This window comes from Quercus lobata, chromosome 5, assembly GCF_001633185.2.
Source record: "Quercus lobata isolate SW786 chromosome 5, ValleyOak3.0 Primary Assembly, whole genome shotgun sequence".
NCBI classification, from domain to species: domain Eukaryota; kingdom Viridiplantae; phylum Streptophyta; class Magnoliopsida; order Fagales; family Fagaceae; genus Quercus; species Quercus lobata.
This window is the reverse complement of record NC_044908.1, coordinates 33,876,175-33,948,263: the sequence shown is the minus strand read 5'-3', so window position 1 is coordinate 33,948,263 and position 72,089 is coordinate 33,876,175. Positions and strand designations below refer to the sequence as shown.

Genomic DNA, 72,089 nt, shown 5'->3' with positions numbered 1-72,089 from the left:
ACCTAATAGTAAGTTTTTTAAATGTTTTTATTTTGATTTTTGGTTTAGGGTTTCGATTTTGGGTATTTGTAAAGCTAAGGTTTAATTGGATTTTTTTTTTAGGGATTTGATACATGGGGTTTTATATTTTATTGTTTTCTTTCAAGAACAAAACAACCTCTCTCTCAATCTCACTCGGACCTCTCTCAATCCCCCCAACGGTAAGTTTAAAAAAAAAATTATGTTTTGATTTTTGGTTTAGCATTTCGATTTTGGGTATTAGTTAACAAAACTACCTCTCTCCCCAACTTGTTTTTTATTTTTAATGCTATTTTGGTTGTTGGGTCATATTTGTTTTCTTTTTACTGACATGGTTATTTTAAGTATCAAATGGTGCTCCTTTTATGCTCTGTTCATTTCATTTGGTCCATGAAAATGGTTCTTAAGATGGATTTGTTAAAGTTAAGTAATATGGTTCTGTTTTATTTCTATATTTGTTATTTTTTTTTTCGATAATGTAATCGCGAACATTAGGTGACAAAAACAAGGAAAGTCGTGGTAAACAAAAGGAGATAGCAAGGTTTGGGCCCAAAAGTTTTGCACAAATTTCTGATGTAATGGTAAGAAATGCATTACAAGTGCTACTTTCTTCGTGTATCACATAAGCTGATTTTATGCTTTTGATTCACATTGAATGTTGAAAATAATTTTTAACTTTCTTGGTGGTAGTAGTTATAAACTTAGAATTCATGAACGCCTTAGTCAATGCAAATGATAAATAACATGACAATTATGAGAGCAGTTGTGTTTATTGTATGAATTATGTTCATGATGTAGGCGAAATCTAAAGGGGTAGTAGTTGAGTGTGTAGATGTGTATGAAAAAGTATACTTTACCAAAGATGGGGCTGCTGTAACTCCCCAAGTGGAAGAGAACATTGTAAGCACTAGTTGAATCGAATTTTTAGTGTATTTTGTGTTTGTATTGTTTATGGTGTGTAATATGTTATTTGGTTCTTGTGGGAAAATAGGCTAGGATGAGAGAACTTTTGAATGAAGACAGTGTGCGACTACAAGGAGAGCTTGGTGGAATCCTATAATCCAAAGACGATGTGTATGCTCGAGTGATGGGTCTAGAGCACTCTAGACATGTATGCGGGGTGGGTTTTGGACGAACCCCATCAAGAAGAAGTGCCATAAACCTTTCACGGTTTATATTGACTCTACCGTTGTCAAGCGGAATGACCCAAAGGATTAGAGAGTTGAAGACTTCCCTTGTAAAGCAACTAGCTCAATCTAAGGTGAGGCATGAAGAGCAATTCACACAATCACTAGCCCAATTAGAAGCAAGGTATTAAGAACAACTCTCCCAATCATAAGCAAGGCACCGACAGTAAATGGCCGAAGTGTTGGCGCACATAAGAGATATGTTGGCCCAACTTAGCCCACAGATGCGTGATTCAAATCCTTCTCAGGTAGCAAAAAAATGTTATTTAGCGAAACAAAACTTTTTGCAATGCATTGTTATGTGATATTAATACGATGCCTTTAATATATTTAGGGTGGCAATCGGGGACTCTCCGTGGTACAGAAGAGATCTTGGGAAGGTCAAAGAATCTGCACAACAATCATATAGCTCTAAAAATATACATTGTTATGTTTTTCCAAACCTTACAAGTAGTGAGAGTGCTCATTATTTTTAAATTTCTATTTAGTGCTTGGTGCCACTTGCTGTGTCACATGAATCTCAATGAATTTATGATATAAGCTTAATGGTAAAAGGGTCTACCATTAGTTTTAGGTTTCACTGTTCTAGTTGGTGGGTATGAGTATAGTGAGTTTATTGGAGATTTGATTGAACTTCATGCATCACATATCATCTTGTTTATTCATTCTATGGTCTATTATTAAGATATACTCATTTTCAGGTACAAATTTGATGATGAAAGGGTACGAAAGAAGATGTGAAGAGAGCATTGGAGCATTTGATTTTGGAGCATTTATTGGGGACTTGTCTGTGGAGCATCTTTTAGTTATAGGATCTTTTTGTGATGTATAGGATCATTATAGGATCTTTTTTGTCAGTGGAACTTACAAGTTGAACTTCAGCTTGTAAACTTGCAAAATTGTTGGGAACTTGCAAAATTTTGGCAATGAACTTCAAAAATAGCTGTTTTGTATATAGCTGTTTTGTGATGTATATAGCTATTTTGGGAACTTGCAAAATTTTGTGATGTATATAGCTGTTTTGTATTATCTATTTTGGCAATGAACTTTATAATTTTAAGTATATAGCAATGAACTTGAATTTGGGCAGGAATTTGTGATTATTTGTTTTGTATTTGGTTATGTAAATTTGGGTAGGAATTTGTGACTTAGCAAGGGGAAAAAAAAAAAAAAAACCTATAGTCTCATTTCATAAACGCGGCTATAGACAAAAACCCTACAGAAGGCTTTAGCTGTGTTTTTAAAAAGTAGTTGTAGGAGGCTTTAGCCACGTTTCTAAAGTGCAATCAAAACTGTACCTACAGCCGTGTGTTTTAAACGCAGCCCAAACAGGGTCTATAGCTGTGTTTTTACAAATGCAGCTATAAGTATCTCAGCTTATAGCCATGTTTTTTTTAAATTTGGCTATAGACCTGTTGGACCTATAGTTGTAGTGAAGCTATAGAAAATGCAACTATAGACCAAATGTGGCTATAGCTACGTTTTAAGGGTCTATAGCTGCAATTTATAAACGCGGCTATAACCCTCGTTTTTTGTATTGTGACTGCAATTATGCCTTCAATTTCTTTTTTTATTTATTACGTGTGTGTATGGTTGTATGTGTAATTAATACTACCAATCAGAAAATTAGTGCTAAACAACTTTGCGCACACAATATAACACAACATGATGGCTTTGTTGACGGTAAATGTGAAATAAGGAAAATGGATTGAATGAGACACAAAAAAATATGAGTCGTTTTCTCTCTAGAGAGGAAGAGGCGGAGTTAGCTTGAAGCAACAAAAAAGTTAAGGATTATCATCATGCGGGCTTCAATGATGAGTCTAGTGAAGGCTCCCCTCATCGGTTTAGTCAGGATACTTGGGCTCACTCTAAAGTTTCTTTCAAGGATAAACTTGTTGGGCAAATTCCAGGAGCTTTTGTTCAAGCTTTTGATCTTTCCGACCAGATGGATGCAGAGGTGGATTCGGATGATGAGGACCCTACAGAAAGACTTAGGGAAGGGCTGGTTGCAGTCAAGCTTACACGGGAGACCAAAATGCGCATCTGGGACTCATGGTCGAAAGCCATTATTGTGAAACTGGTTGGCAAATCTATGGGCCTCAACTACCTTTATTCCAAGCCGAGTCAGCTGTGGAAACCATCAGGAAGGCTGGACTGTGTGGACCTTGGTAACGATTTCTTCCTAACTCGTTTTTATGTCAAGGAAGATTTGGACAATGTGCTAAGGAATGGACCATGGTTTATAGGAGACCACTTCCTTTCCCTCAGGCCATGGGAGCCATTTTTTAAGCCTTCCTCAGCAAACGTTTCACTCATTGCTGTTTGGATAAGACTTTACGAGCTTCCTATTGAGTTATATGAAGCGGATATTCTTAGGCCAATTGGCGAAGCTATTGGCAAGGTGCTTAGAATTGATAGTCACACGGCCATGGAGGCTCGAGGTAAGTACGCCAAGTTGTGCGTTCAAATTGATGTCAATAAGCCGTTGGTTGATACTATATTAATCGGTAAGTTTGAACAAGCCGTCTCCTACGAAGGTATCCACAAACTTTGCTTCGCCTGTGGTAGGGTGGGTCATCGTAAGGAGGCTTGCCCTTATGTGATTCACAGCGGTACACCGCTAGTAGCAGCGGAGGAGGTGAACAAGGACGAACCGGTAGTTTGCCCACACAATTTGCATGAAACCTGCTTCTCTGGCGAGTCCCATGCAATGCCAAAGGTGAGTGGAGCAAAGGACACTGACGGGCAGTATGGCCCTTGGATGGTTGTGACTAGGAAAAAACAAATTCAGAAGGGGACAAAGAAAGGACCCGCGCCTGAGGGGACCACCAGATCAGCATGGAATTCTACGCATGCCCAGACAGTTGGGGGCGTTGGCAATGCAACCATTTTAAAGTCCCAGGCCTCTGCTAGACCAGTTGATAGGCCTAATGGGATCGGGCTGAAGGCCCATTCTGGCATGGGCAACAGCCATGTTTTACCTCCACAGGCCCAAAGAGGTTTGGATAAGCCCACACATCCCCTGCCAACCCAGAAGACTACGCCTAGACTATCTGTCAAGGGCATGAAAGGAATTGCCTGAAACAGAGGTGCAAATAAGCTTAGTAGTGGTGCTGGTACCTCTCTTTCCCAACCTTTCATACCTTCCGCCAGTTCTAGCTTTCTTCCCAACCATGATCCCGGCTCATCGTCTAGCTCTCCCTTCAAGTTCGTGGCTTCTACCAATCCCGAAGCTCCTGCTCACAAACCCGATCTGGAGATCAGCTCCAATGCTCTATATGCTCAAGAGTCAGTCCGTCTTCATCTTGGTCTGGGGAATTCGATGCATTTGCAAGCTCCTACAGGTCTTCCAACAAGCCCTGAAACTCAATCCCTCCCCTGTAGCTCGAGAAAGGAAGATGGGAGTGTTAGAGAAGAAGCTGACGCTGTGCCTAAGATGGATACAGATGCCAGAGATAATGGTGACGATCGGATGGAATCGGAGGAGGGTGGTGGTGCTGAGGCCGCCTGTTAATGAGTGTTTTTGTCCCAACCTTGTATTTTACCATGAATATAATAATCTGGAACAGCAAGGGCGCTCTGAAGCCCAATTTTCAGAGTCACATTCAGGACCTTACCCGGATTCATGATCCGGCCATTTTTGTAGTAATGGAGACCAAGCTTGGAGGTAGAAGAGCTAAGGAGGTTTCAGATTTACTCCCTTTTGATGGTGCTATCCACACCGACACAATTGGGTACGCCGGTGGGCTTTGGCTTCTTTGGAACTCAGATAAAGTTGAGATTGAGGCACTAGCAAAAACTGAGCAGGAGATCCATGTGGAGGTTAAGGTACGTTCCTCTGACCTTGCTTGGATATTTTCTGCCATTTATGCTAGTCCTAGAAGTGAAGAACGTTGTGTGTTGTGGGAAAACCTTTCTAAAGCGGTTGAGCTGCATAATAAACCATGGATAATGGCTGGGGACTTCAATGAACCATTAGTTGGTGAAGATAAGTTTGGTGGTAGGGGTGTCAGTATTGGCCGGTCCCTTTTGTTCAAAGATTGTCTAGACAAGTGTAGTATGGTAGACATGGGTTTCTCTGGGCCAAGGTATACATGGTCTAATAAAAGAGACTTGAATAATCTCATTCTTGAAAGAATCGATAGATTCTTTGGGAATCCGAATTGGTGCTTGCTCTACCCAAATGCTAAGGTCACCCATCTCACTCGGTGTCACTCGGATCATTGCCCGGTCCTTTTAGAGTCCAATCCCAACAGATCGTTATACCTTAATAGACCATTTCGGTTCCAAAGTTTTTGACTTACTGACTTATCTTTCCCCGCTGTGGTTAATCATTCCTGGAATGGTTCTGGGAAGCTGGCTGACTCGATAGACAGATTTACAAAGGAAGCCACTGTTTGGAATAAAATTCATTTCGGTAATATTCATGCAAAAAAGAGGAGATGCATAGCCAGGCTCTATGGCATCCAGCGTGCCTTGGCTAATCAGCCTAGTGATAATCTCATTTACCTAGAAAACCAAATTCATAGCGAACTCGAAATGGTCCTGGATCAAGAAAGAGATTTGTGGGCTTTAAAGTCGAGGATAAACTGGATGATCCAAGGAGATAGAAATACCTCCTTCTTCCACGTCTTGGCCCTAGCTAGAAGGCGGAGGAACCATATTGCTTCAGTTAAGGATGAGAGGGGAGACTGGATTACTGGAGAAAGGGAGGTTATGGACTACTTCAGGAAGGGGTTTATTTCCCTTTACACCACTTCGCACACAGAGGCTGGCCAGTTGGGTTTGCAACACCACCAGTGGCAGAACCAGCTATCTGAGGAAGATAAATGTAGTCTAGACTCTGTGGTCACAAGGGAAGAAATCAAGGATGTTCTCTGGTCTATGAAGGCGTACAAGGCCCCCGGGCCGGACGGGTTGCATGTTGGGTTCTTCCAGAGATTCTGGTTGGTTGTTGGAGATTCAGTGTTTGAGGAAGTCTTGGATGTTTTTACCAAGCGAAGGGTTCCTGAGTTTATGAATAAAACCCACATTGTGCTGATTCCTAAAATTCAAGGCCCTGAGGTTATTGGTAACTACAGACCAATCAGCATGTGCAATACAACTTACAAGATCATTACCAAGGTGATTGTGGCGAGGGTAAGACCGCTTCTGGACAAGCTTATTTCCCCTTGCCAAGCTGCCTTCATACCTAGTAGACGTGGAGTGGATAACACCATTATTGCACAGGAGCTAATTCACACCATAGGCAGAACAAAGGGTAAAAGAGGTTATATGGCCATTAAGATCGACCTTGAAAAAGCTTATGATAAAATTGAGTGGGGTTTTATCCAGGAGATGTTGATAAATTTCAATTTTCCAAATAGACTTTCGGACCTCATCTTAAGTTGTGTAACTTCAGTTTCAACTTCTCTCCTTTTTAATGGAGGCAATCTTGAACCCTTCAAGCCTTCTAGAGGAATCCGGCAAGGAGACCCCATCTCACTGTATCTTTTTACCCTTTGTATGGAGTATCTAGGCCGCCTGATTAAGGAAAAATGCCAGAGTAAGCTTTGGTATCCAGTCAAAGCTTCAAGAAGTGGGCCTTCTTTTTCCCATCTATTCTTCGCGGATGACCTCATCTTATTTGCCAGAGCAGATTCTGTTAGTTGTGCAGCGGTAAAAGACGCCCTTACAAATTTCTGTACTAAATCAGGGCAAACTATTAGTGAAGAGAAGTCCTGAGTTTTCTTCTCTCCCAACATTGATGCTGACCAAAGAGATATGCTATCGGGTTTATTGGGCTTCCAGCAGACTTCTAACTTGGGAAAAATACTTAGGTTTCCCACTCAAACATCCAGGGACCAACAACCAAGAGTTTGGATTTGTCCTTGATAGGGTGAAGAAAAAACTTGCGGGGTGGAAAGCAAATCTCTTGTCTATGGCAGGCAGAACAGTGTTGATCCAAGCCTCTTCCTCCACCATCCCAGCTCATGTAATGTAGAATGTTTATCTGCCCAACAAGATCTTGGAAGGTGTGGATAGAGTGAATAGAAATTTCCTTTGGGGGTCGACGGATAATTCGAAGAAGATGCACTGGGTGAACTGGAGGAAAGTCACTAGACCTAAGGATGTAGGTGGGTTGGGGTTACAAACAGTGAAGGGCAGAAATACAGCCCTTCTAGCAAAGCTTAACTGGAGGCTTCACACGGAGGGCGATGCGCTTTGGGCAAGGGTTCTTAAGGCTAAGTATGGTACAAGACAAAGATCTGAGGAGCGAATTAAGTCAAGATCGCCATGCTCCCCCACTCGGAGAGGGATTTTAAAAGGTGAAGAAGTTTTCAGGAAGGGTGTGAAGTGGATTTCAGGCTTTGATAGTAATTTAAGTTTCTGGTTCGACTGTTGGACAAACCTTGGTCCTCTTCGACAAGTTATCCAAGGTCCACTTACCCGAGAAACCTCCAATCTCAGGATCAGAGATGTTGCTGCCCCTTATGGTTGGGATTGGTCAGTCATTCCTTTTGTTTTTCCCCCGGAACTGAAAGCTGAAATTCAAGCTACTCCCACTCCCATTGTTTCGAGAGGTGGGGACAAGCTTGCTTGGAGTCACTCTCCTAAAGGTTCATTCAATTTGGGGAGTGCTTATTGCCTTGCCAATGAGGTCCCACATGAAGAAACCTTTGCTGGTAGGTGGATATGGAAGCTTCATGCCCTCCCTACAATTCAAAATTTTGTGTGGAAATGTATGCACAACAGTGTTGGGGTTAAAGAGTGCCTTATGAGAAGAGGGGTCACTCAGGATCCAATTTGTCCCCTCTGTCATACTGAAAGTGAATCAATTATGCATGCTCTTCGTGATTGTGAGCTAATCAAGCCAATTTGGGGTCAGCTAGAGTTCCAAACTATTAATCAAGTTTTTTTCACTCAAAACACAAGGGAATGGCTTGTTACAAACTGCCAATAGGGGAAGCCCCACCCAAACAGACTATCCACTTCACAAACAATCTTCCTTTATGCCATCTGGAAGATATGGAAACAAAGAAATATGTTGGTGTTCAACAACAAAAGGCCTAATCCTAATCTTGTGTAGGATATCATTATGCAGGCAGAGGAGTTTGCTCTTTGTGCGTCTCGTCCTAAGGGGTTGAATTGCAGGATCCCTCAAAGAATCCGTTCGAAAAAGCCCCAAGCTGGCTGCCTAAAGCTCAATACTGATGGAGCTTCAAATGATTTGTTGGGTAGTGCAGGGGGCGGTGGATTGATAAGAGATGACAAAGGAAGCTGGGTTGTGGGTTTCTCTAGAAGATTAGGGAAAGCAAATAGTCTGGCAGCTGAGTTATGGGCCCTTAGAGATGGATTACTCTTATGTCTTCAATTAAACACTCCTGAAATAGTTATAGAATTGGATGCTAAAGTCATTGTGGAGGCTCTTAACAACCCCTCATTCACAAACACTGTGATTTCCCCTCTTATTGATGACTGTAAGCTGATGGTTTCCCAAATGCCTCATGCACGTATCAAACATGTCTTTCGGGAAGCAAATCTGTGTGCGGATCGCTTAGCTAGACTAGGTTGTTCTCAAAGTTTAGATTTTACTTTGTATTCAAGTTCGCCTGTGGACCTTATTTCCTTTGTTGAGGCTGATTGCCTTGGTGTATTTTCGGACAGGCTTTGTCCTGTTTCCTCTTCTGCTCTTTAGTTTATAAAATCCATTGTTTACCAAAAAAAAAAAAAAAAAAGGAAAATGGATTAGACACCTAAAATGGATTTCATGCTTCTCGACCGTTTCGGTGTTTGTCATAATCACCGAACTAAAACATCAGGTAAAACAACAGCATTAGAAAAATGTTACTAAACAACCTTAGTTCACATAGGACTTAAAAAGTATTTAATTGATGAAAGAGCCTCAACATACATGGTTAAGTGAGAAAATATTGATGGGGTTATAATGTAAAGGAAAATGTTCGAGTTACAATTTTTTTTATAAATTATTAATATGGTGAGTGGTTATTGTTAAGTAAAAAAATGATGTCAGTCATTTGCCCAAATAAGAATCTATAAAAGCAATCCTTAAGCCAACCAATATAAGCTAACATTTGAATTTTTAAAATTGCAATTTTACAATGAATTCAACAAACCACTTTTATTTTTTCTTTCTAAATGTTACTTAGGGTTAGCCAAACCCTTTCTTGGCCTCCAACTTACTCGCCAGTTGTTCAAAAAAATATTGCAAAGCTACAATAACTCAACAAAAATCGTTCTTTTGTATTTCCATTCAAGAGATCTCTCTCTATTATTATTATTTTTTCTTCTTTTTTCCATTCTTACTTTTTATTTTCTTTCTTTTCCTCCTCACCGATTCTCTCTCCACTTTTCCCCTCACCTTCTTCTACTCATTATGGCCGAACCTATTCCTCTAATAGATTTCCATTTCCATTTTTCATTTTTTGGCTATTGGTTTTAGAATTATGTAGATAAATAATTAAATTTACCATTTTTTTTTATCACCTTAAGTTTTTTGAAGAAGAATAAATTTAACATAAAATCAGAGTAGGAGATCATAAATTTGATCATTGCCTCTTCGACTTTACATCTCATTTAAAATTTCACATATTAAGCATTACCTATTAAAATAGAGTTTGAGCCCAGATTTGAGGGGAGAATGTTAGAGTTATATGGTTAAATAATTAAATTTATCATTTTCTATCAATTTAAACTTTTGGGAGAATTGGTAATTTAACGATTGGTCTTCACTCATCCCAACAATGGCAGCTAAAGGGTTATGGTGACAGCCTTGAGTTAGAAGTGGTTGAGTGGGGTTAAAGCTTGTCTGATGGGTGTATTTTAATGGACTTGGATCTAGCCGTGCTTGGTCAAGGGTTTTGTTGGTGGGTATTCTGTATTGGCAAATTGAAGGTGGTGGAGTTGTTGGGATTGTTATTTGAACTTGTAGGAAATGTTGGAGTGATGGAGGGAAAATAGTACCCTTGGGTAATAATAATAAAAAAAAGTATTTAAATGAAATAGATTAGATGTTATCACCAAACAAAAAAAAAAAAAAATAGAGAGCTTGTTTGGAAGTGTACCAAAAATTTAGTTAGAATTTTTCGTTAAATGGAATAGAAAATGACTTTCTTGTAAAAATTTAGTTAGAATTTTTTGTTAAGTTTATTGGGAATGCTCTAAAGCATGATGGCAGACAAGTCGTCTCATGGGTTTAAGACTCACTTGGTGAGTATCTAATTTATTAATTTAAAAAATAAATAGATCATACAAGAAAATTGTTTCTTTCTTAATCACTAGTTATCAATGTCCAAAAATAGTCTTAAGGGTCTGTTTGGTTGGAGAGATGGAAAAGTGGGAGGATAGAAAAGATTTTAATTTCCTTCATTTTTGTTTGGTTGGGAGTGGAAAAGTGAAGGGATGGAAAAAGTAAGTTTGTGTAAATTTACTCATATATCCTTATTAAAAAATGATACCCAATTAAAAAAAAATGACAAAAAAATGAAATCACCTAAATTTATTAAAAAAAATTAAAATCACGTCTAAAAAAAAAATCAATCTAAACAAAAAAACAAAAACAAAAACAAAAAAAATACAAAAGAAAGCAAAAGAAAAGAAAAGGAAAAAAAAGGAGAAGAAGGGCAACGTTGGACAAAGCTTGACCCCAGGAAAACAAACAGGCAATGCCCAAGAAAAAAGAAAATAAAAAGAAAAGAAGGAAGAATCCAACGTCTAAACCCAAAAAAAGAAAAGAAAAAAGGAAGCAATGTATTGGACTAAGTTCATGTGCAAAATGTAAATGGGCATTTTTGTCATATATTTATTAAACTTCTCCCACTCAGTTTTCTCCTCATTTTGGAGAGAACTTTTTGGTGGGCTTGGAGAGAAAACACATGGACTCCACCATCATTTTCCTCTCTCCCTCTCCCAACCAAATACTCTCCAAAAAAGTTTTCTCTCTTCATTTTCTCTCCTTTTTTTTTTTCCATCCTCCCTAAAATCCACTCCACCAAACACACCCTAAAAGTTACATTGTGTACATAGCAAAGTCCGTAATTACATGCCCTATTTTCTCAATTTGGTACTTGTGATTCTTGTGTCAGAGGAATTAGAAGACTCACTCAAATGCAAATACAGAGTCTAGTCTTCGAAATCACACGGTCCATTTTCACATAGAAGCATTTGTAATGATAATGTCATGAGCTACAACACGTTGGATCTGTAAACAAGAAATGAGGTAGTTATTATCAATCCATGATATTTTTCCTATAAAAGACTAATCTCCCATCTCTCCATGTATGTACTTATGAACTCATTAGGAATGATGAGGTGGTTCATATGGCTCTCCCAACTCTTTTACCTCTTGTTGCTCTTGCATTTTCAACTTACATCATCATCATCATCATCTTTCTCCTCTTCTTTAGCACTACTGTGCTCCCAAGTCCAGAGCTCTGCGTTGCTCCAATTTAAGCATTTGTTTCTTTTTCAAAGTTTGCTTCATTCTTGTGTGATAATTCTTATCCAAAGATGGAGTCTTGGAAGGTGGGCACTGATTGTTGCTCATAGGATGGGGTTATGTGTGATAAGGCGAGGGGGGACGTGATTGGCCTTGACCTTAGTTGTAGCTGGCTTTATGGCACCATCCCTTCCAACGTTAGCCTCTTTCTTCTCCCTCGCCTGCAACATCTCAACCTTGCTTTCAAATGCTTCTCTTTTTTGCCAATTTCATTTGGATTTGGTCAATTTGCTAGGTTGAGATATCTTAACCTTTCAGGCTCATGGTTTTCTAGCCAAGTCCCTCTTAAATTATCCCACCTCTCCCAATTGACCTCACTAGATCTCTCTCACAATGGATTTGTTTACCTTGAAGCATCTGTTATGAAGAGGCTTGACAAAATTTTGACCAAGTTAAGAGAACTTCAACCTGATGAAGTTGACATGTCCCGTGTTTCCGTTAGTTCTTTCATGAATTTGTCTTCTTCTTTGACATCCCTTACTCTTGAAGCTTGTCAATTGAGTGGGAGGATGTCAAATAACATTTTCCACCTTCCAAACTTACGCGAGCTCAATCTAAAGGAAAATAGAGAACTCATGGGGGTTTTCTCAATGGCAAATTGGACCAATCCCCTAAGATTCTTGGATGTCTCTTCAACGACTTTTTCAGGAGAATTGCCTAAATCAATTGGCAATCTAAAATTCTTAAGGAATTTGGGATTGAATGAATGCAGTTTTATCGGGTCAGTTCCTACATTACTGGTGTAGACACTCAATTTTGCACCCATGATTTAATCAAGGAGAATGACTTGAATGATCAATCCATGTACCCCAAAAAATCATAATTGCATTACATGCTTCAATTTATTCTTGCATTACATGCATCATTTTGCCTTTGCATTTGTAAAATGTGCTCCCCCCTAGATCGAGGGTTTTACATGGAGTCGCCACTTATTTAATTTAAAAAAGGAAAAACAAGAAAACCTTTAATGAAAAATACTTCTGTTATATTAATGTATATGACAATTTACATTGAATTTTGTAACAAAATTTTACAATGCTTTTTGTCCTAGGTACAATATAAGAAAAGTAAATTACATTGCTTTATTTCCTAGTTACATTCTAAAAAAGGTAAAATTGTATATACAAAAAAACATTGTCTAGAACCCTTGATTTTGGTTCGGAGGCTAATTTACGAGATGGGAAGGGATTAAGCACCCATCTCGCCCGGTAAAACCGGTCTCCTAGGTTAAGGTGGCCAATGTCATGTCATGTCAAACAAATACAAAGAATATGTCATATAAACATGTGATTTGCAAGAAGTGTAAATAAATATATGTTAGAGGAATTTGACATGAAGAGAAAAAAAAAAAAAAAAAAATAAAACTTGTTAGATAACAAAAAAATGAAGGTAATGGCATGTTCATCCAAGAGATCAATATAAATAAAGAATTCCTAGCCTAGACATATTCATCTAAGCATGTGAGGGAAAACAAAATTGTCATATGATTTGACATCAACATAATTGCAAAGAGAAGCAAATAAAAATAAAACCTTTAAGCATATTTGATCATCCAAGCAATTATGAAGAGAAGTAAAAGAAAAACCCTAGACATGTTTATCTAGGCAAAATCAAAATACTTTGACATGTTTGTTCAAGCATTTAAAAATGTAAAACAACTACCTAGACATGTTCATCTAAGTATTAAAGAGAAAATTGTGTTTTAGCCTAGAAGTGCTCATCCAAGCATTCAAAAGAAAATTGTGTATTGGCCTAGAAATGTTCATCTAAGCATGTAAGAGAAAACCAATAAAACATAGGCATGTTCATCCAAGCATAGCATAAAAGAAGTGAATAATGATTTGTAAGCATTTATTCTAGCATGTATAAAGAATTAAAAAAAAAGTTAACCACTTACCAGCATAAATTAAAAGGGGAAATGATCACCTAAAGGGCTAGGGAGAAAGCAAGGAAGTACTCAACTACAACCAAAGTAAGAATAATGGTTGCTCAATAGCTTTTTTTTCTGCTTTCTCACTAGATCTCTAGAGGGAATTCGGGTCCAGAGAATGGAAGAGGTCTTCTCTATTTATAGGGGAAGGGATGGCTTAGCTTTAAAGCTAAGTTATTAGCTTTCTTCTGAAGCTAAGGGAGGAGATAACCTGTTTAAATGAGCTGGGGACGGATTTGGTGCTGATCCCCATTCAAATTTTGAAATGATGCTGCACCTGCTTCGTATTTTGGCTCCAATTTTCCGCTCAAAATTCCAATTGATTCAAGATGGGTGTTTTTTGAAAGGAAATTCAATTATCTACAACTTTTTAAGAAATATAGAAAGCCAAATTTCAACGTTATCCATGCCAAAAATGTGTTTCAAATTGTTGCTAAAAATAGTAACGTCTTTTGAGCATTTTTGAATTTTTTCATAGGCTGTATCTGTTTCTTTACCCAATTTATTTTTCAAAAATATTTCTTCTGAGGCAAAGGGAAAGGATAAGTCTATTAGATAGGCTTGAACAGATTTGACGTTGAACTCATTTGAAATTTTGAGAGAAAATTGAAGATAATGCTGAATTTGTGTTGTCTTCTGCACCTGTTTCGTATTTTGGCCATAACTTGCTGCTCAAAATTCCAATTGATTCGAGATTGATTTTTTTTGAAAGAAAATTTAATTCTCTACAACTTTTATGGAAATAGAGAAATCCAAATTTCAACGTTTTTCTGACCAAAAATGCGATTCAAGTTACTGCTGAAGATAATGACGTTTTTTGAGCATTTCTTTTTCTTTTTCTTTTTTTTTTTTGAATTTTTCATGGATCATATCTCTGGAATTTTTTTCAAAAGAGTAGATAAGATGCCATAAAGAAAAACATTTTTTATTATTTTCTTTAAAAAATGAAATAAAATGAAATTCAATAAAAAATCACACTTGATTAATTTTAAATTAATTCTTGTGAGAACCAATCAAAATTAAGTGTTTAGAATAGGACGCGATTAGGCCCATCGTGTAGGCAAGCCATGATCATTGAAAATTGTTTGTATGATTACTTTTGATCAGGTGGTCCGATCAAAACCCATGACGTACCATTTTGATTGTTAGAACATCAAGATTTGTTTTGTATCACAAATCTAAAGATCTACCGGTTGGTTAAATGCAAGTTATAAAATTGGGTGTCTATAGCATTACATGCATTAATTCATTCATTGCATATCAAGGAAATGATCTTGAGATTCTAACGGTCGCAATGGTATCGAATTGAAAGATATCGCATGATCAAGTTTGCATGGTCCATATGCATTGAGTCTAGGTAAGGTCGACTGCACATGTTAATTTAAATTAATTTTGATTGGTTAAGCAATTAAAATTAATTAGATAATTTTGTGATTGGTTGATAATTAGTGTTTAAAATAGGGATGCATGCATAAAAATAAAAGGGATGATTGGATAACAACAAAATTGGGGATAATCTGAACATTATCAAGATTTATTTTAAGGGATTTATCCACAAGATAATTGTTCTTAAAAAAGTTTGAATTATCCAGAAAAGAGATAAAAAATTATAAATGGAGGTTGAAAACAAGTCTAGGTACAAGAACCGGCCCAAAAACCCTAGAAGGAGAGATCAAATGGCACCCGAACATGAAAATGCATTCGGCCTCCAAGAGATAATTCGGCACTTTTGGAGTGCCGAACAGCACATTTGGAGTGCCAAACGGCACTCTAAAAGTGCCGAATTGCCATCATGTGGGCTTTGGCCCAACGACCTTCGGGTGATGATAAGGCACACCCTTTTCGACCTTTTCGCAAAAGGATGCGTTTAGATTCAAACCCTAATCGTCTGTACCTATTTTTTAGGATCCTCAGGCCTTCATAAATAGAGATTGCACCTCATAATTTAGCACAATACAAGGATCTCTAGTTTCTCCTTGCTTTGTCATAACAGTTTTGGGATACCACATGCACATTTCATTTCCCAGGCATTGGTGAAGTAATGTTGACACCTTACGACTTCTCTATCATCACTAGCTTAAGATTGGGTGGTGAAAGAATCAAGGTCAATGATTTCCTTACTCCAAAAGAGATTAAGAGACTTTTAGGTGTAGTGCCTTCAAAGTTGAAGAGTAAAAATGTCTCTCTAATGTGGCTATATGAGAATATTGAGAGCTGTGAAACTGTGGCAACAGGTACACGCATGTTCATGCTTCTCTTCATTGGGACTTTCTTGTGTCTAGACTTGGGCAATACTGTGAGTTTACGCTATCTATGGAGTTTGAGAGATATTGACCAAATCAAGAATTATGATTGGGGTGGCATGGCCTACGTGACCCTCTTGCATTTTATGACTCAACTTTCCAGGTGTAGTCTCTCAAGCTTAGGAGGTGCACCGTTTGTTTGGCAGGTAAGGTTTGGAATTTCTTTTTGGGCTGTGTGTGGGTTTTGAAAAGTTATTTTGGCTAGGTTGTAATGGTGTGTGAATTTTTTCAGGTTTGGATGTATGAATATTTTGGGGTCGGTCCTCAAGTTTGGGAAGATGTTGATCGCATATATCCTAGATTCCTCCATTGGTTGCCCAAATACCGTTTGTCGACGCCTTCCAAGCATTCTTTGGAAGTTTGGCGTATGGTGATTGATAATTTAACTGCTGCTGATGTGAGTTTTTTTTTTTTTTGGTAGAATTTTGTGTTTAAGGGTCTCTGTGTTTGATTGTGGTTTGGTCTTCTTTTCATTCTGGGATCTTTGTGATTTTTAGATGTCTTTGAATCCTTGGGTTGGATGTGAGGAGTATGCTGAGTGTGAATGGGCTTTGGAGCTGAATAGTCACTAGGTGTTGTTTAAGTGTGGCCACGGGAGGTACAGGTATCTTAGCGATTGGGTGTTGGCCCAAGTTCAACACCTATACCCTCCTATGACAATTCTAGTTCCTTCTTATCCCTCCATTCGGTTGGCCGATCTGCTAACTGATGAAGAGATTGCTCGTGCTCGGATTGGCCATGTTGTTTTAGGGATATTAGGAAATTATTTGGATTTCATTCAAACTCAATTGCAAGGCTGTCTGGTTGGCATCCCTGTTGCCTCGGTATCTCTCTTTCCTTTTGACGTCGAGTTGCATTTCATCTTGTATGCTCCTTTCCTTTATTTATGCTTTGTAACAATGTCTGCATATTGCACTTTCAGGCTTCATCTTCTAAAGAAGAGGAGGAAGAAGAAAATCCCCCTTCTAGTCATGCTAGTGGCTCTTCTAGTTCTTTCACGGAGACCTATCCTCACTTTCCTACACGGCAATATGAAGTGATGAATCTTGATAGATCGTATAGCTCCATGACTTTAGACAGGCCAGAGTACACCCCGAACGTCCCTTGGCCTGATCCGGTGTGTTCTTGAATTTTTAGTTCTTTGTCCTCATTTCTTCTTGGCATCATTGAATTGCTCATGGTTTGGTAAATCTATGTTTCAGGTCGATATTGATCTTGTGGAAGAAACCATGTAGATGATTGGAGGCTTGCAACTAGTAGCACGCATTCAATCTTCTCGATATATGATCAATGAAGCGAGCTGGGTATAAGATGATGCTTTTTGAATGTCTTTGCTCGGACTTCCTCAATAATCGATCTAACACTTGACTTTGTTGATTTTTCCAGGTAAGTCAAATGGCAAATGCTGATACCAACAGACGATCTTTGGAGCAAAGGATCAGAAATCTTAAGCTTGAGAATCGGCAACAAGAATCTCGATTCTATGCAAGTCAAGAAGGAAACATTGAAGGCGGCTCCTCTAGAGGTGGGTCGAGGAGATCCTCATGTAGGTAGACCCAAAGTCCCAATGATGTTTGATTGGTGTTTTTAACTTTTCCTGCAAAAAAAGAAAAGAAAAGAAATGTTTCTTAGACAAATTTGTATTAATCTTAGCTTTTAGCTCTTTGTCCTTTGAACTGCTTTTGATCATGTTGGAACTTTAAATGAGATAAGCTTAGAATTCACCTGATGAGGTCTTGTAGTACCAATTTAAACTTATCTTGAATAATTCTGATGGCATTTGCACTTATTTGAATGAGGCACTGCCGAATGCCCTTAGTTTGAAAATTTATGCATGATGACTCTTCATTTTTTACAAGAATTGTTTTTTGAAAAGAATGAATGGTTTTTACTTGTTCCAAAAAGAGGGGGTAAGGCATGGCCGAATGCGCTTAGTTTAAGAGATGAATACATGACTTTGAAAAATCTCAGTTTATTCAAAAAAAAAAAAGTTAGAAAGTAGTGATGCAAGTAAAATTTTTGAAACAAATGTACAAAGTATGTTTGAATGCCCCAGTTTAACAAGAAAAAATCTTTTTGAGTGTCAAATAAGGTAAAAAAAAAAAAGATCCGAAAAGTGCATGAAAATGCAAGACAAGGTAAATGAGCTTGGGTGGAGTTAAGTGTCGTTCGGCACTTAATGCACTAACTGGCTTATGTTGTGGTGGGCCAACTTCTCACACCTTTTTGAAACATGTTTTGTGTTTTCAAGTTTTTTGAGAAATATTTTCTTTATTAATGACCGTGAAGCACTTTCCTCGTTTGCTAGAAACTCTTGAAACTTATTTAAACCTGAATAAGAACTGATGTAGCTTACTTTAGCAATCTTTCTTGTAACAACTCTCTGCAAAAAGGTTAACAAGACACAATAATCACAAGCAAAAATCATCCATGGTTAACAAACAAAATTTTTCTCATTCAACAATTCATGATATCAATAGATGGGTCCATAGCTTTGATTTTAGCACCAAGACCAATTTTACAGCCTATAAAGTAGAGGGAATCAAGGCCTTGAGGAACGTCAAAATCAAGTGGGACTTCCTCCGTGCTACTGTGAAGTTCTAGGATCTTGAAGATCATGTGTTTTGGTTTAAAACTGCTGAACTTTCTCCCACAATTGAAGAATTTTCCGCTATTTTGGGTTATGATCCGAGCAAGAAATCCGTGGCAATTTCTTGTGATCCCAAACATAGGGAATCTTTGTCGGATGCTCTAGGTCTTCCTACTTCAATTACCAATAGTATGATTGAAGGACATACGGTGAATCTTCGTGCAATTCTTTCAATACTGATTGACAAACGCACTTATAGAGTGACTGACAACATGCAGGAAAGTTTTTGCTTGGCTTTTTGCTTCGTGGGAAAATTTTTGCTTTGCTCTAGAAGACACAATTTTGCGGAAGCTCGAGCCATAAGTGTTGTGAGTCAAATTAAGGATGGTGATAATCCTGTTTCTCTGATCTTGGTAGAAACTCTTCTAGGACTGGAATCTATACTTCATGGTGGAGAGTCTCAAAACTTTCTCGGGAGTCCCTTGACTTTGCAGATATGGTTGATGGAAAGACTGGATATGATTTCCAGGTCTATAGCTGGTAATTATGGTCCTAACAATTTTTTTAGTAGGACTGTCATCAAAACCTAGTGTTAAACTGAAAGCAACTGGGTGAGATTCTGAACAAGAAATCCAATGCCTTTATTCAATGGAATTGTTATTGGTGGAAGTGTCCACCCCCTTTACTGCGGTCTCCAAGATCAGATCATATCTTCATAGTTGGATTAAGAAGGGCAACTTTCTATAAGGCAAACAAACTCTTGAGGCAGTTCCAATATGAGCAAGGAATGCTTGTCGGAAAAAGAAGAAAACCTTTCACTCTTGTGGGCACAAATCTTACTTCTATAAGGAATATGTTGTTGGGTTTGGAGATGGCTGACTGAGTGGATCAATCTTTTGTCAAGGTTCACTTTCAAGATAACTACAGAATACTCTAACTGGTTGGTGGACAAGATTGCTAACAAGGAGGCTGACATGGTTGCTATGAGAAAACAATTTCTTAGAGACAATCGGGAAAGACATGATGTTGACAACTATGAATTTAAAAGGAGGGACAAAGAGGGCAAGGCAAGGACGGACCCAAGAAGGGGCCTAAGGGGGCCCGGGACCCCCCCTACCCTTAGGCCCAAAAAAAAAAAAAATTTAGTAGGTAAAGTTTTTCAAAAAACAAAAAAAAAAAAAAAAAGGGACTTGGTCCCCTTATCAAAATGACTTGGCTCCCCTATCCCACCGGTTGGCCCAGTCAAGAGCCCATCAGCCTATGTAAGTCTAAAAAAAAAAATGTAAAAAAGAAAAATTGAAAACCTAGCAAAAGGAAAAACGGAACAAGTGAAAAAAAAAAAAAAAAAAAAAAGAGGCGAGACTGAGAAGCGAAACAGACACAGCGAAAAAAAAAAAACTCATGCCGCCATTCACCGGTTCACACCGCTGCTCACGCCTCACGCTGCCACCGGTTCCCATTGCATACCCAAACGGGAAATGGCCACACCAATGCCGCCACTGTCACCATGCCCACGCGAGACCCATCTTGATTCTTGCTGCCGTTTGCTCAATCTACCCAGCCGAATCTCAGAATCTAACAATCTGTGCTTATGGACTTGTGGTGTTTATTGATGAGTGATGAACTGAGTTGTTGATTATGAATTGAATCTGTGCTTTTTTTTCTTCTTTTTTTGGCTTTTTGGCTTTGTGACTCTCTGTCTTTGTCTCTGTGACTCTGTGTTTAGGACTCTCTTATATTATATTGATAAGAGAAAGAGAGAGTAGAGTTTGTAGAGATTAGAGAATATATTAGTGTAGTGTTTGACTGTTTGTGGACCGGTTGTTAGGCAATTGGGCAATAATAGGGACAACTTAAAAAAAAAAAAAAAAAAAGATTCTACTAATGTGTGGGGTACACAATAGTAAAACCAATTTTGGAAAAAGTTTATTGAAAATTGACCCAATAAAACTTTTTCAAAAATAGATTTGTCAAGGGCACACATTAACCGGACAAAAAAAAAAAGAAAATGGTAAAATTAGGAAAAGTTTACATAGTGTCAGTAGTGGGATTGGGTAGGGAAAAGTTTTTGTTGCTACCGTAGAATAAAATCGTAGTGCTAGTAGGGGGATTGGTTAAGTCCGTGAGTGTTAGAAATATGGAGACAAGACAAAGCCAAAGAGATAAATAGAGGCAAAGACCAAAGACAAAAGAAAAAGACAAAAACAAATCATAGAATATAGAAAATTGTCATACAAATTTAAGAAAATGATAGTGATTCACTTGCACCTATTGTTAACTAATAATGCTAAATTAGATAAATTTATAAATTGAAAAGAAGTGAGAAATACTAAATTTATAATTAAATGCATCATGCATATTACCGTTTGTGAGATAATATATATGATTCTTATTTTATTTGTAGATCATGAAAAAACCAACTACAATGTTTGATTTTGTCAAAAGAAAAGATTCAAATTCTTTAGAAGTCAACGTAGGATTGCCAATAACTAATCTTGCTATTCCAATTCCAGAAAATGTGGATGTTCCAATTTTAGAAAATATTCATTCCCCAATTCCGGAAAATGTCGATGTTCCAATCCCAAAAAATATTCATTCCCCAATTCCAGATGATTGTATCTTAATAGTGTTTCGTGTGTTTTTGTTGGTAGATGATTGTATCTTAATATTTGTCTTGGTTGATAGTTTATTAATACTATATGGATACGTATTTGAAATTTTTTTTTTTGCTTATCTCCAGCCCCCCCTAGCTTGAAATCCTGGGTTCGTCCCTGGGGCAAGGTACCTAGCATAGAAGAAATCAATGATCAACCAAAAGAGAAAAGACTAAAGACAAAATGATCTTATTTTTTTGGCTTTGAACATGTTTATTTTAAAAGTTGATGCAAAGCTCTTATGTTTAGGAATTATTTAGGGCTTGCAAGTTCTATCTAAGGTTCAGGTTTTTAGGGTTTTTATTTTTATTTTTTTTATGGTTTGGTTTTTTTTATGACATTTTTTTTGGGGGGTAATGGCATGATTCAATGGAATGGTTGAGTTTTGTGAAAAGAAATTTCTTCTTAATGGGTAAATGGTGGGTTTGGGGATATTGTGACCGAACCAATGCATGGTTGCTTACGTACCCCCTTTGCAGAAGGATCAGGTCATCACGTAGTTCATTGTTTATTTGCCTTAATTTTTGCCTAGGTCACCCTTTCGGGTTTTCAACCTAGCAGGTTCCTCACTCTCTCTCTCTCTCTCTCTGTTTTTTTTTTTTATCAAGCCTAGGATGGGAAATAATCATAATTTTCAACCACTTCAAACATGGTGTTTTGAAACTACTACCTCAAATGTGGTATTTCTTCAATTGATCCATGTTGGTTGGTTTGGCGAAAGGATTTGCATCTAAGTCCATCAACCTCATTGCTCCCCCAGAGTATATCTGCTTGATAATGTATGGACTTGCCTAATTTTGCTTAGATTTCTCAGTTGGTCATATCTACTTTGCAACCAATCAACTTCAGGAATTTCACTTTCTAGTATTGTCCTTAATGAATGGACACCCATGTCGATGGGGAGGACTGCTTCCATCCCATACACCAAGGAATAAGGAGTGGCTCTTGTGGAAGATTGAATCGATGTCCTATACCCCTAGAGTGCATAAGGTAATTGTAGATGCCAGTCCTTGTACTTCTTCGTGCTCTTCTTCAAGATCCACCCTATATTCTTGTTTGCAGCCTCAATTGCTCCATTAGTTTGAGGACGAAATGGTGAGGATTTGTGGTACTGAATGTTGAACTATTGTAATAGCTTCTCTGCTTCTCCCTTGAAATGTAGCCCATTGTCAAAGATAATTTCATGTGTACCCCATATCTGCAAATGATATTGGTCTGAATGAACTGAGCAACTTTCTTTGAATTCAAAACCTTGTATAAGGCAACTTCCACCCACTTAGTGAAATAGTCTATAGCAACAAGTATGAATTCAAGGCCATTGGATGCAGTTGGGTGGATCTTCCCAATGATATCTATTCCCCATGTAGAAAATGGCCAAGGTGAAGCCATGGTATGTAATGGCATGGGTAGCATGTGCTTCAGATCTCCATGGAGTTGGCCTTGATGGCACTTTCGAACATGAGCTGCGCAATCGGCTTCCATAGTAGTCTAGTAATACCCTTGCCTCATTATCTTTTGTGTCAACATGTGTGCATTCATATGTGGCTTATAGCTTGACTCATGAACTTCTACAATTATTTGTTGTGCTTCCTTAGTGGTCACACAAAGGAGATGAATTCCATCGTATGATCTTCTGTAAAGCCTCTCCCACCAAATAATATAATTAGTGGATAGCCTTCTGATGGTCAATTGGTCATTTTTATCTTCAGACGGTGGGTATGTCCCATCCTTGAGGTACTGTAGGATGTCAGAATACCATTCACCTTTCCCATTCTTTTCCTCATCCTCCTCTATTGTCATGTAATAAGTTGGTTCCTCTTTTTGTTCCACCACTATTGGTCTTGTTTCATCTTCCTTGGGTCCATCCATCATGGATGCCATTGTTGCTAAAGCATTTGCAATCTGATTCTGCATCCTTGGCACATATTGGTACTGGATCTTGCTAAACTTCAAGGCCCACTTCTGAAGACATTCATGATAAGGCATTAACCTTTCTTCCTTGATCTTCCATCTATTTTGAATCTGAGAAATTATCAAAGCTAAATCACCATATACTTCCAACTCTTTTACTCCAAGACCCAGGGCTACTCGTAACCCTATAATACAAGCTTTATATTCATTGGCATTATTAGTGGCAGGGAAGTTGAGCCTACCAAAGAGTGGGATTTGTGTCCCTTTTGGAGAAATTAGGAGAACTCCAATGCCACTTCCATTTTGATTAGTTCCGTCAAAATACATCTTCCATGATTCTGCCTCAATCTCCATAATATCCTTATCTAGAAAGTCTCCTTGGATTTCTTCAGCTTCTTTAGGTGAATAGTGGGCTAAGTGATTAGCAATCGCTGTCCCCTTCATTGATTTTTAAGTAACATATTTAATATCAAATTTTGACAGAAGCAAAACCCATTTAGCTGTCTTCCCATCCTACATAGGCTTTTCCATCAAATACTTCAAAGGAACCATTATTACAATCAACAAGACATTGAAAGCAAGCATATAATGCCTGAGTTTGCGGGTTGCCCATACAAGTGCTACACATGTCTTCTTACGTGGTGAATACTTTTCTTCATAAGACAACATCTTCTTGCTGATGTAGTAAATCGCATTCTCCTTCCTAGACTCTTCTAGGTATTGAGCAAGCAAAGCCCCCATTGTTGTATACGTAGTTGTGAGATACAACAATAATGGCTTTTTAGGTACCGGTGGAACCAGTATTGGTGGCTTCATTAGATAATTCTTAATCTTCTCAAAAGCTTCTTGGCATTGTTCTTTCCATACCGTGGGAACTTCATTCTTGAGCAGTCGGAAAATTGGTTCACATGTCATGGTGAGCTGGGCTATGAACTTGCTGATGTACTGTATCCTCCCTAGAAACCCTCAGACCTCCTTTTCATTCCTTGGAGGCTTCATCTCTACAATGGCCTTGATTTTGTCTGGATCTACTTCAATTCCCCTCTGACTTATCATGAACCCTAACAGCTTTCCGAATGTGACTCCAAAAGTGCACTTCTTGGGATTCAACCGCAACTTGTAGAATTGGATTCTTTCGAAGAATTTTTGTAAGGCTGGTATGTGCCCCTCACGATCTTTGGACTTCACTATCATGTAATCCACATAAACTTCTACCTCTTTATGGATCAAATCATGCAACAAAGTGGTGGCTGCACGTTGGTAAGTAGCACCAGCATTTTTAAGGCCAAACGGCATAACCTTGTAGCAATATGCCCCCCATGGAGTAATAAAGGAGGTTTTTTCCATATCTTTTGGAGCCATTTTAATCTAATTGTACCATGAAAATCCATCCATAAATGATAGCAAGGCATATCTTGCTGTATTATCAACCAAGATATCAATGTGAGGCAAAGGAAAATCATCTTTTGGGCTAGCCTTATTCAAATCTCGAAAGTCTACACACATTTTGACTTTCCCATCCTTCTTCGGTACTAGAACCACATTAGCTAACCACTCTGGATAGTTGACCAGCCTCAGGAATCTTGCATTATACTACTTCTTGACTTCTTCTTTGATCTTGAGAGTCCATTCTGGCTTCATTCTTCTCAATTTCTGCTTGACCGGCTTCATGGTTGGATCTGTTGGAATGCAATGTTGTACTATATTTGTATCAATCCTAGGCGTGTCTTCATAGGACCATGCAAATATTTCCTTGAATTCTGTTAGTAGGGTAACTAATGCATCTTTCTCAAAGGTGGTTAGAGTATTGCCTACTTGTACCATTTTAGGTTAATCATCAGTTCCCAGGTTAATAGGTTGGGTTTCTTCTTTTATGGGTTCTACATGCCCTTGTTTTAATTCCTTATTATTAAGAGTTTTTTTTTACCAATTTTAGAAATAAAAACATTCAAAACCAACAAATAAGCAGAATCATAAATCATATTATATGAAAAAGAGTTCTTAACAGACTCAACAGAAACCGACTCTATAGGAATACTATCACAAACAGACTCAACAAGAATAGTAATACTAGCAGAAACAGACTCAATAGGAATAGAAACTATGTTTTTGGTAGGAGTGACTGGCTCGATGGTCTTGATCTTCTTTTCAAGAGTGATTGGCTCAATGGTCTTTATCTTCCTCGCAGAGTCATCCACGAGGTGGGCAACTCCCTCCTATGCCCAATTATTCAACTCAGTTATGGCTTCAAAGACTGCGGGCGTCTCCCAGCGAGTTCCTTCTTCCCTTAGCATCAGTACCGGGGGGTCTTCATCCATATAATCCATGCCTTCATTATCAATTTCCATATCTATGGGCTTGTCAATCACATAAGCATCCAAACGCTTTATGCTATCCATCCACTCACCAAACAGATCTTGTTTTCCTTTGTTGCTTGGGCGGGTGTATTGAGGGAGGTATTTTGACTCATTCCCTTCCATCTTCTCATCATCACCTCCAGGATTCTCAAGTGTTAGGGTTCTGAGATTGTGGACCATTGGTTTTTGGTCTAGAACGGCCAATCTAGCATTTATGTCATCTTCTTCCTCAGTGTATAGGGTCAGTGAGCCAAGCTCTGAGTTGTGGAAGGATCCTAGCTCAAGAATTTCTCTACCATGCTTGTCATATTGAGGACCGAACCTTGAACTAACATCAGTAACACAACTCCAATTTGAGAGGCACTTATAGGGGTGATCATCATAGTCCATATTGTTGGTCTCTTCAACCTCTTCTCCTGCAGCCTCCAGCACATTTATTAGCCTATATTGATCACTTCCAGTGTCACTTCCCATATCTATAGGTTCAGCTTCAGCATAATCCTCTATATCTCCATCATAGTAGTCTACGTCGTTATCATAGTCTTCATAGTAAAGCCCCTCGTCTTCATCTTCTCTATCACTAGGGGGTTCACCCCAATCATTGCCACTATATTGGCTATCATAGTTTTCACTGTTGTTGCTTTCACTGTCACTGTTGCTATCATCTGCACCATCTCCACTATCACTATTGCTGTTGCCACTCTTGCTATTGCTACTTTCATCATCATTACTAGGGGCTTCTCCCCCTTCTTCATCTTTATCACTTGTTCTTATTTCATATGGGCTCTTCAATGCATGTTGACACGCCTTCTAGTATTCTTCTACCCTTATATTGCAAATGGCATCCCCTAGAAGCATAGTCATTGCATCAGGGTCCACGTAATCAGCCCAATCAATAGGGACCCTAGTTGTATCTTCCTTCTTCAGTTTTGGAAGCTTGTTGTTGCAATCAAGTAGTAACTCAAACTCAGGCATCATAGTTTTGGTCTCGGGATCAAATCTAGGTTCGGGGAATCCCCAATAGCGTTAACTATCTCCAGCTTTGACAAACTTTCTGTTCAATGTTGGAGAATAGGGCTTTAGGGGTTCCGGAGGGCAAGGAAGTCCTTTTGCTTTGGCATTGGTTCGGGCCATCTTTCTTACCTCCATCTTTAACAAGTCATCATCAGTGGACTTATAGCCTAGCCCAAAAGGTGGTGTGGTAGTAGGGATTATTGGGTCTTGAACAATTGGCTTCTTCACAGTCTTCCCAAAGTTCATTCTTCGAAGATAATTCATTCTCTTCATCATTGCTACCACATTGTTGTTACTGTAAGGAGAAAAGTCCATGGGGATCTTCTCCTCTTCTTTCAAAACCAAGCCTCTTAATCTCAAAGCCATCCAAGGTCAATGGCTCTTTCTCAGAATCAATACCAAAATAGGCTTTGGCACAGTCAAAGTATCACCATATATAGTAACTATGGCTCTTTCATGTGGAAATTGAACCTTTTGGTATAGGGATGAAAGTATGGCCTCTGTGTCATAGATCCATGGTTTCCCAAGGAGAATATTGAAGCATGAGGATATGTTAAGGACTTGACACTCCACCTTCTTGATCATTGGCCCTATAGTGAGCTCCAGTGTTATAGTTCCTTGGACCTCTCTTCTACTACTGTTATATGCCCTCACATACTGATCAGTAGGCACAAAGTCTTCAATGCTTAGACCCAAGCAACTTCCAGTCTTTAAAGGACACACTTTTAAGGCACTTCCATCATCAATGAGGACCATTGGAGTCCTATTGCTTTTAGCATCTACAGTAATATGCGGTGGGTCATTGTAGTGCTTCCTTTTCTTTGTCAAATCTTTGTCAGAGTAGGAAATAGTGAGTTCTTTACTTATGGACCCAATCATGGCATTCAGATTTTGGGAAGTTGTGGTTGTAGGGACTTGGATTTGGTTGAGAAGGTCTACCAGATTTTGGCAGTGCTTGTATGAGGCCATGAGTAAACCCCATAAAGATATATTGGCTTGTGTTTTCTGCAGTTGCTTAAGGACCTCCTCTTCTTTAATAGGTGTTTGTTGGGTGGCCTTGTTCAAGGCTTCTATTGGGTTATCCTCTCCAAATGTGGGGGTTTGAAGTGTCTTCCCCCCTTGTGATGTGGGAAATTTTTGTTGGGTCGTTCAGGTCGGTGTCTTAAGGTTTGAAGTGTCTCTCCCCATTTGCAGTTATTGGGCCATTTGATTGGGGTTCAAAGTGTCTCCCCCCATTTCTAGGTATTGGGTTGTTTGATTGGGGTTCAAAGTGTCTCCCCCCATTTATGGATGTCGGGTAATTTGTGGTCTCAGTTACTTCTTCACTCCATATGTCATACCTACAGTGGTCATCATTTCCATTAACTCTTCCCAGGTCATCATAAAACATTCAAGCAGGTCATAGATCAGTTTAGACGACTCTTCTTTACTTTCCTCTTCAGTCATCAAACAATTAATCCTCTGTCCTCTCCCAAAATTGTGGTTGGGCAAGGGATTATTAGCGATGCTAGGCCTTATAGGCGGTGCAATCACTTTATCGTCTATTAAGTCTTGGATTGCATGACGAAGGCCAAAACACTTGTTAGTATCATGGCCAGGGCCTTGGTGGTAGGCACATCTCTTATTCACATTAAATCTTGAAGGTAGTGGGTTTGGAATTGGTCTTGGGTCTAAGGGCTTTAGGAACCCTTTTGCTTTTAGCTTCTCAAATACTTGGCTTATAGGCATACATAACTCATGAAACTCTCTCCTAGGCCTTTAAGGCGGCCTTTGTGATATTGGCATGAGTGCAATGGGTGCACTCAGTTGATAAGGATCATTTTTATGGATATTAGAAACTTCTACAGTCTTAGAATTAGATCCTAAATTCTTTTTAAACCTCGATGGGTCATCATTCTTTATAGTGCCATTATTTATTGCGTCCTTAATTTGGGTTCTAGCAGCAATCAAAACTTTAAAATTAGGAAAATACTGAGCAAACAAGTACTTATGGTATACAGGTAATAAATTCTTTACAACCATAGCTAATTGTTCTTCTTCACTTGGCCTATTCATCATCTGTGCAGCTTTGGACCTCCACTTGGTAATGAAGAGAAAGATTCTTTCGATTCTTGCTTCATGGTCTCAAGATCCCTCCTTGTTATATCCACCTTTATATTGTACTTATATTGATTGTGGAACTCATGACAGATGTCCTCCCAACTCCTTTCTCTAGTATCTTCTAGGTTGAGGAACCATCTAAGAGTGGCTCCAGTTAGAGTGTTTTGGAACATTTGAGCAAGTAGCTCTTCAGTCGCACCTGGGGGATGCATGGCCCTCATATACATCTTCAAATGGAACTTTGGGCATCCAATCCCATTGAACTTGTCTAAGTTTGGCATCTTGAACTTGGAATGCAGTCTCACATTGGGGAAAAGTGAGAGTGATTGGTAGTCCATGAGGTCCTCCATTTTGTGAGCTCTCTTGATCATCTCTTCCATCTTGTTCGTTCTTTCCTTGGTCTTCTTCTCACTCTCCATGGTTGATGGATTATGGTCAACCTTATTCTCTTCTTGATTACTCTTCAAGCTTTGAACCTGTTGCACCATAAGGTTCACATCCTCCCTTAACTTGATTTGACTAACTACCATGGTGTTGAGTAGCACTTGAGTGTTCATAGGTTCTTCAGTGTTTGGATGTTCTACCTCTTCCTCCATAGTGTTAGGAGGTTCAAACTTCTTGTGGCTTGAACTATCTTGTAGGTCGAATATGGGATTGTTATGTTGCGACAACAGAATGTCCTTTATGTTCACGGGCTTCAATATCGTGATGGGAGTGATGGGCTTGGAACTGGAGCCACTAGTTTGAGTGTCAGCCTTAAGTTCTCTTTGTAGCCTTCCTTCAGATCTTGACCAAACTCTTCCCTAATGACAAGCTTGGTCGGGTTAATCAAAGCTAGGTCCCCATCTATATCAATTAACCAACCAAACAAACAAAAAACAACATGCAATGCAATTTTAACAGGGACCGGCCTAGGGGTAGGTTCTAAGTCATTACATTGTAGGGTGGGTTTGTTGTTTTATTTTTCCCATAGCTAGGACGTTACACCTCCCAACTTGTAATGTAATGAACATTGCATTGGTCCAAATGGCATGGTCTATCCTTTATAGTCAACAAGAAATGATCCAGACTTTGGGTTATGAGTTGGTGAGTTCATCACTGGGTACCCAAATCTAATGAAGATGGGTGATCCACAGTTACTACCACCATATTGTTGAGAGGGGTGCATACATTTTTTTTTTTTTGATGGCACACACTATGACAGTTAGGGAAAGCTCTTAACAAACAAACATGGAAACACAAACAAAAATATCATAAAATCATCTCAAGACATAAATAATCAAACAAACAACAATATCATACAAAATCATGCAAAAGAGAAGGGTATATTGTTGGTCACTTAAGTCTAACACGAAGCTTAGCCCTCGACATCCCTAGTGGAGTCGCCACTGTGAGAGACCGCCAAAATATGAGAGTGCCCTCAAAAAAGAGATTTCGGTGCTTTTTCAGGGCACCTCTCTTTTTGGGTAAGTGATGTGGAGTTGTCACTTATTTTTTTTTTTTATACATAAAAATAAGAAAAAACTAAATACAAATTTACATGATTGAAATGCTTCATTGTCATTGATTAAATAAATATAAATACAAGCTTGATAAATTGAATCTTACAAGGCTGTGAGTCCTAGTTACAATCTACCCAAAAAATAAAAGAAAGACAAAGCATAGATTTACCTATCCAAAAGAACTAAGTTCGGGGGCTAGGTTACGGAATGAGAAGTTGTTAGGCATCTATTCCCCTCTGACAGAGTCTGGTCTTCTAGACTCTAATGACCAATATACCCTTTATGCATGATATGAATGATATGTAGAACATATGACAAACACTTGACTAACATTAACTCAAATAAATTTATCTTATAAATGTATCATCTTCTTTTTAAAAAATTTAGATCTGTTTTTGTAAATTAAAAAAAAATTGATTTAATTCAATAATAAAAAAAGAAACCAGATCTGTTTTTGTGTAGATAAAAAAAATATATATATATCTTGTGAAGAAAATTAGATTCGTGTTTGTATAAAGAAAGAAAAAAATTTTGAAAAAAAAAAATCAGATCTGCTTTGGAGCAAAGAAAGAACAAGGTTTTTATAAAAAATATTAGATCTATTTTTGGTGTAAAGTTAAAAAAAAATGATTTTATTAAGAAAAATAAGATTTGTTTTGAATACTAAGAAAAATGATTTTTGATTTATATGTAAAAAAATTAGATCTGTTGTTTATGAATAAAATAAGCAAAAGACTTTTTTTTAGAAGAGGAACTACACTCATGAAACAAATCTATGTTACATACATCACATATTAAAAGAATTACAACCTAACTTTCAATCCTTACTTTTAAGTTTCAAAATCTACAATTTTATAAAGAAGAAAACTTTTTTAGAAAAAAAAATTCAGATTAGTTTTATGAAAAAAAAAAAAAAAAAAAATACAGATCTGCATCTAAGGAAGATATAGATCAGCTTTGTGTTAAAAAAAAATTCAGTTCTGTATCTAAAGAAGATACAAACCTGTTTTGTGTTTAAAAAAATTCAAATATGCATCTAAGGAAGATACACATTTTTTTTGTTTTAATAGTCATTGCAGATTTTGAAGTTAAAGAGAAAGAGTTGAAATAAACAATCATCTAAAAACATATTTAAAGAAAGAAAAACAATCTAAACAAAGCATGGCAATTATATAAGAATCAGAAATACAATAAAAAATAATCCTAAACCTATTCATGCATCATCAATCAAAATTAACAAAGAAGGCTAAAAAAAGAAAAGAAATTAACTACCTCTTGCATGTGTGCTATTCTTAGTAGTGAAGGAATATTTTAGGGTTCAAAGAAATTTATTCAATTATCCTTGAAACCTAAAATATTTTACTTACAAAAAAGAAATTCCTAAGGTCAGAACCTCCAAAACGTCTTTAACGTAAGAGAGAAAATAAAAGAAGAGGAGAGTCAGAAAATGGGGATTCAGAGAGCGTCAAAAAGTGTGCTGAATTTTGAGGGAACTCCTCTATTTGTAAAGGCTAGGATGTTCGAAAAAATAGCTAAATGATCAGAATATGAACTGGGATTCCTTATCTCTAAAAGAATAAAAAAGGATGAGTTTTATCTCAATCTAAGTGCCCTCGAGCCATGGCCCATGTTTGTGCCGATCGGCACTTGGAAAGTGCCGAATGGCCCTTTTGGGTTTCGGCCCAGTGTTTGAGTTTTGGTCCACTTTGGACTCCTTTTTTGAGGGTTTTTTAGCCAGACCTTGTACTAAGACGTGTTTTTAATCTATATTATAAAAATTAAATTCTTTTTCTAATAATTCAAGTCTTTTCAGCAATGATTATCTTGTAGATAAATACTTCAAAAAGTCTTGATTATCCACAATTTTGTTGTTATCTGATTATCGTCTTTATTCCCATGCATGCAAGCCTATTTTTTATGCTAACAACCAATCATAAAATTATTTAATTAATTTTAATTGTCTAGCCAATCAGAATTAATTTAAATTAATCATGTGTGGTTGGTTTCACCTAAACAAAATGCATGTAGACCGTGCAAACTTGATTATGCAATATCTTTCAATCTGACGGTCCGATTTGGAAATCAGGCACACCATCGTGACAGTTAGAATCTCAAAATCATTTTTATGATATGCAATGAATAGATTAATGCATGTAATGCAATCATGAATTTTGGGTATATGAATGGTCATTCTAGCCATCTTCTTTGATTAAATTATGGGTGCAAAATCTAGTGTCTTACTAAATAACTTTCCCCAATTGCTCTGTTGTTCTTAATTGAAAGTCCCTCAAATGTTTCAAGCTTGCCAAGATATTCATGGGAAGAAAAAGGAGGCTGGAAAAGCAGAGGAAGAAAAGAAGCAAAAAGAAAAAAAAAAAAAAAATTGTTCCAGCATTGTTTCTCTACTTTAGATTGTAGAATCATGAGACAAGAATCAATAGTGTCTTCTTCTTCATCATCTAAGTCTTGCATTCCCGCTGCAAATGGATGAATCTGTGTTTCATGGTTAGCCCAATCGTTAGAAGGGTGAACTAGAGAGTCCTTATAGGACTGTAGGTGATGTGTTCTTTTTCATGCTTCTCTCCAGGTGGTCATCTTCTTCAACGGAGTGCTCATTAGGGTCCTCTTTGTCTACTTCCAAAGTAAACCAACTTTAGTTTTTTCTTGTGCCTAATTTTTCTTTTCTCACGTATGGGAAATAAAGGTATCTTTCCTAATAGAACAAAGTTTTCCTCTGAAACAAGTTGGAGCCATCTCCTACAACTCATTACGTGGCGATTCAAATCATTCACATGCATTATTAAATAAGTCACGTGACTCATAAAATATGCAATATAACTAAAAGTACACGTTAATAGTTTTATGAATTGCTATGTAGTGAGTTGGAGGTATTTTCCTCCAAATTAGTTTGATGGTAAACTTTTTCCATCCAAATAACCTAGTATAAAGACTTTTGTTTGCAATCAATGTTTTCATTTAAGTTTTGGGTAAATTACACAAACATTACCAAGTTATAGTGAAAGTAGACTCTTTATACCTGATTACAAGAAATAACAGTCTCCAAACGATTAAAATAATTGACCCGCTACCCTTTTTCCCATCTCAAATGATCAACATAATTGATACTCCATGTCCAAAGTAATTCAAAAAAGGGGGCAGAGTGTCATTTCCTTAAAATACGGTATACTGAGTTAAATTTCACAATACCTCAGAAGTGTCAGTGTAATATACCCTTGCATTTTAGTTTATTTGTTTATGTATAGTTTATTGAAACCTTACCTTTTCTAGGTGCATCCATACTTCAACTAATCTTCAGTGCCCAAAAAAAAAAAAAAAAAAAAAAAACTATCAATTAAAAGTCAAATGAACTATGTCAAATGAAATATTGAATACTAAGATTGAAAATGGAAATTGATGGCATTCTCAATTCAATAAAAAATAAATGTCATGAATATTTCAAATATCAACTTGATCAGAGCATGGTGTTATATAGTAAGAACCTAAGAAAATGGCCAAAACTTTTTGTTAGTCTCTCCTATGGCCATAGTCTAGTCAGAAGTTTTGCGTCGTTGCGGTAGTTTTTTGAATAGTGATCATCATCAGTTCTCTAGCACAAAGTGTTTTTCGTATGAACAGGTGAAAGTCTAAGTGATCTGATTAGTTTTGTTATCTATGCTATGGATGATTTGAAATGATGTCTATGCATAATTCAGAGCAAATGTATTAGAATAGAAATCCCCTTATTAATATGTTCATCCCTTTAGATTAGTTGAGCAACTTTAGTTTAGATTTTCTTAAAAATCATCCTCAAAGTCAAATAGACAGCCACTTTTTCATATTCAAATAACACCAATCAAGAAGATAGATAATAGTTGTGACTGTATAATTCATTTATAGAAACTATTCCATTTTTTACTTAATTTTATTGATAAGTTTTGTGCACTTAGGGTTCGTTTGGCATCTGTTTATTTTGCTAAAACTGAAAACTTTTTACTGGAAGTACTGTAGATAAAGGTAAAAGTTATTCTGCTGAAATAGTACAGTGTGACCTATGAATAATACTAAAAAAATATAGAGGGGCCCATAAATAGTACCAAAAATAAATTGAATAGTAAAATAAGTTGGCAAAAATAATTTTTGCCAAACGGACACTTAGTAAACCTTACCCTCAACTATTCTTACGAGGGGAAGAGTTGCCATTTGAGTTAAACCTCGTTATTTTGCTACTCAAATGATTTTATGTTATTATTCTTATCTCATGAACTTCATTATTCACGTTTGTTTTGTTTTTCTCTTAAAAAAAAAAAAAAATTACGTTGCTTTCTCAACATATCATGCACAAAAATTTTAGCATTAGATCAAGGTTTTGAAAATATGCACCATGAAGTTAAAAGTGTCTGTTAGAGCCTCACCATTGGTGGGGTACCTCAAACTCCAATTAGTGCCCAACTTTGGTGGAGCCAAAGGCAAATTTGTTTGCCTTCTTGCTACAGTAAAAGAAAGGGCAATGATTTGCTACAAACTTAGTTGCAACAAATCTTGCATAATGGTGACATGTCAATGCCTTAGATAGAAACATGTCCAGGACAAGGATTTAATGAAAACTTCTGTTAATGTTAGGGTTAACGTCTACTCTCTTCTCTCATGCTCTCTCTCTATCACTCCATGTGATAGAAATTTTTCCCGTGGATAATATGTTTTGCGTGTTGTGGTTCGTTTTAAAGATATAAACTGTGGCTCTTGATAGGTGAACTTGAGGGGAAAATTTTTGCTTTGCTTGAATTGTTACCAATCATATTTAACAAGTTTAGTCCAGATTTTAAGTAGTCAATTTAGATTTTTATATGTTTAGGCCTCCCCCAAATATTCTTGTTTTTTGGTTCAAAAGAATGTCTGAAAATTTGGTGATACTATTTTTCTTTTAATAAATTGTCAAATATTTTTAGATGAACTTTAATTCTTCTTGGGTATTTCTAAACTATACAGATATGGTACTAATTTATGAATTTTAATTGGGATAATTATTGTAAACTCACCTGTGGTATGACCCGTTTTCACTTTGCCTACCTGAGGTTAGTTCCGTTAGCCTTCCGTAACCCACCTCTCCGTTTGCCATTAGAAAAACACATTTTTAGGCAAAAACAAATATAACAAGAATAAAAAAGTTGTTTGTTTTGATTGCTTAAGAACTTCTATAGGAACATAGTGAAGGAATAGCAAACCACAGGATAATTTGAGTTCAAAAACAACATTATTGAACAAAATAAAATGAGAAACCGCATTACCCCGTCACGATTAAACTCAAAAACAACAAAATCCCAAGAACAAACATCAGTGGCAGCATAAATGAAATAGATCCACAATTTTGCAACAAGAACATAAGATTTCCAAAATACCCAAAAACTCAAAATTCCATACAAACAAGCATAGGGGAAAAAAAAAAAAAAAAATTGAAGCAGAACCACAATAACCCAATAAGAAAACAAACAAACAAACAAAAAAGACCCAGAAGCCGAATCATTAGAATTACCACCAGACAACAAAAACCCAAGAAATAAAAAAGAAGAAAGCCCCATTATAGGTGTGAGTCAGACCGTTTTGGCATCAATGGTGTGATTGTCCTGAAGAACCCTATTGAGAATGGAAGGATCTGCAAAGACAATAAAGCCAAAGCCTCTGGGTCTACCAGTGGTCCTGTCTCTCATGACCACAGTCTGGACCACATCACCATAGTTCTCAAAGTACTCCTTCAGCTTTTCCTTAGTGGTCTCCCATGAAATCCCACCTATGAATAGCTTCCCCTAATCTGAATCCATTTCCAAAAATCCATCGGCGGGCACTCTTTTCCATTACGGTAGTCCGACGCTTCAGCAAACCGCGACAACCCATCAAGCCCAAGCCCAAGCCCAAGCCCATCTCCACTGTTGTTCGGTCTCATCGGAAATGACCGTATACAAAGACAAAACGATGGCAAAAGAAGCGACACGAGAAGAAACAAAACAACGATGCTTAATCTGAAAGGAAGCATTACTGGGTTTTCTGGGTTTTTTTTCTTTGTGGGTTCTTGAAGAAGAAGAAGAAAGAGATGGGTTTTGGAGATTGGGTATAATGTAGTCTAAGGCTATAATAAATTTCTTTCTTCTTCTTCTTTTTTTTTTTGAGAACTTCTATGAGAACTTCCCTGAGAGGTTCTTAAGCAATAAAAGAGCCTAACTTTTTTATCTTTGTTATGTGAACTTCTATGTTGTTGTGAAATTGTTGATATTGTTAAAGATTAAAAATAATTTCATTGAGCCATTTGATTGGTGTATTGTTCCTCCACTTTGTTCTCCTTGAAGTTCATGAGCAATGAAAAACCCTAGCTTTTTTATTCTTCTTATATTTGTTTTTGCCTAAAAATGTGTTTTTCTAACGGCAAACGGAGAGGGGGTTACGGAAGGCTAACGGGACTAACCTTAGGTGGGCAAAGTGTAAAGTTTTAAATCACGGGTAGGCAAAGTGAAAACAGGCCATATCACAGGTGGGTTTACTGTAATTATCCCATTTTAATTCTACTTGGGCATTTCTATGTTATACAAATATGGTACTGATTTATACAATAAAGCATAAATTACGGCTAGATTTGTGCACAATTGAGCTTATGAATTGTTTTATGCAATTTTTTTTTTTTTTTTTTTGTGCATATTTATAGTAGACAAAGGTTATATGGAGTGATAATTATGTCTATTGTTTCCTTGTTAACAGGGTAAAATATTAGCTTTGCTGTCCAAAAGTTCAATGTATCTATCCAGAAAATGTTATGAAGCATTCCATGATTTTTTTTTTTTAGTTAAAAGATAGAAAACTTGTTTTGATATGTTGAAAGAAAATATCCAAAAAAACTGGTCTGAATCCCAGAAGACAATCAGACGAAACAGAGAACAACTCAGAAAAGAGCATAGTAGTGAAAACACATTACATGACAGTGCTGCATAAAGAAAAGCTTGATATAAAAGACTCTGCTAAGACTTCTTTTGAGCTCTGTGAAGTGTTGGTACTCTGCCAGGAAAGCAATAGCTCAATCAAAGATGGTCTTTGGTTGTACATGAATTTTTTTATATAGTAGAACTTGTTAGTTGTTATGAGCATTCCATGATGTATGGAGCAATATCTTGCTGTCATTTGTCAATAGGCTAATTTTCAGTATCAGTGAAAATGAAACATTGAATGCATTCTCTAATTTTAACACTAAAGTAGTTTCATTGTTCATTTACAAAAAGTTTTACCAGTATTTGAGAGTGTAATAAAATGTAATTGATTGTGTGCCGTTTATTTCTAATTTCTTGTAATTCTTCAAATTGAACAATTTTAATGTTGCCTATATGGTCACAAGACTCACAAATTGATGCAAGAGTTTGATCCAAGAATGAACAAAACTTTTATTGAAATGTATACTTTGATTACAAGGCTATTAGAAGAAGAGCCCTAATTAAATGTACGCAGTCATGGGCAATGATTTATTTCACTCAAAATGAACCTAAAATTTTCATTCACAAATTCTTTAAGGATGCAAGTTGAAGCTAAAGTGTAATGAATAAAATAATACCCAAGCAAAATACTTCCATTCAAAAGAATTTTTGAATCACCTGCTAAAGGTAATTGTTGAAGTCTCTACTTGTATCCAAAAAAAATATATTTCTACAATATTTCTTCGTAATGGTAGAACTTATACAAGTGTGAGAACTTGTGGTCTTCACTAACATAAAACAATCTAAACTTTAGCACTAATCCCTTCAGCAGCAACCTTTTCTCGCTCTTGGTGATCAAACCTGACCCAAAAAAAAAAAAATAGTGATTTCAATGATTAAACAGCAAGCATAGGTGAAGCCATAAGATCACTATCACTACTAAATATGTAAGTTTGTGAGGGTTTAGCTTAGGAACTTCCATCTTAAGAACTCAACTAAGGGACGAACATTAAAAGTGAAATACAAAGCATATCATATAGTTTGAATGTTCATGAAATATATTTAATTTCCTTATAATCAATAACACAGAATAATAGGTGCATAGCCCAATTTTAATGGGGCAATTAGAAAATAACAAATGCATTTTGCATTAAGGAGAGGCAAAGATTCAGCAACCGAAAAAAGGAATTGAAGCAAAATTACGCTCTAATAAAGGTTGTCACTCAAAAGAACCAAACCAAAAGTTAAATGCAATTTAGCACCTGCCATGACAAGTGCATAGCTTTTTTAATATATAATAACTTAAAAAATTTTATTTGTCTACCCTTCAAAAAAAAATTTGGGAACACCCTCAATTTTTTTATGCCAATAAAATTAAATTTTGCTCCATAATTTGTTCTACATTTAGTGGATGAATGATTGCTTGATTGTGTACATTGAAAGAGACGTAGCTTGTAGCATTAATAATGAGACTATCATTCAACAATTTCAAAATATGAAAATTCGTAGAAGGTAATTGTAAACTTTATGTATTTGCGTGTTTTTTTATTATTGTTGTCAATATATGAATTTCTCTTTTTATTAGATTGTATAATTAATGTTTGTTAAGGAATACCTTGAGAAAAATTCCCGAAGCCACCACGGTCTACAACTACACAATACATTAGAACCACATGCCTACCAATAGAAATATGGCTAATCAATCTGTCATATGGCTAAAAAATCCAAGGTGCTGAAAAAAAAAAAAAAAAAAAAAAAAAAAAAAAAAAAAACTAGACAAAAACAAGAAATCAAGGAAAGAAAAAAATATTTCAAAACATTACACAAGAAATTATTTTTAGCAATGAGCAAAAAAGAAAACCCAAGCAAATCATCAAGCTTCATACTCAACGAGGAGTCACTAATCAAATCAAAACTGAGACAAAATGAGAGCTAAGAAGTGAGAGAAGGAAGGGGCAGTGAGGGAAGGGGTGAAGCAGTGGAAAAAGGAGACATGGGGTGGATCAATGGGGTTGACGGACATATAGTCAAGTGGGATCGGTGGCCGAAGCAAGTGGTGGTGGTGGTGGTGGTGGTGGTTTTTTGATGGGTTTAATGGTGGGTAATTTGAGAAGCTCAAAAGAGGAGGAAGTGGATAATCTAAGAAGATCGCAGGGGGAAAAGGTGGGTAATCATGGTCATCGTCGGAGGAGAGAGAGAGAGAGAGAGAAGACGTTAACCCTAATGTTAACAGAAGTTTTCATTAAATCTTTGCCCTGGACAGGTGACTATCTAAGGCATTGACACATCAACATTATGTAGGATTTGCTGCAACTAAGTTTGCAGCAAATCTTTGCCCTAAATTAAATATTATTTTATCACTTATTGAGTTTCGTGGCAGGGAGGAAGTAAGAAAGAAATTAATAAAAAAATTAACAGTGTTTAGTTGAGGGGAAAAATAAGAATATTAATGCAGGATGTGTTGTGAAATTGTGTGTTAAAATAAATATAGTAGCTTTTGAAATGTTAAATGCTAAAAATTTTAACTCCACCGATGTGGATGCTCTTACTGCAAAAAAGAAAAAAGAGAAAAGAAAAAAGAAAAAAAAGAGAGGCTTTTTCTCAAACTCTAAAAGGCAAAAGCATCAACTTAATGGTAATTGAATAAACAACTGTACTTTTAGTAAGAAAAATCATCAACTTAATTACAGAAAGTACATATATTACATTCACAATGAATATTTCAACTTTCAATAGTTGAAGTTATAACCACACCCAAAAAAAAGGAAAAAGAAAAAAAGAAAACCTTTCTGGGTTAGTCACGATAAGTGGATGCTTGTGAGAGTTCCATAAAGACTGTACAAACCAAACAGGCTTGATAACAAGATCAGTACATCCAAGACAGGTCTTGCCTGAAAGAAATAGATTTTGCAGCTCCTTGAAGGCCTCTTTCAGAAATTTGAGGACAATCTTCCACAGCCAATAATTCCAATTTGTATGAACCCACAAGTGGCTTTAAGCCATCATCAGAAATCCCCAAACACTTACTTAATTGTAAGACACACAATCGGGGAAACTGGCCCACAAGCTGCAGCCCCTCATCACTAATCTCTTGGCATCTGACGAGCTCCAGTATTTCAAGAAACTGAGCTGAGCAAAGAGCCTCCATCCCAACATCATTGAATGAATACACATGGTCAAGAGCAAGTTCACGAACGGGACACATTTTAATCAAGGAAAGTATTCCACTTAATGAAAATGAAGAAAATGAAGGAAAATCTCCATCAGAAAAAGATATCCTAACTGATTCAAGCATTGAACAGTTCTGAGCCACGGCTTTTAAACTCTCATCAGTTAATCTCAAAGCATTGTTCATCAAAAGAGGCAGTGAGAAATCAGATGGAACTCGCAATGAAATGAACCGAAGATTACTTGATCTTTGGGCTAAACCAATAATGTCAGAGTCCCTTACTCCAACACACATATCTAAGTGAATCGTCTCCAAGTTCTTGCACTTTCCCAACACACAAGCAAGACCTCTCCCTGGGCTGATGATGCAATTTACCAAGCTAAGCTCCAGCATATTTTCACATGGGATGCACTGCTTTTGCCATCGATCCACAGCTAACCTATCATACACCTTCATATATCTGTAATTAGCATCCACTTCAAATTGCAACCGTTTTAGATTTTGCCAACCAGGGCCTAGCTTAACTAAATCACCTTCCCCAATTGCTCTGCAGTTCTTAATTGAAAGGTCCTCAAGTGTTTCAAGCTTGCCAAGATATTCAAGCCACTCAACACTGGTAACATTCAAGCATCCGATAAGATGTAGAAGTGTAAGATTTCTACAGCCCACAACAAGAGATAATATGCCACAACCCGTGATTCTTGGGGTGAAATTCAGCTTTAATGCGGAAAGCTTGGAGCAAGAAGCCAAGTAACGGAGACCCACATCAGTGATGAATGTGCAGTAGCTTAAGGTGAGATCAGTCAGAGGACAGCAACTTGCAAGAATGAGAAGCCCGTGATCATCCAATTGTTTTCCTAGTTTGGACATCCAACCAGAGTAAGTTATCTCCACTTTTGCCAAGTTTTGAAACCTATTGCATAGTGAAGTCAAAGCTTCATTTGCAGGGTCTAATCCACACCCAACCCGAATGGATTGTCTTTGTTCATTATCCAACTCATGAAAGCGTTTACATGCTAAAGACAAAGAGTTTCTGTCATTGGTTTTCTTAATCCTGGTTAAGATCTCCCAAACTAACTGGTCTGGTAATTCATCCATCAAAACCAGACCTTTTCTTTTTGCCCCTACAGGAAACAATTAGCAACCAATTGCAATTACAAACACCAATAAGGAAAGTTCAGTCTAAAATAGAGAGAAGGAGACCTTCCTAATATCCAATTATAAAATTTAGGAGATGTTCGAAGACATTTCATCACATCTGAGGTTTTCATCATTGATTTTCCGCCTGTTTTACAAACACAAAAAACAAAAAAAAAAAAATGCAGCAGGGTTTCTCTAGAGCAACAACAAAGAGATTATAAGTATATGATAAATGGAAGGCAGAGTGGAGACAAGGTTTTGAACTCAGTAGTCAGGACCATCTGCTCTGATACCATAATAAATCTACCATTTCTCCCAAAGGAATAGTTGGGAACCAGTTAATTTAATCATTTAAGCATTAGTTTAACAGTATATTAATTGATCTAACAAAAAAGTCCTACAAATACATGATATAAAATACATTGTTCAATAATTTCTATAAAAGAAATTAAGCGACACCAGCAATTGAACTAACCAAATTGAATCAAACCCCACAACCAAAAAATGAAAGGGAAAAAGAGAGAGAGTCAATTTCATTGAAGCTAACGCATATTGCAAATGAAACAACAGCAGAAACTACTGCAAAGTAAAAAAAAAAAAAAAATCCATCAAAGATCACAAAAATCCCAGATTCACAAAGATATAAATTTTGAATCAGTTTAATTTGGTCAGAAAAGAGTGTGTTAAGAATCCCAGAGATTGTTCCTCAAAAAAAAAAGAAAAAGAATCTCAGAGATAAATTGGCAGAAAAAGACAAGATCTGATGATGTTAGCTTGATGAAAAAAATTGAAAACCCAAAAAAGATCCCAAATGTTACCTGAAACCAGAGAGGAGCAGAGAAGAGAAGGAATTCTCTTCAGATTCGATAATGCTAAGGAAGGTGTTGAAGAAAGATTTTTATGAAGGAAGACACCATTGTTGTTGTAAATAAAAAAGGCACATGCTGATGCCGGTTGTTTCTTACTTGACAATATGCATGGCCCATGTTTCTCACTTTAATGAAAGTGATTTGTACGAGAGGCCCATATTAACTTGGATGAATCAAGAGCCCAAAAACCCAAAATCCCATTGGGTACGGTATTTCTGTATTTGTAGAGCTTAACCTAGGCCTTAGTACCTTTTTTAACCCCTCAGGGTAACTAAACTTGGAATAGTCTGTCCATGGACACACCCAATTTTTAAAGAATAATACTACAATTACAAACTATTTTCAATATTTTTATAAAATGTAGATGTGGTCAACATCTTATTGATTTTCATATAGGCTCATCATTAATATCACATTTTCATTTACCAATAATTACTCACCATATCAGCAGTTTGTAAAATATTTTATAAAATAGTTTGTATCTCTAGCATTATTTATTTCTAAATAGACTTGAGTGTCAACATGTGATTAGACTACAATTACATATAAGACCATCATGGGTACTTAATGAAAAATATAGATCTGGTGCATCAATCACAAGATGACACATAAGTTGTGAATTTGGGTGTGGGTAGACATGGCAAATCAGACTGGGCAAGTCGGTTTGGGTCGGGTCAATTGGATTCGTGTTGAAAAGAAAACAGGTTCAGGTTATAAAATAAAAAAATAAAAAAAAAAGGTTGTTAGAAATGGGTTTGGTCATTCAGGTTGCAAGTTGGGTCGATCCCATATTTTTTTTCACATGATTTTTTTCCTTTAATTTTGCATTTTCCATTTGATAAGTCATGTAGCAAATTAGTGTAATATGCATTATTTTAAATTCACCACTCAAATCAATAATAAGCTCAACTTAACAAATTAATACTTGTTCAATAATTATAAAATTATACAAATCTCAACATTGCTAACCAAAACAAAATTGCACAAAGGAGTCTAGTCTACCATTTGAGCATATAATTAAAATAAATACAATAGTTTCATTTCTAACCAATATCAACATCCCAAAACATAATAAAAAATTACAAATGCCCTATTGGATAGATACTTTGACAAATAATAAAAGCATAAAAGAAATTTACAATCTTGAAAACTAATTTCATAATCTAATATCAATTGTAGTTGGCACTCTGTTTCAATTTAAAAAATATACATTAAAATTTGATTGTTTACTTATTTATATCTTTTATGAATACCATATCATTATTAAGCAACACACCCTCTAGTAAATATCATTTGCTATTTTGAAAAACAGTTTATTTTGGTTGTAGGGATAAGGGGCACAAGAACATATGTTGGGCCTTGGGCCTTGTCCGAGGACACTTTGTGGTTCGAGGACAGATAAACAGTAATGAGTATGTAAGACTCAGGACCCCATGAGCAAGCTACGGGTGAGAATGCTGGGGAAGGTAAGCCAAGGAGGAGTATCTCCTTGGCTAAGCAAAACAGAGGTTAGAAAGAGTGTCCTATCATCTAGGGTGACCTTCCGAGAAATTCTAGTGATAACAATATACGTTATGAACATACAGGACAACTAGGAGGTAGGAAATATCTAAGGGAAAGTTGCTACCACCGCATTGAATGCTCTACAGCTAACTCTCTGGTCGTATTAATGAGGAAATGATACCTGAACAGTAGTTTTCAGCCTTATAGCTACTCTCCAGAGACTTTAGGAAGGTGCTAATGTGACAGGGATCAGCCCCAACAATCTAATCTACACGTGGAGTGTAGAGATGAAGACAAACAGATAGTATAAAATAGGAAGAAGGCAATGAGAGGGGGAGATCGAGAAATTGAGAGGAAAACACTGTAACAATTAAGAATTGAACTTGTAATCAAACTTGAGAAGAAATATATAAAAACTGATCTTCTCGGATTGTGTCGAGGACGACTTTCTTTAGATTAAACCAGTCTATCTTCATTTTCTTGTCATCTGGATCCACTTTGCTTGTTGTCTGACTCATTAAAGCCCAATTTGCTAACTCACTTTTTACAAATTCATTGTATTGGGCTCTTTGGGCCTAAGTTCATACATCCTTTGGGCTTGGGATCTAAATTGCGTCCTTACAATTAACACCGTTTGTGGGAAAATTTTGGTGTTGTGGTGAGTTTAACGTTCAAATATGGTGGGTTCAGGTCCACACCAGGAGGAATCTATGGGGTCTCAACGTCCAGATCATTTTCTTCATCTTGAATGAAGAGGGATCTAGGAAGGAAGTGTGCATACCACCCATACTAGTAGAAGTCAATCTCGAACTAGGAGTCACACCTCTCATGAGGAAAATACTAGGAACATGCAGCTGGAGATTGATCATTTGAAGAGGATGTTGCGCCACGAACGGTGAACGAAAACTCCTTCCAATTCTGACTTCTTTTCTAACGATAAAGAGGATGATAGTTATAGACCCAGATCAAGGACCTCCTAGTAAGTCTTTCTCGTGTGATAAGGACTACCACCATGAGCGCAGAAGCAGAAACTCATCTTCCAAAGGCTTGGGAAATGACGCGATGAGCAAAGCGCTCAACCAAATTTCCAAATCACCTTTCACGTGCAGAATTGAGGGAGGGAGACTTCCTCGGTGGTTCACTCAGCCCTCATTCACCATGTATGATGGTCGAACAAACCCTGTGGAACATGTAAGTTACTTCAACCAGAGAATGGTTGTGCACTCCAAGAATGAGGCCTTGATGTGTAAGGTATTCTCATCCAGCTTAGGGCCTGTGGCGATGAGGTGGTTTGATGGCCTAGGTGCAAGTTCCATTGATTCCTTTAAGGAGCTCACTCGAGTGTTTGGATCTCGTTTTATTACGTGTAGTAGGGTTTCTCGCCCTTTAGATTCCCTGTTATCCATTTCCATGCGAGAAATGGAGACCCTAAAAACTTACTCAGACAAATACTGGAAGATGTTTAATGAGATCGATGGGGACTTTGATGACGTGGCTATAAGGACTTTTAAGGTTAGCCTGCCTACTGAACATGATTTGAGAAAGTCTTTGACCAAGAAGTCGGTAAGGAGTGTGCGTCAGCTTATGAATCGTATTGATGAATACAAGCAGGTTGAGGAAGACCAGCAGCAAGGGAAGGGAAAGGCTAAGGTTATCCCTCAGGACATGAGAGATTTCAGGTCGGACAAATACAATAATAACAGGCCCAGAAGAGATTTTATTGGGCAATCTAGGTCTACGACTCCTCAGGTGGTTAACACGGTGTTTCGAGAGCCAGTACATCAAGTCCTAGAGAAGATCAAGAATGAGCCATACTTCAAATGGCCAAACAAAATGGGAGGAGACCTCATGAGGTGTAACCAAAGTCTTCATTATCAGTACCACAGGAATAAGGGCATACCACCGAGGATTATAAAACTCTGTGGAATCATCTAGAGCAACTGGTCAGAGATGGGAGGTTACAACAGTTTTTGTATCGGCCCAATGGGCAAGGAGACCAAGCAAGGTCAGGGGCTCAGGGGAATGCTTCTTCGAGGCCTCCTTTGGGCACAATTAATGTCATCTTTGCTGCTCTTGGGAAAACTGGTTCTCATCTCTCCAGGATGATGTTTGTGACTCGGCCACCTGTCGAGGACTTTAATTCTGAGCTGAAGAAGGCTAGAGTGGATATCTGACCGACGTTGAGTTTTTTGGATCAGGACAAGATTCAAACCATACAACCACACGATGATGCTTTTGTGATCACGTTCCGAATAGGGGGGTACGATGTGAAGAGGGTGTTAGTAGACCAAGGCAGTGGTGCAAAGATTATGTACCCTGACTTGTACAAAGGGCTGAACTTGAAGTCCGAGGATTTGACAACTTATGATTCACCTTTGGTAAGTTTTGATGGGTAAGTTATCATTCCAAGGGGTCAGATTAGAATGCCCGTGCAAGCAAGTTCAGAAGTAGTAGAGGTGGACTTCATTGTGGTGGATGCATACTCTCCTTGCACGGCCATTGTGGCAAGACCTTGGCTTCATGCCCTAGGGGCCGTTTCTTCAACTCTGCATTTAAAGGTGAAATATCTATTGGGGGACCAAATTGAAGAGTTTTTTGGGAGTCAATCCCTGGCTAGGCAATGCCTGGTGGCTGCTATTATGCATCAGCCTGAAGCTGAGTCCTCGATCTTTGCTAAGAGGGGCTCATAGCAATCAAGGATTCCGGTCCTATTTACGGATGCCGTGTGGAAAAAGGAAAAGTGTGAGAGGATGGAGGAAGTTGTTATAAATGGTGATTCGGAGAAGTTTTTTCAGGTCGGAGCTCAGTTGCCTCCTCAGGAGAAGGAGGAGTTGTTAGCATTTCTTAGGAGGAATATTGATGTGTTCACATAGAATGCTTATGAAGCTCCTGGGTGGATCCAGACTTCATTTGTCATCATCTAAATGTCAACCTAACTGTCCTCCCTAGAATCAACCACCTCGGCGCTCATCTAAGGAGCATTCTGATACTGTCATAGAAGATGTGAACAAACTTAAGCAGACTGGGGCTATTAAGGAAGTGTTCTACCCTGAGTGGTTGGCCAATACAGTGGTGGTGAAGAAGAAGAATGGGAAATGGAGGGTATGTGTGGACTTCACAGATCTGAATAAAGCTTGCCCTAAAGACCCTTTTCCCATGCCTCGAATAGACCAATAGGTGGATGCAACTATGGGCCATCCACGGATGAGCTTCCTAGACATCTTTTAAGGGTACCATCAGATACCTTTAGCTTTGGGTGATCAGGAGAAAACAGTTTTTGTCACCCCTACTAGGAATTACCATTATAAGGTTATGCCCTTTGGTCTAAAGAATGCAAGGTCTACTTATCAGAGGATGATGACCAGGATGTTTGAGCCACAGTTAGGAAAAAACATTGAGATTTATATAGACGACATGCTGGTTAAAAGTAAGTTGGAATCTGAGCATATTGATGATCTCGAGAACATCTTTAAGATCTTGAGGAGACACAAGTTGCGACTTAATGCTTCTAAGTGCTCTTTTGGTGTCAGATCAGGGAAGTTCTTGGGGTACATGGTCACTCATTGCGGAATTGAAGTCAACCCTGACCAAATTAAAGTAATTAACAATTTATAGCCACCTCGGAATCCCAAAGAGGTCCAAAAGTTGACAAGAATAACTGCTACTTTAAACCGATTCATTTCTTAGTTAGCAGACAGGTGTAGACCTTTCTTCAAGTTGTTGAACAAGTGGAAGGGATTTGAATGGACAGAAGAGTGTGTCTTGGCCTTCTAGAAGTTGAAGGAATACCTATCTCGGCCACCCTATATGTCCAGACCCGAGGTGGATGATGTTTTGTTTGCTTACATTGCTGTGGCTTCCTATACGGTAAGCTTGGTGCTTGTACGAGTTGATAGTGGTGTATAGAGGCCAGTTTATTATGTGAGCAAGTCATTACATGAGGCTGAGGTCTGTTACCTACCACTGGAAAAGGCCATTTTGGCAATGTTGCATGCTATGCGTAAGCTCCTCCCTTACTTCCAATCACACACAGTTGTTGTCCTGACCTAACTTCTTCTTAGATCTCTACTTTAGAGTGTTGATTACACAGGGAGGATTGCCAAGTAAGGTACGATCCTAGGGGCTTTTGATATCAAGTACATGCCTCGCACCTCTATCAAGGGTCAGGTCCTCGCTGATCTGGTGGCCGAGTTTGCCGAATCCCCATTTCAAGAAAAAGTTGAGAAATAAAACATGGATGGAAAATCAGTTGGCATGGTCTCCCTGCAAGAGCCTTTACCTTGGAGAGTACACGTTGATGGTGTAGCGAATCAAAGGGGATCTGGAGTGGGACTAGTTATAATTTCTCCTGAGAAGATCATTAGTGAAAAATCCTTAAGGTTAGGCTTCTCGGCCACCAATAATGAGGCCAAGTATGAGACTTTATTGGTAGGAATGACTATGGTTCAGAGAATGGGAGGAAAGGAAGTGGAGATGTTTTCAGATTTAAGATTGGTTATAGGCTAGGTAGGGGGAGAGTTGGAAGCCAGAGATTTCAGAATGCAGGAATATTTGAACCAAGTTAGACACTTACAGTCAGGATTTGAGTCTTTTACTTTATCACAAAGCCCTCGCAACCTTCTTGGCATAAAGTTTACTTCAGGTGATCCTTGTGGAAGACTTGTGTAAACCTATTGAAATAGGGAGAAACATGGTTCATGTTCACCAGATTAGGGTGGGTCCTAGCTGGATGGACTCTATTGTGATATTCCTTAAGGAAGACATCTTGCCTAAGGGTAAGTTCGAGGTCGACAAGGTACGGAAAAATGCTCCTCAGTTTTGGTTGTCCAAGGACCAAAAGTTGTATAAGTGCTCTTTTTCTGGACCATATCTGCTATGCATACACCCTGAGGCAGTTGAACTACTCCTAGAAAAGTTACATGATGGGATTTGTGGAAGCCACACGGGAGGCAGATCTTTATCTCACATGGCCCCCACTTAAGGATATTGATGGCCAAATATGCAGAGGGAAGCACAAAAGTATGTGAAGAAATGAGAACAATACCAAAGATTTGCCCCAAACATTCACCAACCAAGAGGTGTCCTTGACCCCCTGTCTAGCCCTTGGCCTTTTGCCTAATAGGGTTTGGATATTGTAGGGCCCTTCCCTAAGGCAGCAGGGAATAAGAAATGGTTGCTGGTCAGCATGGATTACTTCACCAAATGGGTTAAAGCTGAACCACTAGCAAATATCAGGGATATGGATGCCAAGAGATTTATCTAAAAAAATATTGTCACTCAGTTTGGAATCCCTTGCACACTTATCTCGGACAATGGTCTTCAGTTTGATAGCAAAGCTTTCAGGAGGTATTGCTTTGACCTAGGCATAACAAATAGATATTCCACCCCGGCATATCTATAGGGGAATGGACAGGCCGAGGTTGTCAATAAGGTCATAATGAGTGGGTCCAAAAAGAGGCTAGATGACGCAAAGAGAAAATGGGTGGAGGAGTTGCCACACGTCCTTTGGACATATTGGACTACACCTCGTAGGTCCACTAGGGAGACGCCATTTTCTATGACTTATGGGGCCGAGGCTGTGATTCCTCTAAAGACAGGATTTCCAACACTGAGAACAAGCTCTTTTACTCCGAGCAACAATGATGGGCTATTAAAGAAGAGTTTAGATTTAATTGAAGAGCGAAGATAAAATGATATGGTTTAGTTGGCGTACTATCAACACAAGCTCAAGCAAGGGTACGATTCAAATGTAAAGTCAAGGCCACTAGCGCCTGGAGACTTGGTAATAAGAAAGGTTCTGGGTATTGCCAAGAACCTAGCTTGGGGAAAGTTAGTGCCTAACTGGGAAGGGCCATATCGCACCACTTTAGTGGCTGGAATAGGTGCATATTATCTTAAAGACCTAGATGAAAATGTTGTACCACGCCCCTGGAATGTAAACAATCTGAGAAGGTATTATTATTAACGAAAGCTTTCTTTACCATATTTTGGTTTATTACATTATGCATCATGTGCTCTACTATTTGTTTGAATATCGAACAAAACCTTGGTCATGCTTGGCTCCTCGAACCACATACCTTAGGTAAATTGATATTTTAAATTATCTATCTAAGTATTAAACAGAACCTTAGTTATGCCTGACTCCTCGGACCACATGTTTTGGGTAAATTAATATTTTTTAACATCCATCTAAGTGTTAAACAGAACCTTAGCTATGCCTGGCTCCTTGGACCACATGTTTTGGGTAAATTAATACTTCTTATTATTTTCCTAAGTATCAAATAGAACCTTAGTCATGCCTGGCTCCTTGGACCACATACCATGGGTAAATTGATATCTTTTAATCATTTTTCTAAGTGTTAAATAGGACTTTAGCTATGCTTGGTCTCTCAGACCACATACTTTGGATAAATTAATACTTAATGACATCTTTCTAAGTGTTAAACAGAACCTTAACTATGCCTAGTCTCTCGGACCACATACTTTAGGTAAATTAATACTTCATGACATTTTTCTAAGTGTTAAACAGAACCTTAGTCATGTGGGACTCCTCGGACCACATACTTTGGGTAAATTAATATTTTCTATTATCTTCCTAAGTGTTAAATAGAACTCTGGCACTGCCAGGTCCCTCAAACCACATGTCTTAGGTGAATTAACTCTTTGCATTACCTACATGAGTATTAAGCAGAACTTTGGCTATGTTCGGTTCCTCGGACCACATGCTTTGTGAAAATTAATATTCTGAATTGTCCATTTAAGTGTTGAATAGAACTTCAGACGTATCAGGCTCCTCGAATCATGTACCTTGGGGAAGTTAACACTTGGAAAGTCCACCCTGGGTTTCGATTAAAGGATTCTAAGGATACATTAATAAGATACACTTAAAGGGAAAAGCCTCAGGCACCCTCTTTCCTTATTAAGCATTTCATTTGTCTCTCAGGACTTAGTCATTTTTCTCACCATGCACACATGTTTAATTTATTTAAGTTGACGGTTAGTTATTACTTCTAGCCTTGGTCAAAGTGTGGGTGTTCACCTTTGGATACATCATTAGTTTAAAGGTCTCAATAAAGAGCAAGACAAGGATTATAGCCAACTAGAAATAAGTATCGCAAGAAAAGTAAAGATTCAGAAAATAAAGTTGAAGTCTTTTAATTAAATAAAGGAAAAATACATTATAGAAAATGGCAAACTGCTAGTACAAAAGAAGAACTACAAAGGGAAAATAAAATCCTAGAACTAAGCCTTGGAACGGGGAGGAGAGTCTTCTTTGTTGCTAGGCTTGGAGGCAGGAGCATCTTTGGCCTTGGCAGCATCCTTGGATTTGTCCTCAGCCTCCTTTGCCTTGACAGCAGTGTCTTTGGCCTTGGCAGCATTCTTGGATTTGTCCTTAGCCTCCTTTGCCTTGACAACGGTGTCTTTGGCCTTGGCAGTATCCTTTGCCTTGGTGGCATCCTTGCCCTTAGCAACATCCTTGGCCTCACAGCATCCTTAGCCTTAATAGCATCCTTGGCCTCTAGTGAAGCCTAGACTTCCTTTCCCTTGCCCTTGTCCTTGGCCTTCTCAACCCCCTAGCCTTGATCACCAACTTGGATGGGCTCCTTTGGGACCTCGGGAGGGGGAAGAGAGGCCTTGGTGGTAAGGGGCTGCTCTATTGAGAGTGGTGCAAGGGCAGGGGAAGGTAGGAGGTTAGCTGGAACCTCACGAATGTCAGGAGGGTAGTAGACGTTCCTAGCCTCCCTCCACTTCGAGGTAGCGGGGACTTCTGCAAGGTTGAAGGCTTCTAGCCAATTCATCTGCCAGTCGGACCTTAGTCTCCTGCAGACCCAGCTCGTAGGATGCTTACTATGAGCCCTCCGTGGCTTCCTCGGCCATCCGAGCGGCGGCTTTGGCTTTCTCTAGGTCAGTGCTCAGCTCTAGGACCTACTGCTTTACCATGGCCAATTCAATCTCAGTGTGGTACAACCTCTTACGCTGGTCCTTGGCTTGGTTCTAGGCATTCTTCAAGCCCGTCTCAGCACTCAAACGTGCCCTTTACTCAGTAACCAGCTTACTGGTAAGCTCTTTATTTTTCTTTTTAGATATGCCTAAGGCCTTGTTGGCCTCAGTGTGGAGGTTGGCCTCAACCTGGGCATCATTCCGGGCGTTCGTAACCCACTCCTCGGCTACAAAAACTTCTTGGATAGCCTGTGCAAAAACAACAAGAGAATACCATGTTAAAGAAATATATATGTGTAATGAAATTGTAATAATAAAACAAATAGGAAGGGCAACTTAGCACTTAAACCAAAAGGTATGACTGTGAACCTACTAGGGCCTGGTCCCTTTTTAGGGACATGAAGAGGTCTGGCTACCTCATATGCCTCAGAACAGCCATATCTTTTAGCAGGAGGAGGGGCCGCTCTAGGGCCTCAGCTACGTAAGAGGATTGCCCTCTCTGAAACTCCCTGATAGAGGAATTCCATGGGATGGCAGCTCCGTCTAACTCTAGCCGAGAAGCCCAGGTGTAGTGTTATTGGCGCACCTCGGCCACACCTGGGTCCTCCCTACTCTCCACTGAGGTGGCTTGCCCTTTGTCTTGGGCTATTTTTTGCTTCTTGGTTTTCTGGCGAACCACCTCAGCCTTCTCCACTTCCTGCTCCTTCCTTTTCTTCTTCAAATTGGGTATGGGGAGTAGGCTAGTAACAGGAGGGGGAGGAGGGGGAAGAGAAGAGGAGGTTGGGACTTTGGGGCCTCCTTAGAGGATGACCCTTTATTCCTCCCCGCGAGGAGGTCCTTCAAGCCTTTTCTTGGATTGAATGACATCCCTTCTTCTTCCTCCTGGGAGTTGTCGTCTATTTTTGCAAATATGAGATCTGGGGTGCGAACACCTAAAGTTCTGTCAAACTCACCCTCAGTGTCTGAGATCTCAATGGGATCTGCCCGCACCTCTCCTTCTTCCTTAAGTTAGAATTAGTTTATCTCCTCCTCGAGTGAGAGGCATGAGGAATTAGTTTCTTCCCTTGGAACCGCTACTTTAGGTAGAGCAAAAATGAGAGGCAGCTCAACAGGCACAACGTCCTCTCGGGCACGGAACCCAGGTATAGAGACGTCTATCCTACAGAGCCTAAGGTCACCTGCCCTGATCGCGTGGCCCACTTCTTAGAAGTTTTCCGAGATTGGTTCGAAGTCCAAAATGAGGTGGACCGCTCTCAACTACCTGTCCTCACTCATGAACACCTCGAACCTTAGGACTCTGTTGAGGTCTGCAACATTGACTAAATTGAGGCGGGGCGCTACATGTCTTTTATCTGCAAAAACAGTTGAGAAGCAAATCATGGTTAGACCAATAAAACCCATCATCAAAGGAAAATGAAATATTAAAGGAAAGAGTGGCAAAGCTAAAAGAACTAAATCTCGTGCCAAGGGACCTAACCCTAGGGTACCCCACCTAGCTTTCTCTCCCGAGTTGGGTAGTGAAGACCGTCGTGCCATTCCCTAGAGGTGATCAAGTAGTCGTCCTTCATGCCCTTATTAGACTTGGGAAGACACGATACAAGCCTAAAAATGTTGGACTTGGACTTGAGGTAATACCCCAAGTCAGCAAGTGAATAGCACTCGTACATATGGATGACGTAGTGCCAGGTGAGTCTCAAACCCATCTACTCGTTGAGAGCATCAATGCTACCTAAAACTCTAAATAGGTTGGGAGCGCACTGGTGGGGACACAGCCTATGGTTGATTAGGTAGTCTCGGGTCACCCTACCCATGGGAAGCATCATTCCTCCTTCTATGAAAGCAATCATAGGAATGACAACCTCCCATTCGTTTCTATCTGTAACCATTTGGTCTGGAGCACAATACTGCAAGGCAACCCCCTGTGGAATGTGATATTTGGCCCTGAAGCCCTTCATACCAGCGTGAGAATCTATGAGGTGCTTGAATCTACCCATCTAAGCAAATTAAGGGAAAGTAAGGGAAATGTTTTTGAAAAGGAACGAAAGATTAGAAGGCCGAGGAGGCTGGCTGAGAAGAAAAGAACTTAAGGATGTAGAGACTTATGAAAATGAAAACAGGTGACACTTCAAGAGCTTCTTGAGAGTTAGGATGTTTAGGAAGACTTGAGAGCTTGAGAGTTTGAGAGGACTTAAGAGTTTGCAAATTTGTGAAGTAAAGAAAAAAGTAAACCCACCAAGCGCCATATATAGGAGGTAGAGTTAAGTGGGAGTTATCCCGCTCAAAATTCAAGGAGAAATGTTAGCCGTAGGATTAGCATCCCATCATAGGATGCAGGGAACAGAGCACCGCTTGGAGCAATTAATGAGATATTGCGGGCTCCGAAGCGTCAGGAACAGTTACGGGACACGCAAAGTGACATTCTCACGTGTGGAAATTAGACAAAAGCGTGGAATAAGTTATCCAAAGTCAAAACCCCATTTTTTCTCCTTGGACAGAAGGGAGAAAACCGGGGTTTTGAAGGGCTATTGTAGGGATAAGGGGCCCAAGAACATATGTTGGGCCTTAGGTCTTCTCCAAGGACACTTTGCGATCCGAGGATAGATAAACAGTAATGAGTATGTAAGACTCAAGACCCCATGAGCGAGCTACAGGTGAGAATGCTGGGGAAGGTAAGCCGAGGAAAAGTATATCCTCGGCTAAGCAAAACAGAGGTCAGAAAGAGTGTCCTGTCATCTAAGGTGACCTTTCGGGAAATTCTAGAGATAACGATATATGTTATGAACATACAGGACAACAATGAGGTGGGAAATATCTAAGAGAAAGCTACTACCACCGCATTGAATGCTTTGCAGCTAACTCTCTAGTCGCATTAATGAGGAAGTGATACTTGATCAGTAGTTTTCAGCCTTACAGCTACTCTCCAGAAACTTCAGGAAGGTGCTGACGTGACAGGGATCAACCTCAACAATCTAATCTACACGTAGAGGGCAGAGATGAAGACAAAGGGATAGTATAAAATAGGAAGAAGGAAATGAGAGGGGGAGACTTTCTTGAGAGGAAAACACTGTAGCAATCAAAAATTGAACTTGTAATCAAACTTGAGAAGAAATATATAAGAATTGATCTCCTCGAATTGTGCCGAGGAAGACTTTCTTTAGATTAAACCAGTCTATCTTCATTTTTTTGTCATTTGGATCCACTTTGCTTGTTGTCTGACTCATTAAAGCCCAGTTTTCCAACATACTATCTACAAATTCATTGTATTGGGCTCTTTCGGCCTAAGTTCATACATCCTTTGTGCTTGGGATCCAAATTGCGTCCTTACATTGGTCATACATTGGTCATGGATTGTTACAAAAGGAAAAAGTTTGGCAACAAACTTAGTTGTAACTTAAGGCTTCAACTCTACTCAATATCTTTTTATTGGATGTGAATTTTGATAAATCCACTATTGTATTACATTTTCTTCTTATATCCTCTATGTTTATAAAATTTCCAAAAGATCAAAATCAATAACTATGTCATTAATTAAATGTTTAAATTCAAGATTTTGTTGCCTAAAATTATGTATAAAAAATAAGTTAGAGGTTGAATAGTAAACAAAATTTTATTGGCATCAAATTTTACATGTATGTTAAAGACTTAAAGAATATGCAATTTAACGATTAGATTTTTAAAATATGTAGTCATGTTAATTTTTTAAGTGGGAGTTGTAGCCTTAGGCTACAATCAAGTTTGTAACCAAGCTTTGTCTATTAAAAAATAGACCAAGCATCCATAATTTATGCCAAATTTCATCAATATACTTCGGCTTCACTTTTTCACACTTATCAATACTTCTCATGCATGTCTATAATTTCAAATATATGTTTTTAACTCTACTACAACCCAATTATCTTGCCATGTACTTTGTTATTTGATATATAAAATTTTTTACTTATCGCGTTTTCAAGAAAGAGAATGCATCAATCATTCATATTTCAATCGTTTGCATGTAGCTAGATAAAGTTCAAAGCAAATAATTAAACCAATAATGTCTTGTATTATTTTTTAATCCAAAAAAATGTTTTTTTTTTTTTAAAAGGGGTCTTGTCACGAGTTAGCCAAATCATGTCAGGTTGACCTGCAAAAAACAAGTTAGGTCACATGTCAACTTGTTTATTATTCAGGTTAAAAATTTGGATTCGGGTCAAGTCAACAAATCTCGACCCTTTTTCCATGTTTAGGTGTGGGTTTGAGTTAGTGGCTAGAATTTTCTAATTCAAAAAGATTACAATAGGATTAAGCTTGGGATGCAATTGTATAAATGCAAGAAAGTCTTCCAGTAGTTCCCATTTTTGCGGGCACATTCACACACCCAATCATCTTCTTAGGGAAATTAGCATTGGATTAACCATCTAATCAATCCGGCTAAAATTTTGCTGAAATACAAAAAATTAGTCCACATTAGGTTAGTTTACCATTAGGCAAAATGCATGCTAATTACACTGTTAATGCAATTCTAACCAAGGACGGCTCAACCCTATAGGCCACTAAGGCAATGGTTTGATGCCCTCAAATGAAAGAAAGCCCCTCTATTACCCAACAAAATATAATTAAGTTCCTCTTACTTATCCGAAAAAAAAAAAATAATAATAAGGCCCCTAGAATGCACTATCCGTAAAAAGTTTTAATTAATAAAGCTAATTTTGTTCATTAAAAAAAAATTACACACTTTTTAAATACTGTGAAAAATTATTAGGTACTTCCAGAGTATCATAAATGTGTACTCCCTCCTCTCACATGAATGGTGGGTCCCACCATGAATTTAATTAGTGGGACCCACCATTCATGTGAGATGAGGGAGTACGTATTTATGGTACTCCGGAGTACACAATAATTTCCACTATATCTACTGCAATTTAAGAGTAAAAATTCTCCACTCTCCCATACCAGAAGGTGAAGAGACTCTTCATTTTAATACCTATTCAATACTTATTCTCAACTTCTCCAAGAGAAAGAAAACGACTTTATCTAAAAATAAAAGTAAAAAACAAATAAAAACACATTTTTCTCTCCACATCTTGATTCTTGACGGAATCAAACCTCCCCATTGCCCGCTACTTTCCTTGCCACTATCCATCTTGATTCATTTTTCTAAATTTCTTTGTAGCTGTTCGTCAATTAGTGTATGGTATTGGTATGTTAACTGCTCTTCCGGTTGGCCTTTATTTACTCTACTTTCTTTTTGTTGTTGTTGTTTCTATTATTGCAAAGTTTTCTCTCTTTTATTGTTGTTCTTGCTAGTTGGGTATGAATGAAAGAGCTTAAAATTTTTATTTTTATCCGGGACCTTACTGTCTTCCTCTTCTTCTTCTTTTTTTTATTATTTTATTATTTTATTTTATTTTATTTTTTTAAAGCTGAATACATGATACTTTACTATCATCTAGTCAATACTTATCCTTTAGCCTATTACTTTTTTTTTTTTTTTGGTCTATACTCTATAGACCTTTCTATTTTTTATGTATTGTACAAAAGCTTAAAAATATTATTTATTTAGTCTTAGCTTTTCTCCTTTTTTACAGGTTATGTGTTGTACAAAAGGAAAATTGGTCTATTAGCATTCTAGGTTTCTCCCCTAGACACGTTATGTACAAATCTATTCTCTATAGAAAAAATAAATTTTGGTTGTAGACAAAGTAGGAAACCCCATCTATAAGATCTTTGATTAGTTATTGCATGAAAAGATCTCTCATGAGTTATCACATCAAAAACTTGAATAATAATTTGGATAATGCTTGTGAGAGAGCTCGACGAAAAGCGTCCCCCAAAAAAAGAGATTCGTGTACCTTTTAAGGCACCTCTCTTTTGGTTAAATGGTATAGAGTCGCCACTTATTTTTCTTTATACAAAAAAATAAGAAAAAATACTAATTACAAAATACATGATTGAATAGTTCCATTCATTGATTGAATAAAATTACATATCTGAAAGAAAATTAAAAAGTTACATAGCTTTGGGTCCTAGTTACAATCTACCAAATATTTACATGGCTTGTTGTCCTAGTTACATTCTATCCAAAACAAATGAAGACAAGTCTAGATCTACTAAACCAAAAACCTAAATCCGGAGGCTAGGTTACGAAATGGGAAGGTGTTAGACACCCATTCCGCCCAGACAAAGTCTAGTCTTCTAGACTCTTGTGACCAATGTACTTTCTTATGCATGTCATGAATGATATGTTGAACATGTGAATGAAAAATTAAATCACAAAAATTTATTTATGAATGAAATCTCCTCTTTGGCTTTTTTTTTTTTTTAAAAAAAATTTAGATCTGTTTTAATGATTAAAAAAATGATTTTGATTTGTCAAAATATCAGATCTGTTTTGTAGTATAAAAAAAAGTGATTTTTGATTTGTCAAAATATCAGATTTGTTTTGTAGTATTAAAAAAAAGTGATTTTTGATTACTAAAATTCAGATCTGTTTTGTTATATTTAAAAAAGTGATTTTTGATAACAAAAATTCAGATCTGTTTTGTTATATTTAAAAAAGTGATTTTTGATGACAAAAATTCAGATCTGTTTTGTTATATGTTTTACAAAGAATGAAAAAGATTTTTTAAGAAGAGAGTTTCACTCACAATCCAAATTTATGCAATCATGAATTAAAATAAACACAAACACAATAATACACAATATCTTTCTTTATTTCAACAATTTGCATGTATTAAGAAAATCAGATTTGCATCTTAAGAAAGATGCAAATCAATTTTGATTTGAGAAAAATTTAGATCTGCATCTCATAAAGATGCAAATCTCTTTTTGTTTGAGAAAACTTAGATCTACATCTAAGGAAAATGTAGATCTGTTTTTATATTGAGAAAAACTCAGATCTACATCTTATAAAGATGCATAATTGTTTTTATATTGAGAAAAATTCAGATCTACATCTTATAAAGATGCAGATCTGTTTTGTTTTAAGAAAAATAATTGTTCACATGTAGATTTATTGATATTCAAGAAAAAGATTATAACAATCACAAAAAAAAAAAAAAAAAAAAATCATGCTTTAACAAAACAACAATTTACCATTCATGTTATGGATATTTAAAAAAGAAAGAGATATAATATGCATCATCACATCACAAGAAAAAGGGTGAAGGAAACAACCTCTTGCATGAGCACTCTTTATTCTTGAGAGGATGTTTTAGGGTTCAAAGAAATTTATGCAATTCTCTTTGAAACCTAAAAACCCTAATTTAAGCAACAACACTCAGAGAAGGGATCAAAAAATATGGGCAATTTGAGGGCCCAAAACGTATGCCTCCCAGAGTGTAGAAAAAATGTGCTAAATTATGAGGTTCGGTCTCTATTTATAAAGGCCAGAAGACTCTAAAAAATAGGTATGGGCGATTAGGGTTTGAATCTAGACGCATCTTTTTACGAAAAGATCGAAAATGGTATGCATAATCGTCACCCGAAGGCTGTTGGGCCAAAGCCCACATTAGGGAAATTGGTCCTATGGCTCCGAATGCACTTTCGTGTTCGGGTGCCGTTTGGACTCCTCTTCTAGGGTTTTTGGCTGATCCTTGTACCTAGACGCGTTTTCATTCTCCGCCTATGATTTTTCATCTCTTTTTTGGATAATTTAGGATATTTAAGGACAATTATCTTGTAGATAAATACCCTAAAATAAATCTTGATAAAGTTCAAATTATCCATAGTTTTATTGTTATCCAATTATCCCTTTTATTCACATGCATGCATCCCTATTTTAAACACTAATTATCAACCAATCACAAAATTATTTAATTAATTTTAATTGTTTAACCAATCAGAATTAATTTAAATTGATCATGTGTGGTCGATTCTACCTAGATACAATACATGTTAACCGTGCAAACTTGATTATGCGATATCTTTCAATCCGATAGTCTGATTTGATAAACGGAAACACCACTGCGATCGTTAGAATCTCAAGATCATTTTTATGATATTCAATGAATGAATTTATTCATGTAATTCAAAGACAAAATGATGCATGTAATGCAAGAACAAATTGATGCATGTAATGCAATTATGATTTTTGGGGTACATGGATTGGTCATTCAAGTCATTCTCCTTGATTAAATTATGGGTGCAAAATTGAGTGTCTACGGTACCCACCTAGTTGTTTATGTGATTTTAATGAATGCGTAAATACACTTTTAGTCCCTACATTTTGACCATATTTCCATTTTGATCCCTACTTTTTTATTTTACCGCTTTTAGTCCTTAAATGAAAAAAGAGTTCCATTTTGGTCCCTATCGTTACTCACTTAACAAAAATTGTGAGAGACCAGGATTTTTGGGTGCTCTCAATCAAAAGAGATAGGTATCGACACCCCTCTTTTGGGATTATGTGAAGTCGCCACTTCTTTTTTTTTTTTTTTTATATTACCAAAAAAAAAAACTAAAAAAAAAAAAAAATACAAAGTTACATGAATAACATCGAGTTCTCGTTTATCTAAAAAAATACAATTGATAGAAAGAAACTATACATGGCTTTTTTTTTCCTAGTTACAATCTAGTAAAAGAATTACTTGGTCTTGTTTCCTAGTTACAATCTACCAACAATAAAGACTACTCTACGAACATAAGATCTATGGTTTAAGGGCTAGGTTACAAGATGAGGTGTTAGACACCCGCCTTGCCGGGATAGAGTCCGATCTTCTAGACTGTAAATGATCATTAAGTACCCATTAACATACAATGATGAGATGCAACATGTGTTTGAATGATAGATCTAAAATTAATTCCTGAAGTGAGCTTTATGAATCCACTCTCTTTAGAACAGGAGGAAACTTTCAAGAAAAGTATTCTAGATCTGTTTTTTTATTAGGACATAGAGACTTGTAGAGAAAAAATTCAGATCTACTAATTTTAAATCTATCATTCAAACACATGTTGCATAGTCCACATTGATTCTAACCAGCATTGTAACTTGTAGTTATCTTAATTTATTTTGTTTTATTGCTCTCTCTCTCCCCCACATCAGAGAACCATCTTGACATAACTCACAATGGAACATTCTACAATCATTGCATTCATGGCCTGATCACAATTTGTGCCTTGGAGTAGGAAAGATGAGATTTTTACTTTGATTGAGTTAAGATGAGTTGTGTTTTTGTTAAATTGTTGTACAGAGAAATAAGGATTAGATTATGGATGAAGGGCTATTGTTCTTTTTGAATCTTGAATTTTGAATTGTTTTAAGCCTTATGGTTAATCTTAAGTCTTTCCTTTGAAGAGCCATCCTCGCCCTTGCCGTGTTTGGGAGGTTAGTTGGTATGAGAAAAAGTGTGGGTGGCGGTGTGGGAAGATAGAGAAATAGAAATGAGAGAATGATTATTGAAAAATTATCTTCTTTAAGTTATAACTTAGGATTTGACTAAAAATTTAACTATGCCAATACTAATATTCTTACAAACATGTCTCAATATTAATTATGATGTAGTTTGTCCATGAGACACATCCACGCATCGATTAAAAGTTTTTGATATGCTTCATTTGAACAAAGTAATCATCCATTTCTCCTAGGTTCATATGTGGGTTTTGTAGGTGGGAGAAATTTGAGAGATAATGGAACCGCATCAAAATTTCTACTTCGAGAATGGCATGTGATGAATTACTTGACAAAGCTAGTCACACGTTAAAGAAGAAGACCTCAAATCAACCAAGGCCACCTCCAAGAAGGCTTCAATGGTTAAGTCAAAAAACCAGTAGAGAAGCTAAGAAATAGAACTATAATGCATAGAGCTTGTTTAGCCTTTCCATTTTATGCTGTGTGGAGCTTGCTTTTGGTTTGTAGGGTTGACCCCACGTACGTGTTTAATCTAGCTCAATTGTTCAGGTTTAAATAAATTAAAAAATCAATCTCTTTAAATATTTTAGATTAAATTCTACATTCAAATTTATTTATTTATTTTTTTTTTTTAACGATGGTGTGGTTTATGTTTTGGTGAATTTTTTGTGATCATGTTATGGTCTCAGGTGAATTTTTGGTTATCATGTGACTCATTAGTTACTAATATATTTATTTTATTTTACCTAAAACTATAATTTTAATTAGGTGTCAAGTGGCTTACTAATTATTAATATAATTTCAATTTATTTACATATAATCATAAGTAAATTCATGCATCTTACTCGCATAATACTAGTTTTTTTTATTAAAAAAAACATAATACTACTACTAATAATAAAAAATTAAGATATAATTTAAAATAAAATTTTCCAACACAATGAAATATTATAATAACAAATTATTGACCTGACAAAATGCACAACCCTAATTGATGTGAATATGGAGCATAAAATTAAAATTGGAATCGGAAGGTTCAATGGGAATCATTTATATTGTGGCTATAATTGATTACCAGCATGAGCATACTACAGTACCACAAAACCTATAGCTCACAAGTTAGGGGATTTCCAAAGTAAAACAAAAATGACAAGCATTAAAAAAAAAAAGAACAATTATGTTTTAAATTTACTATTCATATTCACTTTATGTTGTAGACAAAGGATGAGTTTGGTTCAGCTTTTTGAAACTGGGTTTTCTGAAAAAGTGAGGTTTTCAAAAAGTGCGGTATGAAACTGGACTTTTTGAAAAAGCTAATTTGGACAAGGTAGGAAATTCTGGCAGTACCGTTGGACTGCCTCAACTCTCCGGACTTGTTGACTTGGATAGAAAATGCAGCTGTGAAATTCACTGTTAAAACAGCTTATCGGCTTGCACTCCACTTGAATAAGCAACCATGGGCAGAACACTCTTTAAGCCGTGCCTATAAGCCTGTTTGGAGCGAAATCTAGGCACTCAATATACCACCCAAAGTCCGAACATTTTTATGGAGAGCTTGGTCGAATTGTCTTCCAACCAGGGAAAATCTCCATAGACGCCGAGTTTGAGTGGATACCAGATGTGATATCTGTCATCACAGGTCCGAGAATACAAGCCACATCTTATGGGAATGCCCATTTGCACAAAATGTGTGGGCACTAATAAGTAGCCAAATCCAGAAATGCAGAAACATGGCCGATGACTTTTTCCAATTATTCAGACAGTTGTGTACCCAACGAGAACTTGAGCAGTGGGCAACTACGGCGTGGTCGATTTGGAATGCAAGAAACAAGTTTTACTTTGAGCATGTCCAACTCCAACCAAAAGCAATTGTCGATGTTACTTGCAGACTACTGGAGGAGTACCAACGCCTCATGGCTCTGCAGTAAAAAGCCAACGGTTTTTTTTTTCTATTTCTGCTACATATTTTGTATCGGGCTCTGTTGCTGCAATGTTGTATCTGTTTTATTTTTAAACCCCAACACTATTCACTGGGGGTCATTGTGTATTTGTATTGAATTTTCCACATTAATGAAATTTCTATCATATTGGATGTCAAAAAAGAAAAAGTTGAGTGTTTCGTAAAAGTTGTTAAAAAGTGTTTTTTGAAAAAAAAGAGTGTTTGGCTAGCAATTATAAAAATTGTGATTTGAGTGGTAAATTACCAAAAAGGACAAAATGTATATATATATATATATATATATATAAGGGAGTTTATTTCATACTTAGTATCAACTTCTTCTTCTTCTTAATAATAATAATAATAATAATTACTTCATGTTAATAATAAATGACTCTCTTAATAAAAGATTTTGTAAAAAAAATATTTATCTTTAACATTTCATTTTTCAAAAAATGTTATGTCCACGATATTTTCACAATAAATTTTCATAATATTGTGAACTTGAGTTACTCAAATATATTCTATTGTTTTAATATATATATTGGCACGCCCCCACACCAAACCAACCCATTTCCCTTTTCTTTTTCTTTTTCTTTTTTTTCCTTCCATTTTACCTCAGCCACAAGAGCCAACCCTTCACCTTTTGTCTTCTTTCTTTTTCTCTTTCTCTACTTTCCTCCACACGTTCAGCCACACAGCCCACACCCACACACTTCTTCACTTTGATCTTCTTTATTCTTTTCTTTTTCTCTAAATTCAACCACACACAACGCACCCCCATGCACTTCTTCACCTTGATCTTCACAGGTGATTTCTCTTAATTTCACCAAAAATCTTCAATACCGCTCTCTCTTCATAACCCCAAAACCAAATGGGAATTGAAGTTAGATTGATGCATCAGAGCTCCTCCTCGTTACTTAACCTCAACCATGTTAGAAGATTTAGAATGGGTTGTTGAGAGTGAGATTGGCAGTGGAGGTTCTGGCATATTGTAGCTATTATTTCCTATGTTTGTTTTTTCAGTTTTCAGTGTATTTTGTGGTTAGTGAGATGATGGTTATTTGGGTTATTAATTTCTTGCATTTCCAACGGTAATATTTATCAGGCAGTTAAGAAGAAAGGGTTAGAGAATAAGAAGAAAGGAAAGAAGAGCTAAACGACACAACATATAGCTACAAGTATTTTAGATCAGTAGCTAAACAGCATGTAGTTTAGATGTTAATTTAATTCAGAATGTAACACACGTGTGTTGTAACTAATCTCTACACGTGCTGTAACTAATTCCCTTATATTTTGGTTAGTTTGTTAAGCTCTGTTTTGGGTGTTTAGGTTCAGAGGTGTATATAAGCCTATATTTTGTACAGGTTCATTTATTACATCAATTAGAGAAAGTTTCTCATCTTTTCTCTCAATTTCTCTCTCTGTGTTCATACAGCTTTTCTCTTTCTTCATCTTTACTTTGTTACATGGTATCAGAGCTCGAGCCTTCTTCAATGGCATTGAATACTCAGGCTACTCAAATTGGTTCAACTTCCTCTTCTCAGCGAGAATTAACTCCAATGGAAGATCCACGAAGTCCATTTTTCTTGCATCATGGTGAAACACTAGGTGCGATTCTAGTTACTCAACCATTAACTGAGGATAACTACCCTATGTGGTCCAGAGCAATGAGAATGGCTTTGGATGCCAAAAGCAAACTTGGATTTGTTGATGGTTCTGTTAATACATCAATGGCAATCACAGCACTAGAGAAGCAAGCTTGGTCCAAATGCAATTCAATGATCTCCTCTTGGATCTTGAATTCAGTTTCTCCTCACCTTACTGCTAGTGTGATTTACAAAGACACTGCATTCGAAGTATGGAATACTCTCAAGAAACGATTCTCTCAAGCCAATGGACCAAGGATCTCTCAACTTCAGAAGCAAATCTCAACTATGATGCAAGGTGCTGCTACAGTAACAGGTTTCTTTACTGGTCTTCAAGCTGCCTGGGATCAACTATTGAATTTCAGGCCTTTGCCTTGTTGCTCATGTGGAAAGTGTACCTGTGGTGTGAATGATAAAATCACAACCTTTCAGCATCAAGATTCTCTCATGCAGTTCTTAAATGGCTTGAATGATTCTTATTCTCAAGTCATAACACAAATACTCATGATGGAGCCTAGTCCTTCCATTGATAAGGCATTTTCTTTAGTGATTCAAGAGGAAAGGCAAAGGTATTCGGGTTTTACTATTGCTTCTTTAGTTGAATCAACTGCTCTTGCAGTCAAGAATCAAGGGTTTAATCAAGGAAATTCATATCTAGGGAATAACAAGAATATCAAAGGAATCAATGCAAAAGGGAGGCCTGTGTGTAGTCACTGTGGGAAGCTTGGTCATGTTGTGGAGAAATGCTACAAATTGGTAGGATTTCCTCCGGGTTACAAGCAAAAAGGCAGAGTGGCTATGGCCAATCAAGTCTTGATTGAAGATGATCAAGGCAGTTCTGGCAATTCTGGTATTCAACAGATCAATTCCTTTCCTTTCACTTCAGAGCAGTATCAGCAACTGATCTCAATGCTCAGCTCTCATGCATCCACATCTGGTGGTGCTAATGATGCATTACACTCAACCAATTCTGCTCTTTCAGGTAATGTGTGTAATACTTGGTCAGATTTTGTTTCCTTAGATTTGCATCATTCAGTTTTTGTTGTCAATCCTATCAATAAAACTGCTTATGGTACTGATGTATGGATTCTTGATACTAGAGCCACATACCACATAGTTCATTCCTTATCTTTGTTTACACATATCACTAGTTCCATTTCCACATTTGTTCAATTGCCTAATGGTGAAAAAGTCACTATTACACATATAGGTACAATTAAGGTTACTTCAACCTTGAAACTTGAAAATGTACTCTATGTTCCTTCTTTCACTTTCAATTTGATTTCTGTCAGCCAATTAACCAAAACTCTTTCATGTTGCCTTGTTTTTCTCTCCAATTTGTGCTTTATACAGGACCTTACTTGTTGGAAAATGATTGGAGTGGGTGAATTACATGACAATTTGTACTTGCTGCACACTACATCCTCTTGCAAGTCTGTTTCAGCAGCTTATTCAACTCTTGAGTCTGTTTTTCAATCTTTTGTTAATTCTGTGTCAGATTCCATGTCAATTCCTAGTGTTACCAAGCCTTATCTTTGGCACATGAGGTTAGGACATGCCTCTGATAATAAGTTGTATGCTTTACACAGTTATATTCTTGATGTACGTACTTTTCATAGTAATAAAAACTGTGTTCTTTGTCCAATTGCAAAAAAGAAAAGACTTCCATTTCCATCTTTTAATCATATTTCAAATAATACTTTTGATTTGATCCATTGTGATGTTTGGGGACTATTTGCCAAGCTCACTCATGATGGTTTCAAATACTTTCTTACCATTGTGGATAATGCCACAAGATCCACTTGGGTTTATCTTATGAAATCAAAAGCTGATACTAGATCTTTGCTGATTTCATTCTATAACATGATAAATACACAATTTCATGCCAATATTAAGATCATTAGAACTGACAATGACCCTGAATTTTTCTTGAAAGATTTTTATGCAACAAAGGCATCATTCACCAACATTCGTGTGTTGCGACTCAACAACAAAACTCAGTTGTGGAGAGGAAACACCAGCACATTTTAAGCATTGTAAGGGCATTGAAGTTTCAATATAATGTTCCTATTTCCTATTGGGGTGAATTTGTGTTGACTGCTATCCACATCATCAATAAATTGCCTTCTAAAATCTTGAACCAGAAAACTCCTTTTGAAAAACTCTATGGCAAACCTCCTTCCTTTGTTCATTTGAAAGTTTTTGGTTGCCTTTGTTTTGCCTTCACTTTATCCCATAACAGATCAAAATTTGATCCTAGATCATCTTCTTGTGTTTTTCTTGGTTACCCCTTTGGTGTTAAAGGTTACAAGTTACTTGATTTAACTACCAAAAGGCTTTTTGTATCTAGGGATGTCCATTTTCTTGAGATTGTGTTTCCTTTCATTTCACCTTCCCATTCCTTCTCTCTCACACTAGCATACCTTTACCTCGCCTTTTTCCTTCAATGGCTTAACCACCTGCTTCCTTATTTGATTTTCCTACCTTTAATACTCCTGCTTCAGTTCCATAGGTTCCTATTTCTGATAACCTTTCCACTCCTAATGTTCCCTTTAATCCTACTCTTCCTTTAGATAGTTTACCGGTTGAGAGTTCTATTCTAGCTTCTGCAGATTTACCTATTAAGAATTCTACAGATTCAACAGCTTCTAATCCCTCTCAATCTATCCCACTTGTCATTCCTTCCACCATTCCATCTTCTGTCCCTCTAAGGAAGTCTTTTAGGGTGTTTAAACCACCTGCATACTTGAATGATTTTAAGTGCAGCACAATTGTCAGTGATAATCTCCCTTCTCTTTCCGCCAACAAGTTAGGTACACCCTTTCCCTTATCCAACTACCTTAATTCCTCCAAATTGTCCTCCAATTATGCCCATTTTTGTTCTCTCATTTCTGCCATTCTTGAACCTACATCTTACCATGAGGCAGTCAAGGATCATAATTGGCAGGATGCTATGGCATCTGAAATTGCTACTTTGGAAGCAAATCAGACCTGGACCATTACTCCATTACCTCCTCATAAAAGGGCTATTGGGTGTAAATGAGTTTATAGGGTTAAATATAATGCTGATGGCTCCTTGGACAGATACAAAGCTAGGCTTGTTGCCAAGGGTTTCACTCAACAAGCTGGTTTAGACTTCACTGACACCTTTTCCCCTATTGCTAAACTCACTACTGTCAAAACTTTGCTTGCAATTTCTTCTGTGAAAGGTTGACATTTGGTTTAGCTTGATGTGAACAATGCTTTTCTTAATGGTGATCTTCATGAAGAAGTATATATGCAATTGCCTCAGGGATTTCACAGCAAGGGGGAGAACCTAGTTTGCAAGCTTAACAAATCTTTGTATGGTCTCAAGCAAGCATCAAGGTAGTGGTACTCCAAGTTTTCTACAACCATTTTGAAATATGGTTTCAAGCAATCAAAATCTGATTACTCTTTGTTCACTAAGAAGTTTAATCAGACTTTTATAGCATTGCTAGTTTATGTTGATGACATTCTTATTGCAAGTAATGATGTTCAAGTAGTTGAAGATCTCAAAACCTTTTTGAATCATGAGTTTAAGTTGAAAGATCTTGGTAATTTGAAATACTTTCTTGGTCTTGAGGTGGCTAAATCAGAGAAGGGAATTTCATTATGCCAAAGGAAGTATGCACTAGGGGTTCTTAAAGATGCTGATATGACAGGTTGTAATCCCAGCAAAGTGCCAATGGAACAAAACTTAAATCTAAGCAAGTATCAAGGAGATTTATTGGCTGATCCTGGTGTTTATAGAAGATTAGTTGGAAGGTTGCTATATCTAACCTTAACAAGACCGGATATCACATATTCAGTCCACAAACTAAGCCAATTCATGGCTAAGCCTAGAAAACCACATCTTGATGCAGCCTACAAAGTATTACGGTACATTAAAGGATGTCCTGGTCAAGGCATTCTCCTATCATCAAAATCAGATTTACATTTAAAGGCTTACACAGATGCAGATTGGGCCTCTTGTGTAGACACTAGAAGATCCACTACAGGGTTTTGTGTGTTCTTAGGAGACTCATTGGTTTCATGGAAATCTAAGAAATAATCTATAGTTTCTAGATCCTCAGCTGAAGCTGAGTATAGAGCAATGGCCTTAACTATTTGTGAAATGACTTGGTTGCTAGCTTTATTGAAAGATTTGGAAGTTGATCAACCACAACCTGGCATGCTCTTTTGTGATAATCACGTAGCAATTTATATTGGTGAGAACCCTGTCTTCCATGAGCGGACAAAACACATAGAAGTAGACTGTCATTTGGTTAGAGATAAGGTGCAAGAAAAGGTGATTCATTTGTTCTTTACTCCTACACATACACAACTAGCAGACTTATTTACCAAAGCATTGAGCAGTCAACAACTGAAGTTCTTAATTTCCAAGATGAATGTATTAAACATACATAGTACTGAGTCTCATCTTGAGGGGGAGTATCAGGCAGTTAAGAAGAAAGGGTCAGAGAATAAGAAGAAAGGAAAGAAGAGCTAAACGACACAACATATAGCTACAAGTATTTTAGATCAGTAGCTAAACGGCATGTAGTTTAGATGTTAATTTAATTCAGAATGTAACACACGTGTGTTGTAACTAATCTCTACACGTGCTGTAACTAATTCCCTTATATTTTGGTTAGTTTGTTAAGCTCTGTTTTGGGTGTTTAGGTTCAGAGGTGTATATAAGCCTATATTTTGTACAGGTTCATTCATTACATCAATTAGAGAAAGTTTCTCATCTTTTCTCTCAATTTCTCTATCTGTGTTCATACAGCTTTTCTCTTTCTTCATCTTTACTTTGTTACAATATTGATCAAAAGCGCTTTTGCATTTTCAAAAGCTCCTCAAACCCGTCCGCACGTTTTGGCTCAATTCTTTGCATTTCAAAATGCAGCTTTTTTGAGAAAGCACGTTTTGAAACATTACCAAATGCCTGACTTTCATTTTTGCTCTCAAAAAGTGCGTTTTGGCTTCTAAAAGCTAAAACAAACAGGTACTAAACAAACCGTATACAATTGTTTACATTTTACAATTAAAATAAAGATGTAGACATATAATTGTCTAAAACAAAATCAGAAATAAAACTGAAACAAAAGCGTACTGGCCACGTTGAATAACAAACAATATTGTAGCTCAAAAATAGGGAATTGCCAACTTAAAAGGAAATAACAAGCATCAAATTGACATAAAAGACTACCACATAACATACCCACATTGAATCAGAAGCAATAGAAGAAAAAATTTGAATCAAGATAACATAACAACCAATCTCTGAACTAAACCTTCTTAAGGCTGACCCTACGATTAAATTTTTTTTTTTTTTAAATGGAAACCGGCCGGACTGAGACAAAAGACTACTGTTATTGCTCACAAAATCAAGAATCAACACAAAAGACTACTACTGTACGTACTGCCCCCAGAATCAGAAAATAAGAAAAAAAAAATTGAAACAATTAAGATAAAATAACAAATACTTAATTGCTTGAAATTAAATTGAACCTCTGGAACCAAATCTTCTTGGCTAAAGGCAGAGGCTCACTGTATATATCCTCAGTTGTTCAAATCAAATTCAAGAATTCTATTATTGTTGCTACCACTATTACCACTACCACTACTACTTCCCACCTCATAGTTACTATTCCTTTTCATCCTAAGCAATTCTATCCTCTTGTTCATAGTACAAACCATAGAGTCAAAGAAAGTCCAAGATCTCTCCAATGACTTCTCATCATGTTGTTCATTAAGCCATGCTTTCCACATGGCTAAAACCCTTTTAAACTCCTCTGGTTTGTGTTCGTGGCTGGAATCAACATCTTTCTTCTTGATTTCCTTGTACCCTTTTTTCTTATTAACAAGAGAAAATTTCTTATGTACTCCATGGTAGTTTTTGTAGTCGTGAATCAAGGCTTTCACGTCGTCTCGGCTTTCGGGCCACGTCTCAGCTTTGCCATCAGCCCCTTCAGCCGCATCATAAGATATCACGCAAACTGGGATGTCGCAGAGTGCAGAGAGTTCCATGGCTTTCTTCTTCAGAGTTGGGTTTCTCAGCTTGAATGATGTTTTTCGGACTCTTCTCTTCTTTTGCGGTTCAGGCTGTTTTGGTTGTGAAGCTTCCATATTGATGAACTGTGAGAACTAGTCGTGAGGAACACGAACACAAATGCAAGAACCCTAAGACCGAAAGAAAGAAAGAAAGACAAGGGATATATATGTAATTATCAGACCAGCCGCCAAAAGGCAATCCCAATCCCAGTTGAAGTCTTACTATTATACTTACACCGGTAGGAATTCAGATTAATTACATATTTAGCTCTTAATGTTTATGATGTATGTTAATTTGATCCTTAAACTTTTAAATATGTCAATTTAATCCCTAATCTTTTGGTATTGTATCTAAAAGGTCCCTATCGTTAAGTAGTTGATGAAAAAAATTGATGTGACTAATACTCTTATTAAATTTTTTTTTTAATATGTCACATGGGCTTCATTAAATTTTTTTTTTTTAAATGAGAAATTGAAAATTTAGGTAAATTTCTCTCTCTTCAAAGACTCAAGCACAAAAAAAAATGAAATTAAAAATTTAAAAAAAAAATACTCAAGCTACTGCTCGTTGATGATCACCAACCAAATCTATTTATATTTCTATTTCATTTTCTATTACGCTCTGTTTGTTTCAGCATTAACGTTTTTTCGAAAATGGTTCATTTTCCAAAGAGCATTTTTTAGAAAACTGTCTTATTTTCCAGTGTTTGATAACGACCTTGAAAATGCATTTGAGAATGTTTTCTGGTGTTTGATATGCAATTTTTTAAAAATATTTCTTGTATAATTTAAAACATGTATATTATGTAAACTAACTAATGTAATCATTATAAATAAAAACTAAGAATGAATTTGGTTTTCATACTAATTAATCTAAAATTTTGACAATAGATACAATCAAAATTAATTAGTTGTCAAATTTTCATGATCTCTACCACTCATCTTGCTCATATATATAGACAGTAATGTACGTACACACACACACACACATTTCAACCATTTGTCTACTATGGTCAACCACCATTTGTCTACTATGGTCAACCACAAGTCTTCAATATTACTCTAAATTAAGTATTTACATAATGTATTGCATAATATATCATCACTACATAGTATCTGCAAACAAAAAATGTATTTGCCAACAATTGCAATTCTCCTAAAGAATTATCATTCATTATATAACAATATAATTAGTCCACGATAAAGATTGTCCCATGTAAAAGCAATTTAGAGCAATATAGGTACTAAGTTTAAAATTTTCATCTTTTACTTCTTTCATTCTTTCTTCTTCTTCTTCTATTATTATTTTTTATTTATTTTTATTTTTTGCACTTTATGTACGAAATAGAAGTAACTTTTGCCTAGAATCCATCAAATCGAAAATTTCTTAGAGAAAAAAGAAAATGGAGCTTGAAATTCAAAGCAAAGAATTGGGATTTTGGTAGAGAGGAATGAAATAATTACCGTTGCAAATTTGTTC

The 72,089-nt window shown here is 37.1% G+C and overlaps 4 protein-coding genes across 5 annotated transcripts; 1 reads left to right on the top strand and 3 right to left on the bottom strand.

Moving 5' to 3' along the window:
- Positions 1-4,754: 4,754 nt before the first annotated feature.
- LOC115990379 lies at positions 4,755-5,507 on the top strand. The gene has a single exon (XM_031114216.1). The coding sequence runs from the start codon at positions 4,755-4,757 to the stop codon at positions 5,505-5,507; it is 753 nt and encodes a 250-aa protein (XP_030970076.1).
- A 17,164-nt stretch (positions 5,508-22,671) lies between these two features.
- LOC115990378 lies at positions 22,672-24,009 on the bottom strand. Its single transcript, XM_031114214.1, has 2 exons — positions 23,653-24,009; positions 22,672-23,532 (listed from the first exon to the last, which is right to left on the bottom strand). The coding sequence occupies exons 1-2, from the start codon at positions 24,007-24,009 to the stop codon at positions 22,672-22,674; spliced, it is 1,218 nt and encodes a 405-aa protein (XP_030970074.1).
- Positions 24,010-37,680: 13,671 nt separating this feature from the next.
- On the bottom strand, positions 37,681-42,264 carry LOC115992155 (F-box/LRR-repeat protein 14). 2 transcript variants are annotated; one of them, XM_031116232.1, is made up of 3 exons: positions 42,142-42,264; positions 39,800-41,307; positions 37,681-37,875 (listed from the first exon to the last, which is right to left on the bottom strand). In XM_031116232.1, exon 2 carries the CDS (start codon positions 41,279-41,281, stop codon positions 39,881-39,883), a length of 1,401 nt encoding a protein of 466 aa, XP_030972092.1. In that variant the 5' UTR covers positions 41,282-41,307; positions 42,142-42,264; the 3' UTR covers positions 37,681-37,875; positions 39,800-39,880. The 2 variants fall into 2 exon arrangements, with proteins under 2 accessions (XP_030972092.1, XP_030972091.1); XM_031116231.1 differs by having other exon boundaries at positions 39,800-41,468; positions 42,142-42,182.
- A 27,853-nt stretch (positions 42,265-70,117) lies between these two features.
- On the bottom strand, positions 70,118-70,684 carry LOC115990377 (agamous-like MADS-box protein AGL53). Its single transcript, XM_031114213.1, has one exon. It carries the CDS (start codon positions 70,682-70,684, stop codon positions 70,118-70,120), a length of 567 nt encoding a protein of 188 aa, XP_030970073.1.
- Between the last annotated feature and the right edge of the window lie 1,405 nt (positions 70,685-72,089).

What these genes read in the sequence shown, in the direction of transcription:
- LOC115992155 (XM_031116232.1), bottom strand. Translation starts at nt 41,281, where the DNA reads ATGGATGAATTACCAGACCAGTTAGTTTGGGAGATCTTAACCAGGATT.
- LOC115990378 (XM_031114214.1), bottom strand. Translation starts at nt 24,009, where the DNA reads ATGACATGTGAACCAATTTTCCGACTGCTCAAGAATGAAGTTCCCACG. An exon ending in CTTTCAATGTCTTGTTGATT is followed by an intron (nt 23,533 to 23,652) that starts GTAATAATGGTT and finishes AAATCAATGAAG; the next exon opens with GGGACAGCGATTGCTAATCA.
- LOC115990377 (XM_031114213.1), bottom strand. Translation starts at nt 70,684, where the DNA reads ATGGAAGCTTCACAACCAAAACAGCCTGAACCGCAAAAGAAGAGAAGA.
- LOC115990379 (XM_031114216.1), top strand. Translation starts at nt 4,755, where the DNA reads ATGAATATAATAATCTGGAACAGCAAGGGCGCTCTGAAGCCCAATTTT.